This window comes from Helianthus annuus, chromosome 1 (assembly GCF_002127325.2).
Source record: "Helianthus annuus cultivar XRQ/B chromosome 1, HanXRQr2.0-SUNRISE, whole genome shotgun sequence".
In the NCBI taxonomy this organism is placed as follows: Eukaryota; Viridiplantae; Streptophyta; class Magnoliopsida; order Asterales; family Asteraceae; genus Helianthus; species Helianthus annuus.
Genome location: NC_035433.2, coordinates 49,862,722 through 49,934,810, shown reverse-complemented (window position 1 = coordinate 49,934,810; position 72,089 = coordinate 49,862,722). Strand labels below are relative to the sequence as shown.

Below are 72,089 nucleotides of genomic sequence, written 5' to 3'. Positions count from 1 at the left end.
CCTCCACACCCTTTAAAAAAACTAAAACGATGGCAAGACTGTAATTTTTAACGGGGGGAAAATTGTAATTTTGGGCTAGGGTAAAATTGTAATTTGTCAAAAGCTAAAGCGATGACAATACTGTAATTATAACCAGGGGTAAAATCGTAACTTTAAACAAGGGGCAAATCCGTAATTTTAAGCTAGGTTGTCAAAAGCTAAAGCGATAACAATACTGTAATTTTAACCAGGGGTAAAATCGTAAATTTACACAGGGGGCAAATTCGTAATTTTAAGCTGGGGTAAAATCGTAATATGCACGGACCAATAGGGAGTGCTAGACAGCTGCCTGACACTAAAACAAATAGTAAAACTACAAATTTAAACGGGGCAAAATCGTAATTTTGTAAACGAAAAAAAAAAACAATTTGTGGGTGGCATTTGGCCGCCCAACTCAACCAATCCCATAGAAGTACTATTACCGGCCACGGTTTATGTTATTGTAGATAATTTGAACGTCGTGAAACTAAACGTACTGATGTAACGGGTTGGGCGTCATGTGTGTTATAACTCATTAAAAGTAGGGCTTGTCATTGTAACAGGTTAAATACACTGTTTTATATTAGTGTATCAAAACTTATTACAACACTGAACTAAAGCAGAAGAATTAGACGCAACACTATAATGGTTAAAAGCAACCCTATATACGATATATCAATGACGTAGATAAAAGTAAGCTCGTCGTAAGAGTATATTCGGAAACACGAAAAGTAAGTTAAAAACAATATGTAAATGGAAACGTAGACGTAATGTCAAAAATAACATTCGGGTTGCTATGGTTCTGCTCGTTACGACAATGATACGAAAAACAAAATGGAAACGTAGATGCAATGTTAAAATAACATTTCGGTCAGTATCGGTTTGGTTTGTTTACAGTACGGTACTGGCAGTTAGTGAAACTTTAAAAATTAAATGGGTTAAAGACTTATATTATTTAAAATATCTGCCATACCATTGGGTGAATTACCCGAAAAACAGGTGAAAGACATATATTATTTATATTATTTAAAGTATAAAGTAAGATTGAAACTTAAGAAAAAAAAATTCCATTCGGTGCCATACAACTTACCAAAAAATCCATTATCTGCCATACTGTGGGTGAATCACACGTGAAACAGGTTAAAGACGTATATTATTTAAAGATCGATATAACTTACGATACCAAAGAATACTTTATTTTGAATCTAACATTGTTTCTAACAAAATTTATACCAGAATGTCGTGAAAAGAAATTAAATACACCTCTGTATTTAGTTTTTTTGAATTAATGACCACAAATTATTAAAGAAAGATCAAATTAAATGAATATTAAATGAGTTAACGACGTATATTATTTAAAGTATAAAAATAAAATAAAATTTAGGAAAAAAGTTTTATTTTATAATAAACTTACCATTTATTTTCCATACAAATAATTAAAAAAATGTGAATATTTTTATCCCTGTAAACTAGAAATTATGTTTTTTTAACGGCTAGTGCATCTGGCTTCGAAGATACCCACTAACTCTCTTAGTGTGAGAACAAGTTCTTAAACCCTGATCCAAGTTCGAATCCTTCCCTCTTAAACCCTACCCATATTCGAATACTTCCCAGTGGTGCTTACTTCCAATACGTACAAACAGGGCAGACTCCGAGAATTCGTGTACCCTGTTCGAACTCGAAAAAGTATGCCCTTAGGCCTTAACGCAATTGGGTATTAGGCGATTTAAACCTAATGACAATGAACTAATAACTAATCTAAACCAGAAAAATAGTTTTGTAAGTGAGCCTAGTTGGTGTTTATATGGGTATACCCTATTAATTTACTTTTTTTTTACATATAAATATCAGATTTTTTTTTTAAATAACATGCCTTTCAAAATATCGGACCCTGACCGGTGGTCCTCTCCACCCACCCTCAGAGCCGTCCATACATATATTGTATTTAGTAGGGATCGAAGTTAACACCTACAAAGAAGAAAACTCTTACAGAAAAACCCCTAAACACCCCACCTAGAGATTAGTTGACAACCCATATAAAATATCGTTTCTCATCTTCCAATTTTTTACCTCTCCGTGCTAGCCCTTAAAATCAAGGGTACCTTATTTTTTTACCGTGCAATCATACAATAATAAAAAAACGATGATAAATACAATAATAAAAAAAAGATAATACCTAATGGATTTGCTCTCTTCGTTTTTTCATACCTTGAAATCGTTCCAGATGACAATAAAACTCACAAGAAAACCAGATGGGGTGAGGACAACGATGACAAATAAGCGGTGTGAGAACTGGCGCAGGGCTGCAGAATGCCGAAAAATCCGTCGTCGGCTGCAGCTTCTGTACCAGGATGTTGTGCGAAGTTTGGGTTTCAAGAATGTTGTGCGATGTTTGGGTTTCAGTCTCAGAAGTTCTAATTGCCGCCCATGATTCCATGCCCATAACCAATGGATAATTTTATTAATTAGGGCTTTATTATAATTTGGGCTTAATGATCATGAAACTTATTATTTGGGCTTAATTATTTAACAAGTTTTGGGCTTAATTATTTAACAAGTTTTGAGCTTAATGAATAATTTCAGGTTTCATATTTTTCTCTTAGGGGTATTCTCGTATATGTTTAGGGTATGCTAATGCATAAAACCAGAAAAAAATACACTGCGAATACGGGGTTGAGCCGTAGCCCGTGCTACGGCTCGTTCCTCATTAGTTCCGCCCCTGTCTCCATCGATGTGCTTTATTATTCAAGCTATCACGTATATTTATCTATTACGTATATATATCTTGATAAAGAAGTTAAATTTTCTTATAGTCATCATGGCATCAACGATAACAACTCATTTACACTTGACAACAATGATTTATGGTTTATTTCTGATTCTAGTTTTGTAATTTACATCGTTTCCGTGTTGTAAAAACTATATTTTTCGCATTCACACACACAAATGATTAGATATCATAAGTTTTATTCTTGTATACGCAAAGGTGTCAACCGTTCAGGCTGATGTGTTAACTGATTATGGGTATGTTTGGCAAAAGTAGCTGGTGGCTGAAAGCTGGAAGCTGGTAGCTGGTGGCTGGAAACTGGTAGCTGGTAGCTAGTAGCTGTAGCTTTTTAGATATATTTGGTGTTTGGTAGAGTTGCTGGAGCTTTTAATAAAATGTATAAAATGACCAAAATAGACATAACTAAAAATTTAGAAAGTTTGTGCATTAAAAAGTTCCTTATTTTTAGAGGTTAAATTAGTCAATTTTTCCCTAAAAGCTTGTAGCTTCTTCTAAACGCTACTACTAGTAGCTTTCAACCAAAAGCTTCAAGCTCCTAACCTAAAAGCTTAAAGCTACTTCAACCAAACAAGACTTTTTATTGAGTATGAGCTTTTCCTTAAAAGCTTAAAGCTTGAAGCTCCTAAGCTTCATGCCAAACATACCCTATGTGTTGGCAATATGAGGTGAGCTCAAAACATCGTCAATATATTAAAAAAAAAAAAAAAACTAAAGTACACTTTCCTTTTTTAATGAAAAAAAAAATTAACAATCGATTTTTTATGACATCGAGGGTTTTGAATTTTCATTACATAAGTTATACATAAAAATTATGGCATAAGTAATACATAAAAATTATGGATATCTGGTGACACACATTCCCACTTTTCTCGGTCCGTCTCGAGGAATCAAAACCTAAGTAATTTCATGTCAAATTAGAAAGTTTGATAACTAGACTCGGTATCATAACTAGACTCCCGGTGAAGTGATTGAACTCTCTGTGATGGGTGTGGTGATGTGTGTCACGCATGTGCTTGCCGTGTTGGCATTTGTGCTGGAAATTGTGCGTGCGCACACATCTGCGTGTACGCCATGTTCCGCACAGCTTGTGACTTAGCGTACCAGGAAGCCGATGTTTCTCCTTCTGGGAGGGAAGGGAAGACCGTGTTGATTGTACTTGTTGTTGGTGCACTAGGAGTCGTCTGTTGGTTTGCTCGGGTAGCACTACTAAAGACGTTAGTGACTCCTGCTTCGGTGAACTCTCCATCGACTTGCTCGTCCCTTTGGTGGCCTTAGACGTATGTGTTGTCCACCGCCGTGCCAAACGGAGAGTGTTTGCCGTCGATTTGAAAGGAAGAGTTTAGATCAACCATCGAAAAGTATTTTTTGAAAGAAAAGAGATGAAAATGGTTGTAAAAATGTGGTGGGCGCCAATGATGAAACACTAGGTAGCACTGACTACTTAGCTGGATCGTCTCGTACAGGAGAGTTCAACCTCTATTCTCCACTCGACGAATGATTGACTCTTCCAAGGTATCCCACAAAACGAACAACACCGGTGACTCGCTACATGGAGGAGAAGATGGGGGTTCTCCTTGTAACCACCCTCTGGCGTGAGAATAAGTAATCGCTTTGAGGATATGTGTGTGTATAGAGTAAGAGAGTAAGAAATCGGATCCTTAAACCTGGAGGTTGAGCCTTCTATTTATAGTCGGAGAATTGTGAAGGAAGGAGATTGCCAGCTAGCCGTTGTTTGCCAGCTGTCCGACCAGGAGGAATATCCATTATGTCCCCTCTGACATCGTCAGGCCTGGGGTGACGTGGTGCATGGTTATTCGCCCCAGCTCAGTGTCCTTTTGCACTAGCTGTCGGTCTGTCCCATAGAGATCTTGCGATTGGTGCTGGCAGCCTGCCATTGGCGCCACCTGTCGTCCTTTCTATCTGCTGAGAGCATCTTCCTGTTCGCCAGGTGTCGCTTTCCAGAACCTTCTAGAAACCTTTGTGTTGCTAAGCCGCCAGCTTGGAGTGATGTGTTTCTCTTGACACGTGTCCATTCATGATTTAGGACCATACCTCTTCATATAAGAAGAGTGTATTTAACTCCAGGGGTTGGTTCCAGTACAAACTATATTTATCCTACAAACCGTAAGAACAGATCCTAGCACTTAAAAAAAGTTAAATTAGCACATACCAAAACAATACATACATAAAAGTAGTACTTTTGAATTATATTAGCACATGAAAATTAATCAAGATAATTGATTTTAGCACATATTTGAATGATATTAGCATTTTTCTTAATCAGCACATTGAAAATAAAAGAAAGTTCCAAATAAAGAATTAATTGCTTGTTAGCATATTTATAGGGAATTCAATATAATTGATATTATTTAGAATATTATTTTATCATTTCTCTATAATTGGTTCGATGCCACGTAACACTTTTTAAATGGTTCTTACAGTGAGCATTATAGGTTCGTTTAACGGACTGATTTTACTTTGCATTAAAAGGAGTTACAATGAGCTCGTCATTTGGAATCCAACGACGAGGCGTTTTAAGATGATATCGGACGACTATTTTAGTCGTTATTTTGGTCGACACAACGATACGGGTGGAATGTACTTTGACGAGCACAACGATCTAAAAGTGCTTCATATTAATTGTTACTGGGACGTAGTTACTGCTCGTGTATATTCACGACATAATGACTCATGGATAAAATTGAATTTCTTGAACGGAACTCAGTTAGGTTCAAACTTTTATTCATGGTCTCCTGGAATTTATTCCGACAAAAAAATATATTTCATGGTTTCCAATTACTGGATTCCACCCGGTGAAAGGAACATAGTTGTTTTCGATGTTATATCTGAATCTTTTAGTATACTTCGTTTTCCGGAGCATATGGAAGTCAATCCTTGTCAAGGACATTTTCTAACAATTTCCAACAAGCTGCATGTGATTGTCGTTCAATATGCTGGTGAACTAATTGCAGATTTGGTCAAATATGAACATGATGAGTGGATCAAGGTATTTTCTTTCAATAGGGCTCGCATAGTTCATCATATGGAGACGCAGGAAAAGACAAATATAATTCAAAACAACAAGTGGTTGATAACAAGTATTTGGGGAGATACTGTTGAAGTTGTGCTTTGCAATGATTCTTTTAACTACATCCAACATGTTGACAACTACAACGGACCGAAAGGTGCATTATTTTTGGAGACAATCGTTTCGCCTTTCGATTAGAAAATATGATTTAATTAGATACTATTAACTATTTCATCTTTTTATGTTTTGTTTTGTTTTTCGAACTATCTATTTTCTTTCAAGTATCTCAAATTATATCCTTTCATTACTATAATAATACTAGGATTTTGTATTTTGTTTCATCTTTTGTTATGGCCAACAAATATATTGGTTCATAATTGCGGCCCAATTAAAATCAGGGATTGTGATTAGTTGTTTTGGACGGCCCAATGATAGTTTACAAATTAAATTTGTCGGCCAGTATTTGTTGGTATATGTGATTTTGGATTATTTTTTATAAAGCGGCCCAATCATTGTTTGACAGACCCATTAAATCAAACGGCCCAATTCGTCATTAGTATAATTAGTGATGTCAGACATTTTGTCTAATTTGTGATGTAAATGTGAGTTTAAATTTCACGTCTTTAAACAATATAGTAAAGGTAAATTGGTTTTAAATTAACCTGGTATAATTACATTTTCTATTACTATAATACCATATGTCATTAAAAAATATATTATTCAAATTTAATTATATACGTTTACACAACTTTCCTATTTAATTTAATATTTGTATTAGTAATTTCAAAGATTTTATACACAATTTATAACTGTGTATCCAAAAATACCCCAATCTTTTCAAAATGCCAGTCAAAGCTTTAAACATATTTCAATTTAATATTTATTTTTCTTTTTTCTGTTTTCATTTAATTAATAAGGTTTAAAAAAATACTATCATACTAAATGAGTTTGACTATATCTATGTACATTTTACAAAAGTTAACGGGGTTTATGTAAATATGTTTTTTATCCTTTGCTATCTGGACCGAATATCCAAGCTATTATAGAGCATTATTAAACATCAACAACTATCACTTCTCAAAACTTCACACAATCATCACATAGAAATATCTTCACCATCTCCAAACATTATTATAATTATATTTCAGTCTTAACCTAAAAGTTAATAATTCCACATGAAACCTTTAAACACTCATGGAGGCCAAATTGGGATATTATTAAAACCGAATAAAAGATTTTGTTAGGAAGGGAAAAAACACACTAATTAGTTTATTAATTATATCTATGTATTTGTTTTTCAAATATAATTTTTCCTATCCCGGGATGTTCCCGGGTGATAGCCTAGTTTGAATGATATTAGCATTTTTTTTAATCAGCACATTGAAAATAAAAGAAAGTTCCAAATAAAGAATTAATTGCTTGTTAGCATATTTATAGGGAATTCAATATAATTGATATTATTTAGAATATTATTTTATCATTTCTCTATAATTGGTTCGATGCCACGTAACACTTTTTAAATGGTTCTTACAGTTTGTATGCGAAATGTGGTTTGTATTTGATCCTACTCCTTTGACTCCAACATCCACCTAGTACATCATGTGTTTAATCCATACAATTGTGTGTCGTCATGTATTTGCCATTTGTCCTCTAGTATATGTGTTGTATTTTGGTAACTCATCCATTTTAGTTTTTTAATCTTTTAGTGTGAATGTTCAGGGTACGGTTCCGGTTCTCACGATACTTCTTGGCCGAACCGGTTACTATAGTTTTGGATATGCGTAACACAAACCAGCAACGGTCTAGCGGTTAAATTGGTTTGGTTTTGGCTGTCTAATGGGTTGGCCATTTTTTTAGTTTCCAATTTTTAAAACTAGTTACAGTTTTCTTCAAGTAGTAAGTAAAATTGTGCAAAACTCAAAAGCAAACTGTTGAAACAAACTAATAGTGTGGTAATGATTTGTTTGAACATATCCATTTTTTTTAAACAGTACCTTGTGATTTTAAATTTCATCAAATTGTTCTCAGCAGCATCATCTTCTAAATCAGTAGTTGCACCATTTGATGCTTCCTTTATATAAATAATAAAAAAAACTTAAACTGTTAGGAAAATTGAACTAATATTACTAGTTTACTACAGAGTCAAAAACAATGCATGCAAGTAAAATATGAAGTGTCAAATGTATAGTCAATAGTGCAAGTTAAAAACCAAACCAACGAAACCAAAATCTCAAACAATTACATTTCACACTTTTTGGCTAGGTTTAGGCGGTTCAGACAGTTTCAATGGTTTTTAAACATCTCTCACATATTAATATCCGATCGATTCGCTGTACACGGCGTACTCAAAACCAAAACTCGTGGTCTTATTTCAATCTGTAAACTGAATCGTATTCCTCTTGAACCAACCAATTTATCTAGGTTTGAGCGGTTTAGTCGTTTTCAACGGTTTTTTAACATCCCTGCTTTTTAGTAAAACCATGTGCGCGTGTGTAAAAGAAAATCGAATATGTGGTGAATAAAATAGGTTGCACCGATTTTATAGAAAAATGAAACATATAAAAATGGCAATATCATATATTATCTTACTCACAATATGGTACCCTTTTTAAATTTTATATTTATTGGAAAAAAAAGAAGCATTATTATGGGCGGTCAGATAAAAATAAATTGAAAAAAACATATGGATTTGGAGGTTTGTGACTGCTATGATGAAAAGTGAATTGAAAGTGAAATCTATGAAGTGATTCCCCTTTTCACACCCTGCCTTGCGTACACCTGCCTCTTATTCCATCCACTTGAATCGAAACTGTTCATCCCCCCATTGCAACCACAATATCTATCTTCATTTTCATCAACAAACACTACAGGAATCAGTCAAATCACCACCCAATTTAGCATAATTACTACTTGGGTTTTGTTTTTTTCGATTAAATCGTAGAGATATCACGTCAAGCACAAATCTTGTAACCGTTTCTTTCGTTCTTTACCTCAATTATCCCAAATTTGTTGTGAATTTGTGGGTTTAGGTTTATGGGTATGATCAAGATCGGTTAAAGTTCCAATTTTGATATCTGGGTTCAATCCAGAATTTGAAATCTTGGTGGTTTTTGTTATCGGGTTTTGTTAATATGGCGGGTTTGAAATCTGGTGTACGGATGGATTACTGGAGGGAGTATTTTCGGAGTGCAAATGCGGATATTTTCGAAATAATTGAAGGGGCGATTATGTTAGCTGCTTCTGATTGCCCTAAAGAGTTTAAAGTTAGGAGGGATCATATTGCTCAGATTTTGTTTTCTTGTAGAGTGATCAAGTGTTCTGGTTGTGAAAAAGAGGAATTAGTTTTGCCTGTAGATGATGATGATGATCATCATCATCATCATGATGGTGATGATGATGAGGATGAGATAGTTAAAGATAGCAGCAAAGTGATTAGTTGTTCTAGAAATAATGATGTTGATGATGAAGTGGATTATGATGATCATCATGATGTAGAGGTTAATGAAACTAGCCCTCAAGTTGGGAATTATAGTTATGATGCCGCAGAAGCTCTGACCGATGAAATCGAACAAGAATCCCAAACTTTTGGTGAGGTTATGAGGATTAAAGAGATTGTTGACAACAGCCCTGATGAGGTTTTTTTCTATTACTTTGACTATATTCGTCATATCGTTCGGTTTTCGATTCCAAAGTTATATGAATTAGTCCATGATTAACTGTTGATTCTTGTTTTGAACAATGTTTAATCATATTTCTTGTTCATGCTAGTCTGCATCAGTTTTATGCAATTCATTAAGGAAGCTTCAGTTGATGTCAATATCAGTAGAAACACTCAAGGTTTGTATTTAATTTTAACCATCTCAATCACAATTTGAGGCTTGTTAAAACTATAGTTATCTTAAAGTTTATTCAATTATATTTCAGGCAACCGAAATTGGAAAATCTGTTATTGTTCTTCGAAAACATGCATCAAAGGACGTTCGTCAGATCGCAAGATCACTAATCGAGTATGACTTTCTTTTCTTGTTGTTATTAGCTTGATATGCGTTTAACCGTTGTTAATCTGTTGTAACTTTTAATCACCCAAAATGTTATTTTTCTTCGGTACGTTTGTGATGTAGAGTGTGGAAGGATATGGTAGATGAGTGGGTGAATGCTACTTCAAAGATAACCGGTAATTAAATGAAAATATTTTGGTAATATTTTTTTCGGTTTGTATAATGTTATGATTGTTGAAGAAATTTTGATGATTATCGCAGTTTCTGAAAATACCCCCGAGTCGATGAATCCATCTGTTGTTGATGAAGAAGAAGGTTTACCTTCACCTCCTTTAGACGATTTAGCGTTTTTGAACCCTCATTCAATGTCATTGGAATTATCCGAGGTACGCAAAACTGGCGGGTTTTTTTTTTTTCAAACATAATTCTGTTTTATAGTTTTTAGCATTTGTTGACGGGTGTTTTTCATTTTTTATGTCTATCGTGGTTATCAGAAGTTCTTCGATGGCATGGATGATTACGGAAGTGAGTTGAATTAACATATTTAAATAACTTGATATTTTATCCTACGTTCGCCTTTCAGTTTTTAATTGAATTCCTGTTTCGGATGTTGCTTTTTAGATACTCAAAAGAATGAGAACCGTAATAACAGAAAGCCACCAGTTGAGAAGCAAAACGTAACCAAGTGGAAACCACACAAACCGTTAAACAGGGAAACCATGGTTCCGAAACCAACCGTGGTTAAACCAAGTAAACAACCAGTTGTTGACTCAATACTGGGGAGACGAATGAAACCGAATATGGACCAGAAGCTGCAAAATCTGGAACACACGATTCTTTCTAAGAGGCCCGTGACCCCTCAACAACGTGTAAGTTACCATATTGTGGTAAATGGTTCACATAATTGTTTGATTAGTGTTCTTAATGGAAAACTTGCATAACTTAAACAAACTGTTTTTCGAATAATATTTTTGCTAACTATTTTTTTTTTCTTTTTGGTAACTGTAAACAGAAACTAATGTCCTCCGGTGGAGAAACCGATCAAGACAAGCTTGAAGCCACAAAGAGGAAGCTTCAAGAAAGTTATCAGCAGGCGGAAAAAGGTTCTTCTTATGATCTTTTATGCTACATTTTTGTTCAATAATTAATATATCGTGTTTGTAACAGCGAAGAGACAACGAACGATACAAGTTATGGAGTTGCATGATATCCCGAAGCAAGACGTTGCTCAAAAACACCAATACACGAGACCCGGAAACAACCATCATAGACACCGGGCCAACGGGCGGTTTAGCGATCGTATTCGTTAAAATTCAATGGCTTAAATGAGACTGAAAGGCCAAATTTGGGGGATTTTACAACTAAGATTTGGGGTTGTTTATTAGTTTAGTTCAATTGGGAGGTGCGAAAGTTGACTTTGGTGTATAAAAATACCCTATACAACCACCCCTTTATTGACTTCTAAATTGGAAGATTGGAGCAACCCCACTCTACCCTATCCTATCCCCAACACACATAACAGGCATTCTTGAAAGCACACAATAAGTGCGTTTTAGTAGTCAGTACAACATGTTTTTAATACAAGTTTATATACTAGACTAGTATCGTTTCACATGATCCTTTGGGTCGTGTTTAAACATTGTTTGATATTTTGTAAGAGCTGGTTCTTAACGGCTAACGCAGAGCGAAAGCAAATAAATAAAGAGAATATTTTTCAACAGAATTTGCAATAGATGTAGGGAGTGTTTTTAATTTGACGGGCTTGCTAAGTTTTGAAATTACAAATAAACTAGCAGTTATTGAAATTAAGACCTTAAATAAAGGTGTAAATTATGTTAATAAAAGATCTCTACGTTTTAAGTTAGAGTTAATTGCCCAGATGGTCCCTGTGGTTTCACGTTTTTTCACGTTTAGTCCCCACCTTTTGAAAATAGTACACAATTTTTTTTTAACAATTTTTAATAAAAAAATCGCTAGTTTTTATGCCTAGAAAAAAATTAAAAAAAAAAAAGAATTTTGTTGTACTGCACATGTGCAATATATGTGATTATATGTGTACTACACATGTACTACACATGTGCACTATATCCGTAATAGTGCACATGTGCAATATAACCAAAAACTTTTTTTTTAATTTTTATTTTGAAAATTTTTTTTCATGCATAAAAAGCTGCGATTTTTTTATAAAAATTAAAGAAAAAAATTGGCATGTTTTTTTTTGGCTTTTTTAGTTAGTTTTTTGATTTTCTTATTTAAACTCGTTTTCTCATGTTTCATTCCCTATATATATATATATATATATATATATATATATATATATATATATATATATATATATATATATATATATATATATATATATATATATATATATATATATATATATATAGGGGATCGCTAAAATGAAAACCACCTCTACTTGTAAAAACCATGAGAACCACTTTATGGCCCTTAGATCAACTAGATGTATGGATGTGATTAAAAGTAGTTAATATTAATATTAAAAGTTTTTTGTCTTATTATGTCTTTAATATTATAATACAAAAGGGTATTTAAGTAAAATAACTCTATTTTGTCTTTTTATATATATTAATTTTAAATTACCTTTTTTGTCTTATTCATTAATTACTTTTATTACTTTTATTTTTTAAACATAATTTCTTTATTAAAAACATTTTTAAATTCAGATTTTTTTAAAGATTTTTATACTTTTTACAATTTAAGTTTTACGTTAAACTTTTTACGTTTTTTTGACGCGCCGTTTTTAACGCCGTTTTGTAACGCGCCGTTTTTTTTTACGCGCCGTTTTTCAAGCATGTTTATCGCCGTTTTTTAACGCGCCGTTTTTAACGCCGTTTTTTACGCGCCGTTTTTTTTAAGGCGTCGTTTGTCTCAATCGGCGTTTTTTTAACACGCCGTTTCTAACGCGCCGTTTTTAACGCGCCGTTTTTTAACGCTGTTTTTTAACGCGCCGTTCTCAATCGGCATTTTTAACGCGCCGTTTTTTTAACGCGCCGTTTTTTAACGCGCCGTTTTTTAACGCCGTTTTTTACGCGCCGTTTTTCACGCGCCGTTTTTCACGCGCCGTTTTTTTACGTTAATTTTTTTACGTTTTAACGCGCCGTTTTTTTACGTTAATTTTTTTACGTTTTAACGCAACAGAAAATCGCCGTTTTTTTACGTTAATTTTTTTACGTTTTAACGCACCGTTTTTAGGCGCCGTTTTTTTACGTTACTTTTTTTACGTTTTAACGCAACAGAAAATCGCCGTTTTTTTACATTAATTTTTTTACGTTTTAACGCGCCGTTTTTTTACGTTTTACGTTAAAATTTTTATGTTTTAACGCGCCGTTTTTTTACGTCTTACGTCAAAAAGTTTACGTTTTACGATAAAAAATTTACGTTTTAACGCGCCGGTTTTGTTACGTTTCACGCGCCGGTTTTTTACGTTAACGTTTTTTTACGATTTACGTGCCGGTTTTTTACCTCAACATTTTTAACGTTTTTACGTTTACGCGCCGGTTTTTTATGTTTTATTGTTTACGTTTTACGTAAAATTTTTACGTTTTATGTTTTACTTTTTACGTTTTACGTTTTACGTAACACTTTTTACGTTTTTACGTTTTACGTAACACTTTTTACGTTTTACGTTTTACGATTTACGTAAAAAATTTTACGTAAAACTTTTTTCTGTTGCGTAAACCTTTTAACGTTTTACGTAAAACTTTTTACATTTTACGTTTAACGTTTTTACGTTAAAAAGTTTACATTTTACGTTAAAAAGTTTACGGTATAACTTTTTTTTTTTACGTAAAATCAGTTTTTTTTACGCTCCATTTTTTCACGCCGTTTTACGACCCATCTTACGCCTGAGTTTTTCAAGCGACGTTTTTTTAACACGCCGTTTTTTTAACGCGCCGTTTTTTACGCGCCTATTTTTTAACGCCGCTTTTTACGCGTCGTTTTTTAGCGCCATTTTTTTACGTTTTACGCGCCGGTTTTTTACGTTAACATTTTTACGTTTACATTTTACCTAAAACTTTTTACGTTTTTACGAAAAACCTTTTTACATTTTACGTAAAACCCTTTACGTTTTACGCGCCGGTTTTTTACGTTAACGTTTTTTACGTTTTACGCACCGGGTTTTTACGTTAATGATAATTTTTACGTTTTACGCACCGGGTTTTTACGCGCCGGTTTTTAATGATAATTTTTTTTAATGATTAAAAAACAGATTTTATATTACGTTTTTTACGCCCCGTTTTTTTACGAGCGTTTTTTTACGAAACGTTTTACGCCCCGTTTTTTACGAGCGTTTTTTTACGGAACGTAAAAAGTTTTTACGTTAACGTTTTTACGTTTTACGCGCTGGTTTTTTACGTTTCAAGCGCCGGTTTTTTAAACGCGCCGATTTTTACGCCGGGCTTTTTCAAGAATCGTTTTTTTTACGCGCCGTTTTTTTATGTTAAATTTTTACGTTTTAACGCGCCGTTTTTTTAAGTTTTACGTTAAAATTTTTACGCTTTAACGCACCTTTTTTTACGTTTTACGTTAAAAGTTTACGTTTTACGATAAAAAAGTTTACGTTTTACGTAAAACTTTTTACGTTTTACGTTTCACGTAAAACTTTTTACGTTTCACGTCAAGCTTTTTACGTCTTACGTTTTTACGTTTTTTTACGTTTTACGTTTTTACGTTTTACGTTAAAAAGTTTACGGTTTAACTTTTTTTTTTACAAAACCGTTTTTACGCAAAAACCAACGCACCTAGAAAATCGCATACTCGGGAGGTGTCTCAGATAGTTTGCTATCATCATCGACGCCTCAAAAAAACCCAACAAACAAAAAACAAAGGAACGAGTGGATTCTTGAAAAAAACGAAGTTTCGGCTCAGATTTTCCGACAATCAGAGGCTGCAAGGTGGGGTTGCAGGTTCAAAAACCTACCCTCCACCATCCTTGCCGCGCCATCGTCAATTTTTTTTCATCATCACCGCCGATTCAATAAGGCAACGGATTCAACTGATTTAAACATTCAAAAGGAAACAAGAACATCATTCAAACAGATTCAAACCTGTATCAAAACCAACAGATTCAAAAGAACACAAACTTCATTTAAATTATAGATCAAGAAACAGGGGCATTTAGAACGATTGCCCTTTCAAACTTCAAATCCAAGTTCACTGTTTGCAAAAATCAAACCCACAAATAAAAAGATCTGAGATTGCAAAATCAAACCCACAAATTAAAGATCCAAATATCAACACCCACCTATCTTCTTGCAAATCTAAAAATAAAAACAAATCATACCAAGATCTAAGCAAAAACAGAGTCAAGATTGTTCAACATTCAAAAAACAAAAATCCAACCGCCACCCAATCACCGGCACAACCGACATCAAACGGCACGACCAGCACCACCGGGGACCAAACCATACCTGTCGTCGGAACCGGACAACTTTCAGACACCACACACCACCCCCCTGTGCGGCGGCGGCGTCCTAGGGTTTTATCTCCGTTAAACGGTGCTGAACGGCGGCGGAGGAGACAGTGACGGTGGCGGCGGCGTCCTAACTTTCAGACACCACGAGCCAATCTCTCTTTCTCCGGCACTCTCTTTCTCCCCTCCGATTCTCTCTCAAACTTGAGAGGAAGATAGATGTGTGTGGCCGGAATCGTCGCCGGAGAAGGATTACAAAGAGAGAGAGAGAGAGAGATGAGAGGGATGAGAGGTTCACCGGAGAGGGTTCACGGTGGCACCGCCGTCACCGTGCCACCGCCGCCGTGAAACAGATGCCCACCACCGCCTTCCGCCTCTGTTTGGGGGTGGCCGGCGATTAGTTTGGAATCAAGAAAGTGGGGGTGAAGAACATCATTCGGCCGGTGGGTTTTGTTAGAGAGAGAGAGAGAGATTTTGGGGGTGAAGGATAATTTAAGAGAGATGAGAGAGGTGAGATGGATGAAATGCTGACAGAGAGAGAAAGACAGAATTGACATATGGGTTAAATGACCAAATTACCCTTTTTGTTGGCTGAATATGATTGGTGGAGAATGGTTCTCACGGTTCTTACAACTGGGGGTGGTTCTTATTTTAGCGGCTCCCTATATATATATATATATATATATATATATATATATATATATATATATATATATATATAGGGGACCGCTAAAATGAGAACCACTTCCAGTTGTAAGAACCATAGGAACCACTTTATAGCCTTTAGATCAACTTGATGGATGGATGAGATTAAAAGTAACAAAAACTAATATTAAATGAAATTTGTCTTATTATGTCTTTTATATTTTAATCAAAAAGGGTAGATTGGTAAAATAACTCTTTTTTTGTCTTTTTCACTTTATTATTTTTTTAATTACTTTTTGTTTTATTATATTACTTTTTAGTTTTATTATATTACTTTTTATTTTTCTAAGATTTTTTTATTAAAAACAATTTTAAATACAGATTTTTTGACAAAAACAATTAATTTTGTGCGCCGGTTTTTTACACGTCGTTTTTTACGTCCGGCTTTTTTACGCGCCGTTTTTAACGCCGTTTTTTACCGGGCCGTTTTTTACGCGCCGTTTTTTTAATGCCGTTTTTTTTAACGCGCCGTTTTTTACGAGCGTTTTTTTACGAGCGTTTTTTACGAGCTTTTTTTTACGAAACGTAAAAAAGTTTTACGTTAACGTTTTTTACGTTTTACGCGCCGGTTTTTTACGTTTTACGCGCCGGTTTTTTTCATTTTACGCGCCGGTTTTTTACGTTTTACGCGCCGGTTTTTTTACGTTAACGTTTTTTTACCTTTTTTTTACGGAACGTAAAAAAGTTTTGCGTTAACGTTTTTACGTTTTACGCGCCGGTTTTTTACGTTTTACGCGCCGGTTTTTTACGTTAACGTTTTTTTACGTTTTACGCGCCGGTTTTTACGTTTTACGTAAAACTTTTTACGTTTTACTAAAAAAAATTACGTTTTACGTAAAGCTTTTTACACTTCACGTTTTTACGTTTTACGTTACAAAAGTTTACGGTTTGCGTTAAAAAGTTTACGGTTTAATTTTTTACGTTAACGTTTTTTTACGTTTTACGCGCCGGTTTTTTACGTTAACGTTTTTTTTCGTTTTACACGCCGGTTTTCTACGTTAAAAAATTTACGTTTTACGTAAAACTTTTTACGTTTTACGAAAAAAATTTACATGTTACGTAAAACTTTTACGTTTTACGTTTTATATAAAACTTACGAAAAAATTTACGTAACACTTTTTACGCTTCACGTTTTTACGTTTTACGATAAAAAGTTTACGGTTTACGTTAACAAGTTTACGGTTTAACTTTTTTTTTTTACAAAAACGTTTTTATGCAAAACCGAACACAACAGAAAATCGCACACTCGGGGGGTGTCTCAGATAGTTTGCTATCATCATCGACGCCTCGAAAAAAAATCCAACAAACAAAAATTAAAAGAATGAGTGGATTCTAGAAAAAAAAAACGAAGTTTTGGCTCAGATTTTCCGATAATCAGAGGCTGCAAAGTGGGGTTGCAGGTTCAAAAACCTACCCTCCACCGTTCTTGCCGCGCCATCGTCATCAAAATATGTGGGTTTTTTTTCATCATCATCGCCCCCATGTAAAAACGGATCACAACCTACGTAGTTCACTGTTCGAAAAAATACCAACAAAGCACCAGCAAACCCCAGCAACACCCACATATTCAAACATTCAAAAATCACCCAGCAAAAAACCCAGCAAAACATCATTGTACTTCATACATTCAAAAACATTCAAAAACACATAGATCAAAAAGACCAAACATACCAAATCAAAACAAAAATAAAAAACAACATACCAAATCATTCAAGTCTACCCAGAGCATCAACACGTCGGGAGGAGGCCAGGACCTCCGCCGCTCACGGCGGCGCTGCCGCTGACCTGCCTCCGTCCTTTTTCTCTGTCCGATGTTTTAACCCCAGATTCCACAGATTCAACAAAATCAAACCCACAAGATTCAAACCCACAAAGACAAACCCACATGATTCAAAACCCATATTCAAACCAAGATTCACCAAAATTAAAAACCCACCTTCACCCACCGCCGACCACCACCCACCGGTTCACTAGCATTCATCATTCGCCGACCAACCACCGCCGACCACCACCCAGCCGTCGAACGATCAAAAACCCACCACCGCCACCACCGTCTCCGGCAATCCTCCGTACCACCACCGTCGCTGTCCCCTTTCTCTCCACCACTGCCACAGTCGCCGTCGGAGTTGCAGGTGGGGTTTGAACCCCACCACCATCTTTTGACTGCCAAACACCACTCACACACACCACACACCCACCCTTCGTCGGTTATAGGAACGACCACCTCCATCCGGTGGTGGTGAGAGGCGGCCTGCAGCGACCAAACAGAGAGAAGGGACAGGGAGAGATAAACTCGATGAGAGAGAGAGAGGTGGCGGAGGAGTTGTGCGGCGGCAGCAGCGCCATGGGGGACGGCCGGCGATGGCGGCGGTAGTGGTGTTGAAAGAGAGAGAAACGGGGGTGGGTTTCAATCGTCGACATCGTCATCTTCGTTGAAACAGGGGGGGAAAGAAATAGATGAATGAGAGATGGGTGTGAGGGATGGATTTTTCAACAGAGAGAGAGAGAGAGCATATTATAAAAATGGAGGATCTGCAACTTTTATAAGTTGAAAAGAAAGAGAGAGGAGAGAGGAGAGAGGAGAGAGGAGAGAGGAGAGAGGAGATAGTTGGATATGACATTTGGGGTAAATGACTGTTATACCCTTATTGTTGGCAAGATCTCATTGGTGGAGACTGGTTCTCATGGTTCTTACAACTGGGAGTGGTTCTTATTTTAGCGGCTCCCTATATATATATATATATATATATATATATATATATATATATATATATATATATATATATATATATATATATATATATATATATATATATATATATATATATTCTAGTTCCATCTTGTAGAGATTAAAATATTCGGATAAGAGTGATAACAATATGGAGACAAGATATGAAAGGTGGATTATAACAAGATATAATGAGTGCTTTTATAATAATAACACATATAAACCTTTGTAGTTCCACTAATTGTTTTTAAATAGTTAAACCAATTTAATAACTAAAACTAATTATTAATTATTTCTTTATAACAACAAAAGTACGATGGTAAATATTTTGAGGTCTTGGTTTTGTTCTTTCTCGTTAGTGGTATTGGTATTTGTGGTAGGGTGGGTGGGAAAGAGAAAATTTTGTATGATTAGACACCATAGCCATAACATATAATTAATAACAAAAAATATCACAATCCAACTTTCCTATCCATAGGCGTAACATATAATTAATAAAAAAGAATATATCACAATCCAACCTTCCTATAATTTGTAGTGTAGGGGAATTATCCAAAATGATTCTATAACTTTAATTCTTTATTAATTGATATACACAAAGTTGGTTGTTTGCTTGTATAAAATAGTTATCTACATATCATTCTATTACGTTTATAATTTTGAATTAATTTGGGTTACCAATAAATGTTTTATGTTATAAGTTAGATTAAGAGGTTGTTTGTTTACCTCTTAATGAGGTTTTTAATGGTTCAGATCTCTTACTGGTTTAACACTTAATGGTTCATACTGTTTGTTTCACGAGCAAATGTCTGAATGGTTAAACATTATACAGAGTCTGAATGGTTAAGACCTCTAATCTTAATTGGTCAGACATTTGTCTCTGAATGGTTAAGTATTATACAGGCTCTTAATGGTTCAGACCTCTTACTGGTTCAACACTTAGGGGCTGTTTGGTAGCCTCTTAATGACCATTCAGATGCTACCTCTTAATGGTTTAAAACCTCTGAATGAATAAGAGGTAACCTCAAGTCTGAATGGTTAAGAGGTAACCTCTGAATGATAAATCATCACATGTCACATTCTTCTACCTTCTCATTGGTAAAATTCTTAATGGTTCCATTAAGAGATAGCCTTTTAATGACCATTCAGAGGCTACCAAACAGCCCCTTAATGGTTCAGACCTCTTACTGGTTCAGCACTTAACCATTCAGATGTTGCCAAACAGCGCTAACTTTGTTAAGTCAAAATTAACAAATGTTTATGTGAGTTGATATAGTTTTGATTATTAACTTTTACTATTGCCTTCAAGTTTATTAATCTAGCTAAAACGATTATTGTTGCTATTTAAAATATTTCAACAATCAAAAGTCAAAATGGACAAACTTAAACGGTGGATAAAAATAAATAATCAAAAGTCAAAATCTACAAACCGTGACCATCTAAAATAGAACGGATCAAAAAAGTTTGGATGACGGTGGATAATTTAAGATATCTCCCACTATGAATTTCGAAACATTTATCTTCGTTTTTTATAAGATCTTTGATAATCAAATACGTGTAATGTCCATTTTAATCTCTTTTTTTCTCATTGACCTAACTTTTGGTAGTTTAATTTATAACGTATAATCTTGTTTGGTAAATGATTTTAGGCAAACGACAACGTTTTGAGCTATGCGTGTTGATACAATGTTTGGTCAACTTGTGAAACACGCGGTTTTAAGGTCATACTATCAAAGTCAAAGATTATTTGATCGTCTTTATTGTTCTAACGTGGGAGAAGCTTCTAGTTCGATATAGTTGTATATCTTTAGCTTTTACAGTTATTCTTTATATATCTTTAGAGTTGAACAAATGTTATGATTAATTCCAACTGATTAAGGAGTTTTCAAAAGTTAGTAAGTTTAGGATTTGTGATTTCAATTTTGTAACATGTTTCAACTCTAAGACTAAACATAGAAGAGGCATTTTGGTTATTTTATATGATTCTAATATTCTGTTTAACAAATTTTAGTCTTAAACCCCAAACATGTTATAAAAATTAAACTCCAAAGATGTGACTTGGGCCAAAGCATATGAACCACATGCTGACATATTTGGGAATTCATTAGTTACCACTATATAAGTGTTAGACCGAATGGTGTGGGAGGCTGGGAAGTAGCATGGAGGCTTCAACCACACCGTATGACACAATGAAGATGGGTTTTCTATACATTGTGTTTAATTTTCCGTTCATTGTGTATTTCAACTTGGTTTTGATCATTACGTTTTTTTATTAGGGTTTCTACACATTGTGTTATTATCAAAACTTATAACACAATGTTATTTTTGGTTATGTCCATTGTGTATTTATTATCAGAACATATAACATAATGTATGTCATAATGAAGATAGTGTTATATTTGGATTTTCTATACATAATGTTCTTAGCTTTGATTATTGTGTTTTTCAACTAGATGAGTTTTCAATACATTGTGTTATAGGTTTTGATCATTGTTTTAGTCTCTTTGTCCATTGTGCTTTTTGTTCTGTCGTCCATTGTGTTTAATGTACTAACTATAATATTTTAGTCTGATATTCATTGTGTTTTTAGTCTATTGTCCATTATGTTTAAGTATATTGTCCATGGTGTTTTATCAGATGTGAGTTGTGTTTTTAGTCTACTTTCCATTGTGTTTTTAATTTAATACTTATTGTGTTTTGTGTTATGTCTATTGTGTTTTACGCAACTGGATTTTCAAATATTGTCCAAAAGTATAACAATAGGATACTCATATTACATATAAAAAGACGCACAATTTTATGATATAATTTGAAAAAAAAAAACAAATGACGCATAAAAAAGTTACGAGCGTTTTTGAAATAGGGGAGAAATAGCGTACGACTCACATGTGCATGTTTCTAGGCATGTGACTTACAAATGTATATTCATGAACACTCACCGAACGATATTTTTTGTTCGTGTTCGTTCATTAAGGAAATAACATGTTCACGAACACAAATGAACATACATAAAATTGGCAAAGGCGACAGGGCCTATAGGTGGGTGACTGGAGAGAGTGACGCTAGACCTTGTAGCCCTAATCATGGAATGGAGATAGATAGCATTTGCTTATGTGAATAAAGAGAAGGAAAAGAGAACAATGCATAAACACGGTAGGAATATGGTTTCCTATCTTATTTGTTAGGGTAATAAAACAAATAAGAATTAAAGAGTATACAAGGTTTAGATAAAATAAATGTACAAAAATCTTTAATGAACAATATAAACAAACAAACATTAACGAATGTTCACAAACACATTATCGAGCGTTCACGAACACAACTGAACGAACTAGACATATGTTCATGTTCGTTCATTTAACTAATCGAACGAAATTTTTTGTTCATGTTCATTCATATATTTAACGGACGAACGTAAACAAACTTCCTGCTAGACGGTTGTTGAATGTTCGATTCGTTTACAACCCTATCGGGTACTCATACCAACCAAACATCTTAAGTGTAATGGTTTTGCCAATTATACCCAACCCCCAACCTTTAATATATACCCTACTTAATTACAAAATATAGTTCGGTGGGTTAAATGCTTCCTTACCAGAAACTTGCTACATCAAACTTCTGTTGCCCGGCAGGTCTATCTTTTAGAAATGTTAATATTATAAAAAAATATATTTTTGTTTTAAAGAACATGCCACATGTTTCTTTGCACACCACCAAAGATCAAAATTTCAGGCGATGTATTTGGCCACATCATGTTTCTGTTTCGTTCCTGAAAGGGAAGTATGAATGAAATAAATGGCTATTTAATTATTAGATATTGACAAAACAAACAAAATTGCATGTGGATAAAAATAATATATCTAATAACTTCTTTTGATATGGATATAAATTCGTAATGAAATTATTTGATTTGTTTGTAGTCGAGTTTTAGTGTCATTTTTCTTCTTTAGTGAAGAATTTAAAATATTTATGAATTATCAAATTTATTTTTGTTTCAAGAATGCGATAGAAAGTTGAGCAAATTTGATGAAGTTGAACAGACATCACTAATATCGTGTACGTTTTGACTTGCATTCCATAACAAGAAAATAAACGTCTACAAAATCACGAGCGGGTGACAATTAGTAGCAGGTTTTCTTAGGCGGCATATCAAGTGTAATTTTTGTACATATTTTGTCAGCTTCCCCGTTTGTCATTTTTGTAGGAATCCGTTCGTGCAAAAATAAATAAAATCTTTATTAACTTGAATTACTGAAACAATTACAGAAAGAAAAAGAAAAATAAAAACAGTACTAATACAACTGAAAGATGAAAAATAAGAACAACAAACTCGAACAGAAAAACTGTTCTTGACTGAGGATCGTGTTAGACACGGGTCTCTTAAAACAAATTTCGTGTCTCCCAGGAGAACACTTTGTTTCCAGGATACAACAGCCGCAAGCAGTTGCACTGCCGGTCTTGACTCCAACCCGAAGGTGTACCTTGCTGCTTGAAAGATGAAGATAGCTGAAGAGAAAGATTGTAGAGATGTAAGTTTTTAGGTATGTCTGTTCTGCAATAGGATACTCCTATTTATAGTTGCAGGTCTTGAAGAAACTGAAAAATGAATTAAATGGGTGAATTAAACTGCATTAAACGTCTTTAATGCACTTTAATCCGTCACTTAATTCTCAGTCAAACGCATTAACTTCGTCAGTTTCAAATGTTGAATGTAACTGCACTGGCATTAACTGCAGCAGGAAGCTTCCGCGCGCGCAAGACACACTGGTGCGCGCGCAGGTCTGCACCCTCATGCGCGGTGCGTCCACTTCGCTCACTGCCATGCGCGCGTGCGCCATACTCACTCAAGTCCATGCGCGTGTGCGCCATGTCACCTGTGAGACTCTACGAGCACGCCACACAGTCGCGCCGTTTTGGCTCACTTGGTGCGTCGCGCACGTCACATCAGGCCCATGCACCATGCGCGCAACCGCACGCTCATGTGTACTCGCTCGCGCGCGTATGCGCATGACTGCCACGTCATGCGCCACATCACCTACCACTTGGTCCTTGCAACCCTTGTTGTAACGCCCATAAATTTTCTAAACAATCTTACTATGATTTGCGGAATGTAGGCCCATTTGTATTTAGCTTCAATTTCTAGAAACAATTATAGTGTCATGACTTTCATTTGATAGTTACCATCATTTAAAAACTTACATATTCCAATCCAATTTTTATAAAATTTCGACATGACCCGTTCGTATTACGGATAACCGTTACGGTAATAAAACCTGTTTACAATCCATTTTACAACTCTAAACTTGAACATAAACAAAACAAGACACTACGTCTGACTCATGAAGCTTACACGATTTAAAACTACCGAATTCCGTAAAAGGCAACTAAAACATGATGACCCGTCTAAGTCGGCGATATAACCTGATGGATGGATGAACTGACATTGCTTACCCGATCTCAGATTTGTCACCAAACCTTGTTCCATTCATCAGTCCGCGAACCTCTAGTTCCCATTATACCTGAAACCCAACATGCACGTTATGAGTTCTATATATAATATATATTAGATAACTCAAATAGGTGGATTCTGATCTATATTTTTCACAAACTTCCAACGAACTCGACTCCTTTAATTTCATAGTCCACTATCGCTTCCAACTTGTGAATCAACCTCCAATAGAATTCACAATCAAGCCACCTGTGATAAAAATCTCATTCAACTATTAGACCATTAATATTCATTTCTAGCAGATCCAAAGATTCCATTAATGCTTTACTTAGCCAGAATCCAAATCTTCTTCATTCATGTGGATCAAGTGACCCAAATCACTTGCTTACCCCAAGTTAAATAATTTGAGACAATAGTTTAACCAGTTACCACTGTAATCTAATCCACTTACTAAATAAACATCATGGTTATGATATTTGTACACAACTTGGAATCATGTGCATATGTACTTATTTAATTCAAAGCATCCCATCTATTAAGATTGTGGTTTGGAAGCCACGTACTAATTTGACTTTTAATAAGACAACAACCCTTTATTAGATTAACCGTTATCAACACATCTAAAATTCTACCCTTAGTTAAAAAAAACATAATAATCATTGGGCAAGTCATGTACCCATTACTTGAATTCATCTTACCAATTAAACAGTTTCAAATCTATAATATAGATACTTACCATACTCATGGGTTATGATTCCCTTGTCCATGGTATTCTCCTATGAATGCCTCCAATTTAACATTTCATACTTTAATATGATGTTCTACGTATACAAGTACAAGAACCTGCAAACAATAAATCTATATTCCTGCATACAACTATTAAGTGCCAGAAGCACTTACCTTGACCCGTAAGTAGTTGATACGTATTCCATATGTCCGTCCCGTTGCCTACCAAGTTCGCGCCCAAAATGGCATGTACCTGTCCTTTCATGTCCACGTTTACATGTCATTATTAGCAAACGTTATAACTCATATTATCAATTACATTATTCATACATTGAGAAATTCTACACATGGTTCTATATACCACATACATGTGTTATAGTACACATTCCACCATACATTAAATTAAATACATTCATACATGCATAATTACCAATGATTACATAAGAATACATACAATTTATAATTCATAATGCCATAGACCATTACTAGTAGGTTCAACTACCTTTACTTAGAACAATTTCGTCATTTCATTCTAGTTAAGTAATCATTCAAGTATCATCCGGAGATATCATACAACATCACATTTCATGTCTATTACCATAAGATAGCATACAATTTCATCTAGTAGGATAAAATTGGCTTTTCATTAACACTTAGTGTGCACAAAATCATTTAAACACAATGTACAAGTATTTTATACATAGTCTTCCTAGTTCTTGCATAAAATCATGTTTCATGCATTCCAAGATAATTCAAATAGCAAGAATACATATTCGTTATGCTCATGCAACATGCTAAACCAAGATTTGGACATGGGTTTTCACCCATGTCGCCATCTTCATCACCCTCTCTAAGGTTTTACCTCAATCCACCAAATAATGAGTTACCGAGAAATAGTTTAGAACTTCATCCCCGTTATTATTTGTACGTCTCATAACATTTAATATTACCGAGTCAACATTTGTACGGGGTCATACCTTTGCGGACATGCTGTCCTAAACCGGTTTGTAAGAAAATCATGTAACGAAATGCGACACAAACTTGTCGAGCCCATAACTTGGTCATCCGGACTCCGATCTGGGTAATTCAGGTGTCCATGGAACCCTATTTTCAAGATCTAAACATAACACTTGTTGTTTCAGCTGGAAACAATCGCTATTGTTGCTGGAAAGACCAAACAGCCGCCGGAAACCCTTCCAGCAAGCTGTTCTGTTCAGGGCAGTAAATATCCGACCTCCAAGCCTCTAAATGACGATCCCAACGGTCAAAATCTTCATATATATGTGTAGAAGACTCGATCCAAATTTGAGCTCGATCCAACGGTTAGATCTTCGGGAATCGTCTGATCTTTGCTGCTATAAACTTCAAAAACGGGATTTCTCCCTTCTCTCTCCTCCTTAGCTCCCAAAACCGAAAATTATCAATGTGAGGGAGATGGAGGCAGCCCTAACATGTTTTAGGGTATTAAAGTTTGCCACTTATCACCCTTGGTCCCTCTTAGTTCAATAGTTTGACATTTTTAACCCGAAACTTCTAGATTTGCATAAAACGAGCGTTTCTTGAGATGTTTTGTACGAGTCTCTTTAAATGTGCATTCACACTTTTGACAAACACTTCTCTAATAAATAAGTCATTTTATTTTTGTCATGATTTAATCCGAAACTTAATGCAGCACGTCAAGACTTAGAAATTGGGGTGTTGCATTTAATCTTTCCATTCATTACAATTTAAGCCCTCATGTTTGGATGTTTATATTATTATGGCCAAAATGCATTCTTTTAGGTTAAAATCCTATTTACCGCTTTAACAATGTTCATAATTCTACTTACCATTCTAACGACAATTACATTCATAATTACTTATTTCGTCATATTTTTATATACGACTTTTGGGGTGTTACAAGTCTACCCCCCTTAAAAGAGGTTTCGTCCCCGAAACCTTGCTCATTCCTACTTGGACAATTCTACCTTTAATCCATTCATCTCTTCATTCATTATGCTCTTTACATTCCAAAAACACTTGCGACTTATATAAGGGGTGGGTTTCATTTTCAACCATAAGTGGATATCTTGTTCTCGCTCTATGAGTCAGGCATTGAACTTTCATGCATCTACCATTTGTAGTGAGTCATACTATTTCAAACTCACTCATATAATAAAGAAAATATTACATTCTAACATTTTCCCTACCAATACTTATTGTGGTTTTGAACTCGGTGTTCTATCTTTATTAACCTTTCTAGGCACTTTCGTTAACATATAATAATTTGGACCATTTACTTACTCAATCTTTTTACCTGCATTCATTTTAAATTTAACGCTATCACTGGATACTTATTATTATTCCATTCCCGCTTATCTAGGGCAACCGCTACATTCCATTACTAACGTTGCTCCTAATTTCTTTCATATCTTCATAGGAGGTGAGCATATACTAATACACATTACTGTAGACATTTGGATATTAATACACTAACATAACTATCATTTTCATACTCCCTTACCCATACTCGTCACGTGGTTTAGACATTAATCTACATTTCTACCGTCACTTGAACTACTTACAACTTTATGTCTAACCTCAGATTTAATCATTCGCATTACTTTATTATACTAATCTGGTATGTCGTGCGAGGGCACCATACGAGCATTAACCAATTAGTCCAAATTTTCATTCAAGGCCTTTAGATCTTCCTCTTAATGACATAAGTACTTCCTTAGGCTGACCATTATAAGTCAATTATTTCATACCATACCATAATTAACCTACCATTTATTTCACTCACACGTACCAATAAATTTACAGATTCTTGCTTATCAATAAGGAATTAAACATTTTACTAACCTCGCCTCATTGCGTTGATCAGTGATCTGGGAACCGGATCGTTCCGCTTCTTTACAGGTACCTTCCGTACCAGAATTTGGTCTCATTCATTCGTGAAATATGCTCCCACTCGTGAGCATCCTTCCAACAGCTTTATTACTATCATTATACTAATAATTTCACCATTCGTATCTGTAAAAATTAACGGTTAGCACATAACTTTTCATATTTGCATTCCACATGGTGTTTGTTCGCCTATGACTATTTCACAATTTCTTACGTACATGTTTTAAACATATCGCATTCCATTTCTTGCATACAGTCTTTTCATTTTATTGGTTATTTCATCAACCTTTGCAGTTTGACTTTTCAAGGTCAAACTTGCACTTCTTACTTATCGCAGACGTATCGAAGTACACATTCATCCTTCTTTTCCATTCATGCATACTTGTAAAGACTGCATTACATTATTACAGTATCCTTGTCAAAACCTACCCTTCCCATCCACTCTTAAGTTATTGTCTAAGTCGTAACCCGTCATTCATTCTTACCCTCAAGAGTCGTTTCGTAATATGTCTAATACGTAACATGTTTCAAAGTTTCTTTCTTCCAACTAAATTTTGCTACAACAACCGTTTTCAACGGTTATACTCACTTATTTAGGGGAGGGGGGGCAAAAATTTTCTTTCTATTTTTCTATCACTTGCCTTCTTAATTTTTATTTCACTCTGTTTGACTTTTTGGAAGTTTAATTTGTAAAAACATCCTTACATATACGTATTAGTTATCTTATTCTGACACATTACTCTCTAGTCGAGCCAAAAGATCCTATTAAAAGCATAACCTTTATACATACCTGGCGCAAGTCAAATCCATTGACTCGTTATCCATGCCCTGCGTTGACTATTTCCTTCCAATTTGTGACATTACATAACCATACATTATGCTCACCTACAAATATATGACTTGACCATTTTAAACATTAAATACCGGGTACAAATGGCAAGCACCATTTGACCCGCATAACTCATTTGTCCCTCTTAACCATCTTGCACACAATGCATTTGCATAATTATATTTATATATAGTAAAAAGTTTTAAAACATAACTTGGTCAATATCTGCCTTAAAATAATTACCTCTTCGATCCACATTTACTTACGAATTCGGACTTTACATTCCACTTTCCATTCCTTTCTATGTTTTGAATCCGTCTCACGGATTCAAACATCTCATTCATATTCGTTACTCCTTCTATGTTTTGAATCCGTCTCGCGGATTCTAACATATCATTCATTCTTTCATTCTTTCATATTTCGAATCCGTCTCGCAGATTCTAACATATCATTCATGCTTTCATTCCTTCATTGTTTCGAATCCGTCTCGCGGATTCTAGCATATTATTCATACTTTCTCATTCCTTCTATGTTTCGAATCGGTCTCGTGGATTCTAACATATCATTCATACTTCTCTTTCGTGTTTGGTACTTTCAATTTCTTGAGAGTCTTACATTTCCTTTCACCCTCATGTCCACCTACTCCCTAATTCTAACGGACATACCTGTAACAATTACCAAGGTCTCACGAACATCATATGTTTCTTGTGTACTGGCCAGGTACACAATCCACATACTAGTTTCGTGTCTTCGTGTGATCGTCACCTTATGTCCGAAGAATTAGGTTTCGGCACGTGTGACATTTTGAAAACTTCATTACCATTCTATTATTATTTTTCATTTTAAATTTTCCTTAACTTGACATTACCAGTTCATGCGCCCACATGTTAAATTTACGTACCTGGGACCAATTTATCTTGTTACGTGCCTTGATGGCAGTCCTAGACCGCATTCACGGGTCATCCTCTCCAAGCAATTATGCTTACCTTACACATAACATACTGTTAGTTTCCTTCAAATACAAACTTAAGTACATACTTACCTTTGCCTCTACCCTTAGATCTTGATCGAGTCTCGGATTGTACGGGTTCCTTGTCATAAGAGCACACAAGTTTGAGTTCAAGTATTTACCTTCTCATACTTGATTCCCTCAAACCAGGGCTCTGATACCAACTTGTAACGCCCATAAATTTTCTAAACAATCTTACTATGATTTGCGGAATGTAGGCCCATTTGTATTTAGCTTCAATTTCTAGAAACAATTATAATGTCATGACTTTCATTTGATAGTTACCATCATTTAAAAACTTACATATTCCAATCCAATTTTTATAAAATTTCGGCATGACCCGTTCGTATTACGGATAACCGTTACGGTAACAAAACCTGTTTACAATCCATTTTACAACTCTAAACTTGAACATAAACAAAACAAGACACTACGTCTGACTCATGAAGCTTACACGATTTAAAACTACCGAATGCCGTAAAAGGCAACTAAAACATGATGACCCGTCTAAGCCGGCGACATAACCTGATGGATGGATGAACTGACATTGCTTACCCGATCTCAGATTTGTCACCAAACCTTGTTCCATTCATCAGTCCGCGAACCTCTAGTTCCCATTATACCTGAAACCCAACATGCACGTTATGAGTTCTATATATAATATATATTAGATAACTCAAATAGGTGGATTCTGATCTATATTTTTCACAAACTTCCAACGAACTCGACTCCTTTAATTTCATAGTCCACTATCGCTTCCAACTTGTGAATCAACCTCCAATAGAATTCACAATCAAGCCACCTGTGATAAAAATCTCATTCAACTATTAGACCATTAATATTCATTTCTAGCAGATCCAAAGATTCCATTAATGCTTTACTTAGCCAGAATCCAAATCTTCTTCATTCATGTGGATCAAGTGACCCAAATCACTTGCTTACCCCAAGTTAAATAATTTGAGACAATAGTTTAACCAGTTACCACTGTAATCTAATCCACTTACTAAATAAACATCATGGTTATGATATTTGTACACAACTTGGAATCATGTGCATATGTAGTTATTTAATTCAAAGCATCCCATCTATTAAGATTGTGGTTTGGAAGCCACGTACTAATTTGACTTTTAATAAGTCAACAACCCTTTATTAGATTAACCGTTATCAACACATCTAAAATTCTACCCTTAGTTAAAAAAAACATAATAATCACTGGGCAAGTCATGTACCCATGACTTGAATTCATCTTACCAATTAAACAGTTTCAAATCTATAATATAGATACTTACCATACTCATGGGTTATGATTCCCTTGTCCATGGTATTCTCCTATGAATGCCTCCAATTTAACATTTCATACTTTAATATTCTCATATAAGTTCTACATTAAACCACAAGATGTTCTACGTATACAAGTACAAGAACCTGCAAACAATAAATCTATATTCCTGCATACAACTATTAAGTGCCAGAAGCACTTACCTTGACCCGTAAGTAGTTGATACGTATTCCATATGTCCGTCCCGTTGCCTACCAAGTTCGCGCCCAAAATGGCATGTACCTGTCCTTTCATGTCCACGTTTACATGTCATTATTAGCAAACGTTATAACTCATATTATCAATTACATTATTCATACATTGAGAAATTCTACACATGGTTCTATATACCACATACATGTGTTATAGTACACATTCCACCATACATTAAATTAAATACATTCATACATGCATAATTACCAATGATTACATAAGAATACATACAATTTATAATTCATAATGCCATAGACCATTACTAGTAGGTTCAACTACCTTTACTTAGAACAATTTCGTCATTTCATTCTAGTTAAGTAATCATTCAAGTATCATCCGGAGATATCATACAACATCACATTTCATGTCTATTACCATAAGATAGCATACAATTTCATCTAGTAGGATAAAATTGGCTTTTCATTAACACTTAGTGTGCACAAAATCATTTAAACACAATGTACAAGTATTTTATACATAGTCTTCCTAGTTCTTGCATAAAATCATGTTTCATGCATTCCAAGATAATTCAAATAGCAAGAATACATATTCGTTATGCTCATGCAACATGCTAAACCAAGATTTGGACATGGGTTTTCACCCATGTCGCCATCTTCATCACCCTCTCTAAGGTTTTACCTCAATCCACCAAATAATGAGTTACCGAGAAATAGTTTAGAACTTCATCCCCGTTATTATTTGTACGTCTCATAACATTTAATATTACCGAGTCAACATTTGTACGGGGTCATACCTTTGCGGACATGCTGTCCTAAACCGGTTTGTAAGAAAATCATGTAACGAAATGCGACACAAACTTGTCGAGCCCATAACTTGGTCATCCGGACTCCGATCTGGGTAATTCAGGTGTCCATGGAACCCTATTTTCAAGATCTAAACATAACACTTGTTGTTTCAGCTGGAAACAATCGCTATTGTTGCTGGAAAGACCAAACAGCCGCCGGAAACCCTTCCAGCAAGCTGTTCTGTTCAGGGCAGTAAATATCCGACCTCCAAGCCTCTAAATGACGATCCCAACGGTCAAAATCTTCATATATATGTGTAGAAGACTCGATCCAAATTTGAGCTCGATCCAACGGTTAGATCTTCGGGAATCGTCTGATCTTTGCTGCTATAAACTTCAAAAACGGGATTTCTCCCTTCTCTCTCCTCCTTAGCTCCCAAAACCGAAAATTATCAATGTGAGGGAGATGGAGGCAGCCCTAACATGTTTTAGGGTATTAAAGTTTGCCACTTATCACCCTTGGTCCCTCTTAGTTCAATAGTTTGACATTTTTAACCCGAAACTTCTAGATTTGCATAAAACGAGCGTTTCTTGAGATGTTTTGTACGAGTCTCTTTAAATGTGCATTCACACTTTTGACAAACACTTCTCTAATAAATAAGTCATTTTATTTTTGTCATGATTTAATCCGAAACTTAATGCAGCACGTCAAGACTTAGAAATTGGGGTGTTGCATTTAATCTTTCCATTCATTACAATTTAAGCCCTCATGTTTGGATGTTTATATTATTATGGCCAAAATGCATTCTTTTAGGTTAAAATCCTATTTACCGCTTTAACAATGTTCATAATTCTACTTACCATTCTAACGACAATTACATTCATAATTACTTATTTCGTCATATTTTTATATACGACTTTTGGGGTGTTACAAGTCTACCCCCCTTAAAAGAGGTTTCGTCCCCGAAACCTTGCTCATTCCTACTTGGACAATTCTACCTTTAATCCATTCATCTCTTCATTCATTATGCTCTTTACATTCCAAAAACACTTGCGACTTATATAAGGGGTGGGTTTCATTTTCAACCATAAGTGGATATCTTGTTCTCGCTCTATGAGTCAGGCATTGAACTTTCATGCATCTACCATTTGTAGTGAGTCATACTATTTCAAACTCACTCATATAATAAAGAAAATATTACATTCTAACATTTTCCCTACCAATACTTATTGTGGTTTTGAACTCGGTGTTCTATCTTTATTAACCTTTCTAGGCACTTTCGTTAACATATAATAATTTGGACCATTTACTTACTCAATCTTTTTACCTGCATTCATTTTAAATTTAACGCTATCACTGGATACTTATTATTATTCCATTCCCGCTTATCTAGGGCAACCGCTACATTCCATTACTAACGTTGCTCCTAATTTCTTTCATATCTTCATAGGAGGTGAGCATATACTAATACACATTACTGTAGACATTTGGATATTAATACACTAACATAACTATCATTTTCATACTCCCTTACCCATACTCGTCACGTGGTTTAGACATTAATCTACATTTCTACCGTCACTTGAACTACTTACAACTTTATGTCTAACCTCAGATTTAATCATTCGCATTACTTTATTATACTAATCTGGTATGTCGTGCGAGGGCACCATACGAGCATTAACCAATTAGTCCAAATTTTCATTCAAGGCCTTTAGATCTTCCTCTTAATGACATAAGTACTTCCTTAGGCTGACCATTATAAGTCAATTATTTCATACCATACCATAATTAACCTACCATTTATTTCACTCACACGTACCAATAAATTTACAGATTCTTGCTTATCAATAAGGAATTAAACATTTTACTAACCTCGCCTCATTGCGTTGATCAGTGATCTGGGAACCGGATCGTTCCGCTTCTTTACAGGTACCTTCCGTACCAGAATTTGGTCTCATTCATTCGTGAAATATGCTCCCACTCGTGAGCATCCTTCCAACAGCTTTATTACTATCATTATACTAATAATTTCACCATTCGTATCTGTAAAAATTAACGGTTAGCACATAACTTTTCATATTTGCATTCCACATGGTGTTTGTTCGCCTATGACTATTTCACAATTTCTTACGTACATGTTTTAAACATATCGCATTCCATTTCTTGCATACAGTCTTTTCATTTTATTGGTTATTTCATCAACCTTTGCAGTTTGACTTTTCAAGGTCAAACTTGCACTTCTTACTTATCGCAGACGTATCGAAGTACACATTCATCCTTCTTTTCCATTCATGCATACTTGTAAAGACTGCATTACATTATTACAGTATCCTTGTCAAAACCTACCCTTCCCATCCACTCTTAAGTTATTGTCTAAGTCGTAACCCGTCATTCATTCTTACCCTCAAGAGTCGTTTCGTAATATGTCTAATACGTAACATGTTTCAAAGTTTCTTTCTTCCAACTAAATTTTGCTACAACAACCGTTTTCAACGGTTATACTCACTTATTTAGGGGAGGGGGGGCAAAAATTTTCTTTCTATTTTTCTATCACTTGCCTTCTTAATTTTTATTTCACTCTGTTTGACTTTTTGGAAGTTTAATTTGTAAAAACATCCTTACATATACGTATTAGTTATCTTATTCTGACACATTACTCTCTAGTCGAGCCAAAAGATCCTATTAAAAGCATAACCTTTATACATACCTGGCGCAAGTCAAATCCATTGACTCGTTATCCATGCCCTGCGTTGACTATTTCCTTCCAATTTGTGACATTACATAACCATACATTATGCTCACCTACAAATATATGACTTGACCATTTTAAACATTAAATACCGGGTACAAATGGCAAGCACCATTTGACCCGCATAACTCATTTGTCCCTCTTAACCATCTTGCACACAATGCATTTGCATAATTATATTTATATATAGTAAAAAGTTTTAAAACATAACTTGGTCAATATCTGCCTTAAAATAATTACCTCTTCGATCCACATTTACTTACGAATTCGGACTTTACATTCCACTTTCCATTCCTTTCTATGTTTTGAATCCGTCTCACGGATTCAAACATCTCATTCATATTCGTCACTCCTTCTATGTTTTGAATCCGTCTCGCGGATTCTAACATATCATTCATTCTTTCATTCTTTCATATTTCGAATCCGTCTCGCAGATTCTAACATATCATTCATGCTTTCATTCCTTCATTGTTTCGAATCCGTCTCGCGGATTCTAGCATATTATTCATACTTTCTCATTCCTTCTATGTTTCGAATCGGTCTCGTGGATTCTAACATATCATTCATACTTCTCTTTCGTGTTTGGTACTTTCAATTTCTTGAGAGTCTTACATTTCCTTTCACCCTCATGTCCACCTACTCCCTAATTCTAACGGACATACCTGTAACAATTACCAAGGTCTCACGAACATCATATGTTTCTTGTGTACTGGCCAGGTACACAATCCACATACTAGTTTCGTGTCTTCGTGTGATCGTCACCTTATGTCCGAAGAATTAGGTTTCGGCACGTGTGACATTTTGAAAACTTCATTACCATTCTATTATTATTTTTCATTTTAAATTTTCCTTAACTTGACATTACCAGTTCATGCGCCCACATGTTAAATTTACGTACCTGGGACCAATTTATCTTGTTACGTGCCTTGATGGCAGTCCTAGACCGCATTCACGGGTCATCCTCTCCAAGCAATTATGCTTACCTTACACATAACATACTGTTAGTTTCCTTCAAATACAAACTTAAGTACATACTTACCTTTGCCTCTACCCTTAGATCTTGATCGAGTCTCGGATTGTACGGGTTCCTTGTCATAAGAGCACACAAGTTTGAGTTCAAGTATTTACCTTCTCATACTTGATTCCCTCAAACCAGGGCTCTGATACCAACTTGTAACGCCCATAAATTTTCTAAACAATCTTACTATGATTTGCGGAATGTAGGCCCATTTGTATTTAGCTTCAATTTCTAGAAACAATTATAATGTCATGACTTTCATTTGATAGTTACCATCATTTAAAAACTTACATATTCCAATCCAATTTTTATAAAATTTCGGCATGACCCGTTCGTATTACGGATAACCGTTACGGTAACAAAACCTGTTTACAATCCATTTTACAACTCTAAACTTGAACATAAACAAAACAAGACACTACGTCTGACTCATGAAGCTTACACGATTTAAAACTACCGAATGCCGTAAAAGGCAACTAAAACATGATGACCCGTCTAAGCCGGCGACATAACCTGATGGATGGATGAACTGACATTGCTTACCCGATCTCAGATTTGTCACCAAACCTTGTTCCATTCATCAGTCCGCGAACCTCTAGTTCCCATTATACCTGAAACCCAACATGCACGTTATGAGTTCTATATATAATATATATTAGATAACTCAAATAGGTGGATTCTGATCTATATTTTTCACAAACTTCCAACGAACTCGACTCCTTTAATTTCATAGTCCACTATCGCTTCCAACTTGTGAATCAACCTCCAATAGAATTCACAATCAAGCCACCTGTGATAAAAATCTCATTCAACTATTAGACCATTAATATTCATTTCTAGCAGATCCAAAGATTCCATTAATGCTTTACTTAGCCAGAATCCAAATCTTCTTCATTCATGTGGATCAAGTGACCCAAATCACTTGCTTACCCCAAGTTAAATAATTTGAGACAATAGTTTAACCAGTTACCACTGTAATCTAATCCACTTACTAAATAAACATCATGGTTATGATATTTGTACACAACTTGGAATCATGTGCATATGTAGTTATTTAATTCAAAGCATCCCATCTATTAAGATTGTGGTTTGGAAGCCACGTACTAATTTGACTTTTAATAAGTCAACAACCCTTTATTAGATTAACCGTTATCAACACATCTAAAATTCTACCCTTAGTTAAAAAAAACATAATAATCACTGGGCAAGTCATGTACCCATGACTTGAATTCATCTTACCAATTAAACAGTTTCAAATCTATAATATAGATACTTACCATACTCATGGGTTATGATTCCCTTGTCCATGGTATTCTCCTATGAATGCCTCCAATTTAACATTTCATACTTTAATATTCTCATATAAGTTCTACATTAAACCACAAGATGTTCTACGTATACAAGTACAAGAACCTGCAAACAATAAATCTATATTCCTGCATACAACTATTAAGTGCCAGAAGCACTTACCTTGACCCGTAAGTAGTTGATACGTATTCCATATGTCCGTCCCGTTGCCTACCAAGTTCGCGCCCAAAATGGCATGTACCTGTCCTTTCATGTCCACGTTTACATGTCATTATTAGCAAACGTTATAACTCATATTATCAATTACATTATTCATACATTGAGAAATTCTACACATGGTTCTATATACCACATACATGTGTTATAGTACACATTCCACCATACATTAAATTAAATACATTCATACATGCATAATTACCAATGATTACATAAGAATACATACAATTTATAATTCATAATGCCATAGACCATTACTAGTAGGTTCAACTACCTTTACTTAGAACAATTTCGTCATTTCATTCTAGTTAAGTAATCATTCAAGTATCATCCGGAGATATCATACAACATCACATTTCATGTCTATTACCATAAGATAGCATACAATTTCATCTAGTAGGATAAAATTGGCTTTTCATTAACACTTAGTGTGCACAAAATCATTTAAACACAATGTACAAGTATTTTATACATAGTCTTCCTAGTTCTTGCATAAAATCATGTTTCATGCATTCCAAGATAATTCAAATAGCAAGAATACATATTCGTTATGCTCATGCAACATGCTAAACCAAGATTTGGACATGGGTTTTCACCCATGTCGCCATCTTCATCACCCTCTCTAAGGTTTTACCTCAATCCACCAAATAATGAGTTACCGAGAAATAGTTTAGAACTTCATCCCCGTTATTATTTGTACGTCTCATAACATTTAATATTACCGAGTCAACATTTGTACGGGGTCATACCTTTGCGGACATGCTGTCCTAAACCGGTTTGTAAGAAAATCATGTAACGAAATGCGACACAAACTTGTCGAGCCCATAACTTGGTCATCCGGACTCCGATCTGGGTAATTCAGGTGTCCATGGAACCCTATTTTCAAGATCTAAACATAACACTTGTTGTTTCAGCTGGAAACAATCGCTATTGTTGCTGGAAAGACCAAACAGCCGCCGGAAACCCTTCCAGCAAGCTGTTCTGTTCAGGGCAGTAAATATCCGACCTCCAAGCCTCTAAATGACGATCCCAACGGTCAAAATCTTCATATATATGTGTAGAAGACTCGATCCAAATTTGAGCTCGATCCAACGGTTAGATCTTCGGGAATCGTCTGATCTTTGCTGCTATAAACTTCAAAAACGGGATTTCTCCCTTCTCTCTCCTCCTTAGCTCCCAAAACCGAAAATTATCAATGTGAGGGAGATGGAGGCAGCCCTAACATGTTTTAGGGTATTAAAGTTTGCCACTTATCACCCTTGGTCCCTCTTAGTTCAATAGTTTGACATTTTTAACCCGAAACTTCTAGATTTGCATAAAACGAGCGTTTCTTGAGATGTTTTGTACGAGTCTCTTTAAATGTGCATTCACACTTTTGACAAACACTTCTCTAATAAATAAGTCATTTTATTTTTGTCATGATTTAATCCGAAACTTAATGCAGCACGTCAAGACTTAGAAATTGGGGTGTTGCATTTAATCTTTCCATTCATTACAATTTAAGCCCTCATGTTTGGATGTTTATATTATTATGGCCAAAATGCATTCTTTTAGGTTAAAATCCTATTTACCGCTTTAACAATGTTCATAATTCTACTTACCATTCTAACGACAATTACATTCATAATTACTTATTTCGTCATATTTTTATATACGACTTTTGGGGTGTTACAAGTCTACCCCCCTTAAAAGAGGTTTCGTCCCCGAAACCTTGCTCATTCCTACTTGGACAATTCTACCTTTAATCCATTCATCTCTTCATTCATTATGCTCTTTACATTCCAAAAACACTTGCGACTTATATAAGGGGTGGGTTTCATTTTCAACCATAAGTGGATATCTTGTTCTCGCTCTATGAGTCAGGCATTGAACTTTCATGCATCTACCATTTGTAGTGAGTCATACTATTTCAAACTCACTCATATAATAAAGAAAATATTACATTCTAACATTTTCCCTACCAATACTTATTGTGGTTTTGAACTCGGTGTTCTATCTTTATTAACCTTTCTAGGCACTTTCGTTAACATATAATAATTTGGACCATTTACTTACTCAATCTTTTTACCTGCATTCATTTTAAATTTAACGCTATCACTGGATACTTATTATTATTCCATTCCCGCTTATCTAGGGCAACCGCTACATTCCATTACTAACGTTGCTCCTAATTTCTTTCATATCTTCATAGGAGGTGAGCATATACTAATACACATTACTGTAGACATTTGGATATTAATACACTAACATAACTATCATTTTCATACTCCCTTACCCATACTCGTCACGTGGTTTAGACATTAATCTACATTTCTACCGTCACTTGAACTACTTACAACTTTATGTCTAACCTCAGATTTAATCATTCGCATTACTTTATTATACTAATCTGGTATGTCGTGCGAGGGCACCATACGAGCATTAACCAATTAGTCCAAATTTTCATTCAAGGCCTTTAGATCTTCCTCTTAATGACATAAGTACTTCCTTAGGCTGACCATTATAAGTCAATTATTTCATACCATACCATAATTAACCTACCATTTATTTCACTCACACGTACCAATAAATTTACAGATTCTTGCTTATCAATAAGGAATTAAACATTTTACTAACCTCGCCTCATTGCGTTGATCAGTGATCTGGGAACCGGATCGTTCCGCTTCTTTACAGGTACCTTCCGTACCAGAATTTGGTCTCATTCATTCGTGAAATATGCTCCCACTCGTGAGCATCCTTCCAACAGCTTTATTACTATCATTATACTAATAATTTCACCATTCGTATCTGTAAAAATTAACGGTTAGCACATAACTTTTCATATTTGCATTCCACATGGTGTTTGTTCGCCTATGACTATTTCACAATTTCTTACGTACATGTTTTAAACATATCGCATTCCATTTCTTGCATACAGTCTTTTCATTTTATTGGTTATTTCATCAACCTTTGCAGTTTGACTTTTCAAGGTCAAACTTGCACTTCTTACTTATCGCAGACGTATCGAAGTACACATTCATCCTTCTTTTCCATTCATGCATACTTGTAAAGACTGCATTACATTATTACAGTATCCTTGTCAAAACCTACCCTTCCCATCCACTCTTAAGTTATTGTCTAAGTCGTAACCCGTCATTCATTCTTACCCTCAAGAGTCGTTTCGTAATATGTCTAATACGTAACATGTTTCAAAGTTTCTTTCTTCCAACTAAATTTTGCTACAACAACCGTTTTCAACGGTTATACTCACTTATTTAGGGGAGGGGGGGCAAAAATTTTCTTTCTATTTTTCTATCACTTGCCTTCTTAATTTTTATTTCACTCTGTTTGACTTTTTGGAAGTTTAATTTGTAAAAACATCCTTACATATACGTATTAGTTATCTTATTCTGACACATTACTCTCTAGTCGAGCCAAAAGATCCTATTAAAAGCATAACCTTTATACATACCTGGCGCAAGTCAAATCCATTGACTCGTTATCCATGCCCTGCGTTGACTATTTCCTTCCAATTTGTGACATTACATAACCATACATTATGCTCACCTACAAATATATGACTTGACCATTTTAAACATTAAATACCGGGTACAAATGGCAAGCACCATTTGACCCGCATAACTCATTTGTCCCTCTTAACCATCTTGCACACAATGCATTTGCATAATTATATTTATATATAGTAAAAAGTTTTAAAACATAACTTGGTCAATATCTGCCTTAAAATAATTACCTCTTCGATCCACATTTACTTACGAATTCGGACTTTACATTCCACTTTCCATTCCTTTCTATGTTTTGAATCCGTCTCACGGATTCAAACATCTCATTCATATTCGTCACTCCTTCTATGTTTTGAATCCGTCTCGCGGATTCTAACATATCATTCATTCTTTCATTCTTTCATATTTCGAATCCGTCTCGCAGATTCTAACATATCATTCATGCTTTCATTCCTTCATTGTTTCGAATCCGTCTCGCGGATTCTAGCATATTATTCATACTTTCTCATTCCTTCTATGTTTCGAATCGGTCTCGTGGATTCTAACATATCATTCATACTTCTCTTTCGTGTTTGGTACTTTCAATTTCTTGAGAGTCTTACATTTCCTTTCACCCTCATGTCCACCTACTCCCTAATTCTAACGGACATACCTGTAACAATTACCAAGGTCTCACGAACATCATATGTTTCTTGTGTACTGGCCAGGTACACAATCCACATACTAGTTTCGTGTCTTCGTGTGATCGTCACCTTATGTCCGAAGAATTAGGTTTCGGCACGTGTGACATTTTGAAAACTTCATTACCATTCTATTATTATTTTTCATTTTAAATTTTCCTTAACTTGACATTACCAGTTCATGCGCCCACATGTTAAATTTACGTACCTGGGACCAATTTATCTTGTTACGTGCCTTGATGGCAGTCCTAGACCGCATTCACGGGTCATCCTCTCCAAGCAATTATGCTTACCTTACACATAACATACTGTTAGTTTCCTTCAAATACAAACTTAAGTACATACTTACCTTTGCCTCTACCCTTAGATCTTGATCGAGTCTCGGATTGTACGGGTTCCTTGTCATAAGAGCACACAAGTTTGAGTTCAAGTATTTACCTTCTCATACTTGATTCCCTCAAACCAGGGCTCTGATACCAACTTGTAACGCCCATAAATTTTCTAAACAATCTTACTATGATTTGCGGAATGTAGGCCCATTTGTATTTAGCTTCAATTTCTAGAAACAATTATAATGTCATGACTTTCATTTGATAGTTACCATCATTTAAAAACTTACATATTCCAATCCAATTTTTATAAAATTTCGGCATGACCCGTTCGTATTACGGATAACCGTTACGGTAACAAAACCTGTTTACAATCCATTTTACAACTCTAAACTTGAACATAAACAAAACAAGACACTACGTCTGACTCATGAAGCTTACACGATTTAAAACTACCGAATGCCGTAAAAGGCAACTAAAACATGATGACCCGTCTAAGCCGGCGACATAACCTGATGGATGGATGAACTGACATTGCTTACCCGATCTCAGATTTGTCACCAAACCTTGTTCCATTCATCAGTCCGCGAACCTCTAGTTCCCATTATACCTGAAACCCAACATGCACGTTATGAGTTCTATATATAATATATATTAGATAACTCAAATAGGTGGATTCTGATCTATATTTTTCACAAACTTCCAACGAACTCGACTCCTTTAATTTCATAGTCCACTATCGCTTCCAACTTGTGAATCAACCTCCAATAGAATTCACAATCAAGCCACCTGTGATAAAAATCTCATTCAACTATTAGACCATTAATATTCATTTCTAGCAGATCCAAAGATTCCATTAATGCTTTACTTAGCCAGAATCCAAATCTTCTTCATTCATGTGGATCAAGTGACCCAAATCACTTGCTTACCCCAAGTTAAATAATTTGAGACAATAGTTTAACCAGTTACCACTGTAATCTAATCCACTTACTAAATAAACATCATGGTTATGATATTTGTACACAACTTGGAATCATGTGCATATGTAGTTATTTAATTCAAAGCATCCCATCTATTAAGATTGTGGTTTGGAAGCCACGTACTAATTTGACTTTTAATAAGTCAACAACCCTTTATTAGATTAACCGTTATCAACACATCTAAAATTCTACCCTTAGTTAAAAAAAACATAATAATCACTGGGCAAGTCATGTACCCATGACTTGAATTCATCTTACCAATTAAACAGTTTCAAATCTATAATATAGATACTTACCATACTCATGGGTTATGATTCCCTTGTCCATGGTATTCTCCTATGAATGCCTCCAATTTAACATTTCATACTTTAATATTCTCATATAAGTTCTACATTAAACCACAAGATGTTCTACGTATACAAGTACAAGAACCTGCAAACAATAAATCTATATTCCTGCATACAACTATTAAGTGCCAGAAGCACTTACCTTGACCCGTAAGTAGTTGATACGTATTCCATATGTCCGTCCCGTTGCCTACCAAGTTCGCGCCCAAAATGGCATGTACCTGTCCTTTCATGTCCACGTTTACATGTCATTATTAGCAAACGTTATAACTCATATTATCAATTACATTATTCATACATTGAGAAATTCTACACATGGTTCTATATACCACATACATGTGTTATAGTACACATTCCACCATACATTAAATTAAATACATTCATACATGCATAATTACCAATGATTACATAAGAATACATACAATTTATAATTCATAATGCCATAGACCATTACTAGTAGGTTCAACTACCTTTACTTAGAACAATTTCGTCATTTCATTCTAGTTAAGTAATCATTCAAGTATCATCCGGAGATATCATACAACATCACATTTCATGTCTATTACCATAAGATAGCATACAATTTCATCTAGTAGGATAAAATTGGCTTTTCATTAACACTTAGTGTGCACAAAATCATTTAAACACAATGTACAAGTATTTTATACATAGTCTTCCTAGTTCTTGCATAAAATCATGTTTCATGCATTCCAAGATAATTCAAATAGCAAGAATACATATTCGTTATGCTCATGCAACATGCTAAACCAAGATTTGGACATGGGTTTTCACCCATGTCGCCATCTTCATCACCCTCTCTAAGGTTTTACCTCAATCCACCAAATAATGAGTTACCGAGAAATAGTTTAGAACTTCATCCCCGTTATTATTTGTACGTCTCATAACATTTAATATTACCGAGTCAACATTTGTACGGGGTCATACCTTTGCGGACATGCTGTCCTAAACCGGTTTGTAAGAAAATCATGTAACGAAATGCGACACAAACTTGTCGAGCCCATAACTTGGTCATCCGGACTCCGATCTGGGTAATTCAGGTGTCCATGGAACCCTATTTTCAAGATCTAAACATAACACTTGTTGTTTCAGCTGGAAACAATCGCTATTGTTGCTGGAAAGACCAAACAGCCGCCGGAAACCCTTCCAGCAAGCTGTTCTGTTCAGGGCAGTAAATATCCGACCTCCAAGCCTCTAAATGACGATCCCAACGGTCAAAATCTTCATATATATGTGTAGAAGACTCGATCCAAATTTGAGCTCGATCCAACGGTTAGATCTTCGGGAATCGTCTGATCTTTGCTGCTATAAACTTCAAAAACGGGATTTCTCCCTTCTCTCTCCTCCTTAGCTCCCAAAACCGAAAATTATCAATGTGAGGGAGATGGAGGCAGCCCTAACATGTTTTAGGGTATTAAAGTTTGCCACTTATCACCCTTGGTCCCTCTTAGTTCAATAGTTTGACATTTTTAACCCGAAACTTCTAGATTTGCATAAAACGAGCGTTTCTTGAGATGTTTTGTACGAGTCTCTTTAAATGTGCATTCACACTTTTGACAAACACTTCTCTAATAAATAAGTCATTTTATTTTTGTCATGATTTAATCCGAAACTTAATGCAGCACGTCAAGACTTAGAAATTGGGGTGTTGCATTTAATCTTTCCATTCATTACAATTTAAGCCCTCATGTTTGGATGTTTATATTATTATGGCCAAAATGCATTCTTTTAGGTTAAAATCCTATTTACCGCTTTAACAATGTTCATAATTCTACTTACCATTCTAACGACAATTACATTCATAATTACTTATTTCGTCATATTTTTATATACGACTTTTGGGGTGTTACAAGTCTACCCCCCTTAAAAGAGGTTTCGTCCCCGAAACCTTGCTCATTCCTACTTGGACAATTCTACCTTTAATCCATTCATCTCTTCATTCATTATGCTCTTTACATTCCAAAAACACTTGCGACTTATATAAGGGGTGGGTTTCATTTTCAACCATAAGTGGATATCTTGTTCTCGCTCTATGAGTCAGGCATTGAACTTTCATGCATCTACCATTTGTAGTGAGTCATACTATTTCAAACTCACTCATATAATAAAGAAAATATTACATTCTAACATTTTCCCTACCAATACTTATTGTGGTTTTGAACTCGGTGTTCTATCTTTATTAACCTTTCTAGGCACTTTCGTTAACATATAATAATTTGGACCATTTACTTACTCAATCTTTTTACCTGCATTCATTTTAAATTTAACGCTATCACTGGATACTTATTATTATTCCATTCCCGCTTATCTAGGGCAACCGCTACATTCCATTACTAACGTTGCTCCTAATTTCTTTCATATCTTCATAGGAGGTGAGCATATACTAATACACATTACTGTAGACATTTGGATATTAATACACTAACATAACTATCATTTTCATACTCCCTTACCCATACTCGTCACGTGGTTTAGACATTAATCTACATTTCTACCGTCACTTGAACTACTTACAACTTTATGTCTAACCTCAGATTTAATCATTCGCATTACTTTATTATACTAATCTGGTATGTCGTGCGAGGGCACCATACGAGCATTAACCAATTAGTCCAAATTTTCATTCAAGGCCTTTAGATCTTCCTCTTAATGACATAAGTACTTCCTTAGGCTGACCATTATAAGTCAATTATTTCATACCATACCATAATTAACCTACCATTTATTTCACTCACACGTACCAATAAATTTACAGATTCTTGCTTATCAATAAGGAATTAAACATTTTACTAACCTCGCCTCATTGCGTTGATCAGTGATCTGGGAACCGGATCGTTCCGCTTCTTTACAGGTACCTTCCGTACCAGAATTTGGTCTCATTCATTCGTGAAATATGCTCCCACTCGTGAGCATCCTTCCAACAGCTTTATTACTATCATTATACTAATAATTTCACCATTCGTATCTGTAAAAATTAACGGTTAGCACATAACTTTTCATATTTGCATTCCACATGGTGTTTGTTCGCCTATGACTATTTCACAATTTCTTATGTACATGTTTTAAACATATCGCATTCCATTTCTTGCATACAGTCTTTTCATTTTATTGGTTATTTCATCAACCTTTGCAGTTTGACTTTTCAAGGTCAAACTTGCACTTCTTACTTATCGCAGACGTATCGAAGTACACATTCATCCTTCTTTTCCATTCATGCATACTTGTAAAGACTGCATTACATTATTACAGTATCCTTGTCAAAACCTACCCTTCCCATCCACTCTTAAGTTATTGTCTAAGTCGTAACCCGTCATTCATTCTTACCCTCAAGAGTCGTTTCGTAATATGTCTAATACGTAACATGTTTCAAAGTTTCTTTCTTCCAACTAAATTTTGCTACAACAACCGTTTTCAACGGTTATACTCACTTATTTAGGGGAGGGGGGGCAAAAATTTTCTTTCTATTTTTCTATCACTTGCCTTCTTAATTTTTATTTCACTCTGTTTGACTTTTTGGAAGTTTAATTTGTAAAAACATCCTTACATATACGTATTAGTTATCTTATTCTGACACATTACTCTCTAGTCGAGCCAAAAGATCCTATTAAAAGCATAACCTTTATACATACCTGGCGCAAGTCAAATCCATTGACTCGTTATCCATGCCCTGCGTTGACTATTTCCTTCCAATTTGTGACATTACATAACCATACATTATGCTCACCTACAAATATATGACTTGACCATTTTAAACATTAAATACCGGGTACAAATGGCAAGCACCATTTGACCCGCATAACTCATTTGTCCCTCTTAACCATCTTGCACACAATGCATTTGCATAATTATATTTATATATAGTAAAAAGTTTTAAAACATAACTTGGTCAATATCTGCCTTAAAATAATTACCTCTTCGATCCACATTTACTTACGAATTCGGACTTTACATTCCACTTTCCATTCCTTTCTATGTTTTGAATCCGTCTCACGGATTCAAACATCTCATTCATATTCGTCACTCCTTCTATGTTTTGAATCCGTCTCGCGGATTCTAACATATCATTCATTCTTTCATTCTTTCATATTTCGAATCCGTCTCGCAGATTCTAACATATCATTCATGCTTTCATTCCTTCATTGTTTCGAATCCGTCTCGCGGATTCTAGCATATTATTCATACTTTCTCATTCCTTCTATGTTTCGAATCGGTCTCGTGGATTCTAACATATCATTCATACTTCTCTTTCGTGTTTGGTACTTTCAATTTCTTGAGAGTCTTACATTTCCTTTCACCCTCATGTCCACCTACTCCCTAATTCTAACGGACATACCTGTAACAATTACCAAGGTCTCACGAACATCATATGTTTCTTGTGTACTGGCCAGGTACACAATCCACATACTAGTTTCGTGTCTTCGTGTGATCGTCACCTTATGTCCGAAGAATTAGGTTTCGGCACGTGTGACATTTTGAAAACTTCATTACCATTCTATTATTATTTTTCATTTTAAATTTTCCTTAACTTGACATTACCAGTTCATGCGCCCACATGTTAAATTTACGTACCTGGGACCAATTTATCTTGTTACGTGCCTTGATGGCAGTCCTAGACCGCATTCACGGGTCATCCTCTCCAAGCAATTATGCTTACCTTACACATAACATACTGTTAGTTTCCTTCAAATACAAACTTAAGTACATACTTACCTTTGCCTCTACCCTTAGATCTTGATCGAGTCTCGGATTGTACGGGTTCCTTGTCATAAGAGCACACAAGTTTGAGTTCAAGTATTTACCTTCTCATACTTGATTCCCTCAAACCAGGGCTCTGATACCAACTTGTAACGCCCATAAATTTTCTAAACAATCTTACTATGATTTGCGGAATGTAGGCCCATTTGTATTTAGCTTCAATTTCTAGAAACAATTATAATGTCATGACTTTCATTTGATAGTTACCATCATTTAAAAACTTACATATTCCAATCCAATTTTTATAAAATTTCGGCATGACCCGTTCGTATTACGGATAACCGTTACGGTAACAAAACCTGTTTACAATCCATTTTACAACTCTAAACTTGAACATAAACAAAACAAGACACTACGTCTGACTCATGAAGCTTACACGATTTAAAACTACCGAATGCCGTAAAAGGCAACTAAAACATGATGACCCGTCTAAGCCGGCGACATAACCTGATGGATGGATGAACTGACATTGCTTACCCGATCTCAGATTTGTCACCAAACCTTGTTCCATTCATCAGTCCGCGAACCTCTAGTTCCCATTATACCTGAAACCCAACATGCACGTTATGAGTTCTATATATAATATATATTAGATAACTCAAATAGGTGGATTCTGATCTATATTTTTCACAAACTTCCAACGAACTCGACTCCTTTAATTTCATAGTCCACTATCGCTTCCAACTTGTGAATCAACCTCCAATAGAATTCACAATCAAGCCACCTGTGATAAAAATCTCATTCAACTATTAGACCATTAATATTCATTTCTAGCAGATCCAAAGATTCCATTAATGCTTTACTTAGCCAGAATCCAAATCTTCTTCATTCATGTGGATCAAGTGACCCAAATCACTTGCTTACCCCAAGTTAAATAATTTGAGACAATAGTTTAACCAGTTACCACTGTAATCTAATCCACTTACTAAATAAACATCATGGTTATGATATTTGTACACAACTTGGAATCATGTGCATATGTAGTTATTTAATTCAAAGCATCCCATCTATTAAGATTGTGGTTTGGAAGCCACGTACTAATTTGACTTTTAATAAGTCAACAACCCTTTATTAGATTAACCGTTATCAACACATCTAAAATTCTACCCTTAGTTAAAAAAAACATAATAATCACTGGGCAAGTCATGTACCCATGACTTGAATTCATCTTACCAATTAAACAGTTTCAAATCTATAATATAGATACTTACCATACTCATGGGTTATGATTCCCTTGTCCATGGTATTCTCCTATGAATGCCTCCAATTTAACATTTCATACTTTAATATTCTCATATAAGTTCTACATTAAACCACAAGATGTTCTACGTATACAAGTACAAGAACCTGCAAACAATAAATCTATATTCCTGCATACAACTATTAAGTGCCAGAAGCACTTACCTTGACCCGTAAGTAGTTGATACGTATTCCATATGTCCGTCCCGTTGCCTACCAACAATCCCCTACATGAAAAATCGATCTATCAAGTTTCAACGATACACGTTCAACAGTTGAGCATTGCAAGATAGGTAGGTGTAACCTTTGAACCTTCTTTTGTGAAGCATACTTAGCCTCCTAGGGTCTTCTAGACGCGGTGTCCTTGAACAATCCCCCATTTATGTAGGCGACAATATACATTCACACAATACTCTCCCTAGTCGAGTTAAGACCTCATGGTTGTGTCCGTTCATGGTCATGGAACACATTCCTGGTTCTGCGAGAGCTCTAGGATTTGCGCCTCCCCACAAAGCCATTCGAAGCGACCCCACTTCTCTCTAACACAGGTGATTCCTCTGAATCTCTGAATCATTAAAAGCATCATGGTTAATTTGGATTTCCTCAAAATCCTTAACCTCAACATGCTTAACCTTTCCTTCATGTCACTGATTGGAATGGGCTAGGAAGTATACAACTCCCTTTATTGATTTTGGGGCACCCCCCACAGTGACTCCCTTTGGGTTTATGATTAAGTTGGCCTATTGAACCTAGATCTTGGGATCTCCAGTCAAGTAGGTTAGGTTTCCCTCATATTCCCTTCATCTATGGGCTTTAGTCCCATTCCTCTTGACAACCTATACACCTTATCTGTGCTTAAGCCTTTTGTTAACGGGTCCGCAATGTTCTCATTTGACCTCACATAGTCAACTGAGATAACACCCCTTGAGATAAGTTGTCGTACCGTGTTGTGTCTACGTCGAATATGCCTTGATCTGCCATTGTACATCATGCTTTGTGCTCTAGCAAGAGCAGACTGATTGTCACAATGTATGCAGATTGCCGTCAACGGCTTTGGCCATCTTGGAATATCTTCCAAAATTGACGTAGCCATTCAGCCTCTTCCCCGCTTTTATCTAAATCGACGAATTCGGATTCCATCGTAGATCTAGCTATAACCGTTTGCTTGGAAGACTTCCAAGCTATAGCTGCGCCAACAAGTGTAAACACATATCCACTTGTCGATCTATGATCTTTTATATCTGATATCCAGTTCGCGTCAGTGTATCCTTCGATCACTGCTGGATCACGGGTATAATGCAATCCATAGTCTCTCGTGTATCTTATGTATTTGAGCACCCTCGTGATAGCTTTCCAATGATCCTCGCTCGGATTACTGGTGTATCTACTTAGCCTGCTCACAGCATACGCTAAGTCGGGTCTAGTACATGTCATTAGATACATTAGACTACCAATGATCCTTGAGTACTCTAACTGAGAAACACTCTCGCCTCTATTCTTCCTTAGGCGTTGGGTATTATCAATTAGAGTTCGAGCTACACTCGTATCATCCGAATTGAATTTCCCAAGGATCTTGTCCACGTAGTGAGATTGACTCAACACAAGACCATTTTCGGTTCTTGTGATTTTAACTCCAAGAATCACATCCGCGAGACCTATGTCTTTCATGTCAAACCTCGCTTTCAACATGTCTTTCGTTGAGTTGATCATGTTATCATCACTCCCAATGATAAGCATATCATCTACATAAAGACATAAAATCACATAACCTCTTGGTGTGTCTTTAAAATAAACACACTTGTCGCACTCATTTATTTTGAAACCATTGCCAATCATGACATGATCAACTTTTGGTGCCATTGTTTTGGAGCTTGCTTCAAGCCATACAGAGACTTGACCAATTTACATACTTTGCCCTTGTTTCCAGGGGCGGAAAAACCCTCAGGTTGTTCCATGTAAATTTCTTCTTCTAAATCGCCATTTAGAAATGCGGTCTTTACATCCATTTGGTGACCTTCCAAATTTCTGAGAGCCGCAATTGCAAGAACCAATCGTATAGAGGTTATTTGCGTAACAGGCGAGTAAGTATCAAAGTAATCTAGACCCTCCTTTTGTCTAAATCCTTTGATCACTAACCTTGCCTTGTATTTATCAATACTTCCGTTGGCTTTCATCTTCCTTTTGAATATCCAACGATATCCAAGTGGTTTACAACCAGGTTGAAGATCTACTAACTCCCAAGTATGATTTTGCAATATAGAATCAATTTCATTCTTAATTGCTTCTTGCCATTGAGGTCCTTCTGCGAAGGTAACCACCTCGCGGTAGGTATTGGGCTCACCCTCAACCATGTAGCTCATGAAGTCTGGACCAAAAGATTTTTCAACCCTTTGTCGTTTACTTCGTCTAAGCTCACCCTCCTCGACCTCAGGTCGTTCATGAGTTTCATCTAACCTAGTAGATGAACTTGGTCCTGCTTCATCTAACCATGTAGACGAACTTGGACCGGCTTCATCAACCGCTCTTGATGAAGGCGCATGTGTTTGTCCTAACATAGGAAACACATTCTCAAAATATGAGACGATATTAGGATTTGCCTCCATGATAGTGTGTTTATGTACATCGGGATTCTTGGACTCATGTACAAGAAAACGATGCGCATTACTTTGATGTGCATATCCAATGAAAATGCAATCAACAGTTTTGGGTCCTATCCTAAGAGCCTTAGGAGGTGGTACAATCACCTTAGCTAGGCACCCCCACACTTTCAAGTATTTGTACGAAGGCTTCCTTTTTCTCCATAACTCATATGGAGTTTCGTCCCTATTTTTCAAAGGTATCTTGTTCAAAAGATAGTTGGCTGAGAGAATGGCGTCCCCCCACATTTCTCGGTTCACTCCCGTGCTTATCAACATGGCGTTCATCATTTCTTTCAATGTGCGGTTCTTTCGTTCCGTAACGCCATTTGATTGTGGAGAATTAGGAGGTGTACACTCATGTACAATGCCACTTTTTGCGCATAAATCCGCAAAAGGTGCAACATACTCACCTCCTCGATCGCTTCTCAAAGCTTTTATCTTCTTTTTAAGTTGATTCTCAACTTCATTTTTGTACAAGATAAACTTTTCTATTGCTTCGTCTTTACTCTTTAGTAAATACACGTAGCAATATTTAGTACAATCATCAATAAACATGATGAAGTACTTATTTCCTCCACGCGTGGGAACCGCTTTTAAATGACACACATCGGTATGAATTAGATCAAGGGGTTCGGTTATTCGTTCAACCGATTTAAACGATGATCTCGTAAGTTTGGATTCAACACATGTCTCGCATTTGTGATCGGACTCGATATGGAATGTTGGTATCAAGTTTAATTTAATTAAACGTCATAATGAATTAAAATTTACATGTCCTAGTCTACCATGCCAAACATTAGAAGACTCAATCATGTAAGTAGAAGAAGAACTTTTATTCATTTTCTTGTTTTGGTTCACAACCATTACATTCATTTTAAACATTCCATTAAGTGCATGGCCCTTTCCAACAAACATTCCACGTCTAGACAAGACAAAATGTCCGATTCAAACACTAGACGAAATCCAAACTTGTTAAGCATCCATCCCGACACGAGATTCTTCCTTATCTCTGGGACATAAAGCACGTTGGTCAAAGTAAGCTCCTTGCCAGACGTCATCTTCAGAATGATAGTGCCTTCCCCTTTGATGCTTGCGGTAGCTTTATTTCCCATATAAAGCTTTTCTTCACCCGACGCTTCCTTGAATGTAGAGAAAAGAGCCTTGTCTCCACAAACATGGCGGGTTGCACCCGTGTCAACGAACCATCCTTTTGGGTTTTCACCCATCGCGTTGACTTCTTCAATCAAAGCCGCTTCCTCGGTTATCATTGCAATCAGAGGCATACCATCCTCATCAACCATGTGCGCACGCTCACGCTTCGGTTTCTTGCATTGGTTAGCACGGTGCCCCGTCTCGTTACAGTTGTAACAAGTACCTTGGAAAGGCGCAGGCTTCTTTTTCACAGCCCCCTTTTTCGGTCCAAGGTTGTTAACCTTTGCTTTCCCTTTGTTGTTGTTTTTACCCTTGCCTTTCTTGCCCTTTGAGGACTCCCCAACTTCCACCATGTTTGTCTTAGCCGCAGCTTGCAAAATGGTGCCTTTTTGGGCCACCCTGTTGTCCTCTTCTATACGAAGACGGACGACAAGTTCCTCAATCTTCATTTCCTTCCGCTTGTGTTTAAGATAATTCTTAAAATCCAACCAAGCAGGAGGTAATTTCTCAATCATGGCTGCCACTTGAAACGTCTCGCTGAGTACCATACCCTCAACGTGGATGTCATGAAGTATAATCTGTAATTCTTGGACTTGGTTCATAACAGTCTTGTTATCAACCATCTTGAAGTCCAAGAAGCGGGCGACAACAAATTTCTTTGTTCCCGCATCCTCCGTTTTGTACTTTTTATCCAAGGACTCCCATAATTCTTTGGAAGTCTTGATATTATAGTACACATTATACAATGCATCCGAGAGACCGTTGAGAACATAGCCTCGACATATAAAGTCCGAGTGCTTCCACGCCTCTACCGCGCTCAGAGCCTGAGCATCGGTCTCCCTTTCCGCAGGTTGGGGAACGGTCTCCGTCAAGAACCTGGCAAGGTTCATGGTGGTCAAGTAGAAGAACATCTTCTGTTGCCACCTCTTGAAGTGGAGACCCGAGAACTTCTCGGGTCGTTCAGCATGATTTGCCACTGTGGACGCTCCCACAGTGTTGGCAGGGGTTCCAACGACAACATTAGTGTTGCTCGTGTTCACATTTTCAGTCGACATTCTGAAAAAGTTTCAAGAAAACAAGTTAAATTCTGTTTTAAAAATAATAAAGACGCTACTTTATTATTATTAGGTTCAAAAAATTCAGCCGTGTAGCTTCTAAGGTCAAGTTTGAAGACTACAACAGTAGGATTTTTAGAACTTCAGCGACAGAAAGGAGTAGAAGCAGATTCTGTTTTGACAAAGTCGCTGCTTTGAATCAAAACAGGAAGAAAATCTGTTTTTTAAAACACAACTGTATGAATTCAAAACTGGTTCGAATTCACAACAGAAAATGTTTGTGATTCTACACGAACGGTGTTTTAAAAATTTGTTTTAAGATTGTAGGAATCCGTTCGTGCAAAAATAAATAAAATCTTTATTAACTTGAATTACTGAAACAATTACAGAAAGAAAAATAAAAACAGTACTAATACAACAGAAAGATGAAAAATAAGAACAACAAACTCGAACAAAAAAATTGTTCTTGACTGAGGATCGTGTTAGACACGGGTCCCTTAAAACAAATTCCGTGTCTCCCAGGAGAACACGTTTGTTTCCAGGATACAACAGCCGCAAGCAGTTGCACTGCCGGTCTTGACTCCAACCCGAAGGTGTACCTTGCTGCTTGAAAGATGAAGATAGCTGAAGAGAAAGATTGTAGAGATGTAAGTTTTTCGGTATGTCTGTTCTGCAATAGGATACTCCTATTTATAGTTGCAGGTCTTGAATAAACTGAAAAATGAATTAAATGGGTGAATTAAACTGCATTAAACGTCTTTAATACACTTTAATCGGTCACTTAATTCTCAGTCAAACGCATTAACTTCGTCAGTTTCAAAATGAATTAAATGGGTGAATGTAACTGCACTGGCATTAACTGTAGCAGGAAGCTTCCGCGCGCGCGCAAGACACACTGGTGCGCGCGCAGGTCTGCACCCTCATGCGCGGTGCGTCCACTTGGCTCACTGCCATGCACGCGTGCGCCATACTCACTCAGGTCCATGCGCGCGTGCGCTACGTCACTTGTGAGCCTCTACGAGCACGCCACACAGTCGCGCCGTTTTGGCTCACTTGGTGCGCCGCACACGTCACATCAGGCCCATGCACCATGCGCGCAACCGCACGCTCATGTGTACTCGCTCGCGCGCATATGCGCATGACTGCCACGTCATGCGCCACATTACCTACCACTTGGTCCTTGCAACCCTTGTGCTCCACCACGCGCGCGCGGTCAAAAATACAAAGGCGGCTCGCGGCGATGCGAGCGTGCGAAGTGCAAAGTGCGCCATCAAAGCGCCACATTGCGCCTCATCGCCTACGCCACGCGCGCGCGCGCGTGTGCGAGTGCGAGTTAGGGTTAGGGTGCTCCGCACCCTTCGCGAGTACACTAGTGAGTGCTTCCATGAAACAATAAGGATGGAGAGTTCCCACTTAAATACCCCTTTAAGTTTCATCTCTCATCCGATGTGGGACAAGGTGCCACTTTCCCACTTATTTCAGCTTTTAAGTTTCAAACACCAAACTTTGAGCATCGATATCTCATTCATCTTAGCTCCGTTTTGGACGTGGTTTAGTTCGTTGCGAAGCTCTTCCAACATAGAACACAAACCCACAAATAAATACATAAAACCCGCTCATTTTATTATATTTATTTCTATTCCAAAATAGGAAAAAATCAATTTCCTATATTTGTGAAAAATGTTATTTTCACAAAATTTCCAACAATCCCCCACATGAAAAGAAATCGATCTATCAAGTTTCAACGATACACGTTCAACAGTTGAGCATTGCAAGATAGGTAGGTGTAACCTTTGAACCTTCTTTTGTGAAGCATACTTAGTGTCACACCCCAACCGATGGCGGAATCATCGGGGCGCGGCACTGAGCGAAACAGATTGTTTAGAAGTTTCCACAACAACTATCATACAATTCAGTTATATAACACGTCCCATACCGTGTCCCAAATAATAACAAGTTATCATAGAAATCAACTAAACAATATGGGAACTGTTCCGACAACTCAAATTCTTAGTTATTACAGACCGAATTAAATATTGTTTTAAGACTTCTAGACGGCTAACTGTAAATCTTACTGACTACAGGTGCCAGTACAAGATCTACAGATAATTATGGCCCTGGAGCAGTTACGTGGACACTGTCCTAAGGTCACTGGCTCCTAGAAGCTTATTATTGCCTCGCTTCCCTAGCACGCTAGTAGCTTAAACACCTGTCACATACGTTAAAATAAAAGTCAATACATATAATGTAAAGGTGAGTACACAAGTTTGATATAGCATATAAAGTTCGAAAGTTTACGCATAACCAAGCACGTACACAAGGGCAAACGATGCATGTAAATTATCAACATGGGACCATCGATACCAACGACTTCGAGTTGACTGTCCGAGACAGTTCGCAATACATGATTACCACTGTAATCCATGCAGGTAATTGTCCTTAGCAACCCCCGTGTGAACGGGTGCTGAGTCCAAACTATAGTACTACGTTGCTAAAGCAGGTAGATAGCACTCCACGTGTAAACATAATAAACAGCAATCATTTAGACAAGTAATACATGCAAGTAGGTTAGCGTTCAAATAGTTTGTGTTGTTTGTGAATTTGATAGATTACGTATGTAACACCCAAAAGTGCTGAAAGCAAAAAGGGATCGAGTATACTCACAGTGGTTGGTTGTGGATTGAAGGGAGCACTGAGAATAGGTTAGCCTGGATAGTTCGATAACACAACGATGAGTAACGCGGAAAAAGTAAACAGAGGAAACTGGATCGGATAGACCATTCGATCGGACAGCAGTTCGATCGAGTGGGCTGTTCGATTGGTTTGAAAGTCCGTTCGAACATCCATTCGATCGGCCGGCTGGCTCGATCGGCTGGTTCCTTCAAGTGGATTGTTTCTTCCTTTGATGTGAAGGATGTGTTTGTGCATGATGGTTTGTACTACCTTTCAAGTCGGCCGATCGAACAGCTGTTCGATCGGTTAGCCCAACCGATCGGTTAGCACTTCATTGTTTGCAAATATGTCACTCGATCGGTTGGCATACTCGATCGGATGACATTCCAATGTTTCGAAAAGTCTAAGTGTTTTGAAGTATAGTATCTCATGATTCGAGTAGTAATGATTACAATCGAGTGGCGTAGTCGATCGAACAGTACCTCGTCAATACTACACTTTGTGAGTTTGTGGGACTAAGTGCTGGTCGATCGGTTAGCCTAGCCGATCGGCTGGCGTAGTCGTTCGGCTGGGCTGTTCGATCGAACAGCCTAGCCGTTCGGCCAGCTTCTCGATTCGGTTAACCTTTCACTTAACACTTGGTTATTCCCGTTAATTGTTGATGTTTTAGAGATATTTTGACTACGAGTTGAACCACAAAACTGAAGTCCCCATTTAGCCTACTGACTCGAGCAGGAATCACCCAAACTCGGTCAGAGACGGTTTGGAACCCAAGTTTAACGTTTAACCCGAGATCGGTATATCTCTCGGTAGAACCCGAATCTTGAACCATGTGTTTGTTTAGATTGATTTGTAAATCGGTTCAAGTCTCATTTTCACCTTTTTGAGTGTAAAAGAGTTGAAAGATAGATGAAAACCCATCTTCCAATCCTTTTCCACCGTGAAATGTTAAGATCTTTGAAAGATTTTAGGTTATTTATGTGGAAATCGGTTAGATCTAAGCTATTCATGGTGGAATGATGTCAAAACTTAGTGTTCTTGAAGAACACTTGATGACATCACTCAAGAACACCTAGATCTTGGTGATTTCATGGATGAAATCCAAGTTTTGAAAGATAGAAAGATGGAGAATCGATTAATGAACAAAAACGTACAAGGATTAGAGCAAAATACTTACCGGTTTGAGAGAAATCTGAGATTTAGTGAGAATAAGAGGCTGGTCGGTCAGAGCTTTTCCAAAAGTGGAAAGTTTGACAAGGACAGCCCTATTTATAGGCTTCCAAAAGAGGAAAGGGTCAGCTGATCGAACAGCATCCCTGATCGAGCAGTTGTCCGATCGAACAGCCTGTTCGATCGGCTAGCCTGTTCGATCAGGTTGCCCTGTTCGATCGGCTTGTCTGGTTTGAGTGTTTCGCGACGATTTTTGATATTTCGAGTTCGATGAACGATGATTTGAGAATGATAGAATTCCTAATCAAATTACTTTTAGTCTCAACTACTATATCTAACATACAAGCATCCTTACAACCATTTCGGGTTCGATTTCCATTGAGTTTGATTCACCTTTGAGTCTTGATTGATTTGATTGATTCACCACACATTTTAACATAAAAGTAAACATGCACAAGTAACACATAAGGCACACACACACGTATAAAAAGTACTAAAATCCCCACACTTGAGTTTGATGATTGATTTGGTTAGCTTGATTATTGATTGGCTAGCTTTATTGCGTTGTTACTTCCTATCATTCACAGTCGGTCGTTGATTCACAGTTCGATTATCGGTCGATTAGTTTGATTATACAACACTTACTCCAAATAATATAAAAATCAAAATGAAACTAAAATGAAATAAATCTTTATTAATCTTTAATTCCAATAACAGTCAACTCTTGACTTTGACTTTGACTTTTGGAAAACACGGGGTGTTACAGTCTCCCCTCCTTTAGGGAATTTCGTCCCGAAATTAGGCTGAGAACCGTACATCGCCGTGTGATTTTACCAATTTGATGCTTCAGATCTATCTGAACAACTGCGGGTACTTGGCCTTCATGTCACTTTCGAGTTCCCAAGTGAACTCCGCGCCTCGTTTGCCTTCCCATCGTACTTTTACAATAGGAATGCGAGAGCGTCTGAGTTGCTTGGTCTGTCGGTCCATGATTTCGACAGGCTTTTCCACGAAGTGTAGCGTCTCGTTGACCTGAAGATCGTCGAGTGGTATTATTGCGTCGTGGTCGGCTACGCATTTTCGAAGGTTTGAAATATGGAAAGTCGGGTGGACATTGCTGAGTTCCTCCGGTAATTCGAGTTTGTAGGCAACTTTACCGATCCTTTCCAGAATCTTAAAAGGTCCAACAAATCGAGGCGCAAGTTTCCCTCTTTTGCCGAATCGGACTACTCCCTTCCAAGGTGATACCTTTAGGAGCACGTAGTCGCCAACTGCAAATTCGCGGGGCCTGCGTCGTTTATCGGCGTACATCTTTTGTCTGTCCCGGGCCTTCACCAAATTTTCCCTTATCTGGTGGATCTTGTCAGTCGTTTCTTGCAGGATCTCGGGCCCAGTCAATTGTGAATGACCGACCTCGTGCCATACAATAGGCGAGCGACATCTCCTACCATACAAGGCTTCGAAAGGTGCCATTTCGATGCTGGAGTGATAGCTATTATTGTACGAAAATTCGACCAACGGTAGGTGTTTGCTCCAACTACCACCAAAATCGATAACACACGCACGGAGCATGTCTTCAATAGTACGAATCGTTCTTTCCGTCTGCCCGTCGGTTTGCGGGTGGAATGCGGTACTCAAATTCAGCGTCGTACCAAGAGCTGCTTGAAAAGTTTCCCACAATCTCGATGTAAACCGAGCGTCGCGATCAGAAATGATGTCTCGAGGCGTACCATGATTCTTAATGATCTCGTCGGTGTAGATTTGGGCTAGCTTGGCCACCTTATAGTCTTCTCGTATTGGCAGAAAGTGGGCTGATTTGGTTAGACGGTCGACTATAACCCAAATACTGTCGTGACCTGATGGTGTGGTCGGAAGCTTAGTTATGAAATCCATAGCTATGCTTTCCCACTTCCATACGGGTATCGGCGGTTGTTCGAGTAAGCCTGAAGGTCTTTGGTGTTCAGCCTTGACTCTTGCACAAGTTAAACAGCTACCAACATATAGAGCAATATCCCTTTTCATCCCAGGCCACCAGTACTTGTAGCGGATGTCCTGGTACATTTTGTCCGCACCGGGATGAATGGAATATCGGGATTTGTGGGCTTCGTTCATGATGATCTTTCGCAAATCTGTCCTCCTCGGAACCCAGATTCGGTCCAGATAATAGAATATCCCGTTGGCTTTGCTCACGAGCTGAGTTCCATCGTGATAGATTCGTTCTTTCTTCAACGTACGCTCGTTAAAGCAAGCGTGTTGTGCTTCGCGGATGAGAGCTTCGAGGTTATACTGAGCCTGGATGTTTCGAACACCTATCACGTAATTCTTTCTGCTGAGGGCGTCTGCAACTACATTCGCCTTGCCTGGGTGATAACGGATTTCACAGTCGTAATCATTGAGAAGTTCTACCCATCGGCGTTGACGCATATTGAGTTCCCTCTGGTTAAAGATATGTTGTAGGCTCTTGTGATCGGTGAAGATCGTACACTTTGTACCATACAGGTAGTGTCGCCAAATCTTTAGGGCAAAGACAACTGCGCCTAGCTCGAGGTCATGGGTTGTATAGTTCTTCTCGTGGATTTTGAGCTGTCGAGATGCGTAAGCTATAACCTTGTCTCGTTGCATGAGAACACAGCCAAGTCCAAGGTTTGAAGCATCACAATAGACAACGAAGTCATCGCTTCCGTCCGGCAGTGTAAGAACTGGTGCATGGCACAGCATGTGTTTGAGGGTTTGGAAAGCAGTCTCCTGCGCGGTTCCCCACACAAAAGGCTTGTCTTTATGAGTAAGGGAGGTAAGTGGTACAGCAATCTTTGAGAATCCTTCGATGAATCGCCGGTAGTAACCAGCTAATCCGAGAAAAGAGCGAACTTCTGACGGATTCTTTGGCGTAACCCATCCCTTGACTGCCTCAATCTTTGCAGGATCAACGTGTATACCCCGACTATTCACAATGTGACCCAGAAATTGAACCTCCTCCAACCAGAATTCACACTTGGAGAATTTGGCGTAGAGTTGGTTTCCCTGAAGCAACTCGAGAACCAATCGCAAATGTTGCGCATGTTCGGCCCTCGATCTGGAATAAATCAGGACATCGTCGATAAATACAATGACGAAACGGTCTAAGAACGGTTTACACACGCGATTCATCAGATCCATGAAGACCGCGGGTGCGTTGGTCAAACCAAAAGGCATGACAACAAATTCGTAGTGGCCGTATCGGGTTCGAAAAGCGGTTTTGGGTATGTCTTCCTCTTGAATCCGCAACTGATGGTAGCCTGAACGTAGATCAATCTTGGAGAAACACTGAGCACCTTGTAGTTGGTCAAACAGATCATCAATTCTTGGTAAGGGGTATCGGTTCTTGATGGTCAGCTTGTTCAATTCCCGGTAATCGATGCACATCCGGAACGACCCGTCCTTCTTTTTGACGAAAAGGACTGGTGCGCCCCATGGAGAAGTGCTCGGGCGAATGAAGCCTTTTTCAAGTAACTCTTGGAGTTGGTTTGAGAGTTCTCGCATCTCAGATGGAGCGAGTCGATACGGAGCTTTGGCCACTGGGTTGGCTCCTGGAATAAGGTCGATTCGAAAGTCGATATCACGACTTGGAGGTAATCCAGGAAGATCATCAGGGAACACCTGAGGAAATTCTCGGACAACGGGGACATCCTTGACTTCAACTTTCCTTTTCTTGTCCGTCTCTGCTACAACAATGTTGGCCAAGAAGGCTCGATATTCCTTGCGGAGATATTTGCGAGCTTGAAGACAGGACATGAGCTTGAGATCTTTTGCAGTAGTTTCACCATAAACACATAGAATATCACCACTAGCTAGCACAAAACGAATCATCTTATCGGCACACACAACTTCAGCATGGTTTTCACGAAGAAAGTCCATGCCTACTATGACATCGAAACTTCCGAGTTGCATTGGAATGAGATTAATCGGGAATATATGATTGTTGAGCTCGAGAGTACAATCACGGAGCACAGAATTGACAGCAATGGTTCTTCCGGTAGCGACTTCTACTTCGAAGGGTGTCGAAAGATAAGAGCGCTTACGCCTAAGAAGCTTCTCAAATTCAAATGACACAAAGCAGTTATCGGCTCCAGTATCAAACAAACATGATGCATATATACCATTCACAAGGAACGTACCATTGACCACGTTGTTATCAGCTTGAGCCTGGCGTGCGTTGATGTTGAAAGTTCTGGCGTGAGCGGCTTGTTGTTGAGGCTGCTGTTGTTGTTGCTGGGGTTGTTGGGCTTCTTGTTTCACCACCCTGTTCGGGCACCGGTTTGCGAAGTGGTTAGGGTCACCACATGCAAAGCATGTCCGAACATTGTTTGCCGGGGCCTGTGCAGCTTGAGGAGCTTGAGGAGCAGGTAGCAGGGCTTGGTTAACAGCGGCTTGAGCTTGCGTTTGACGAGGACCATAGCGGCAACTCGCAGTGAAATGACCGTAAACATTGCAGTGGACACAGAAACGGCAGGCCACACCCACCGGGTGATGATAAGAACATGTAGCACAGAGTGGGTGGGGGCCGGTGTACGCACGCTTAGCCGGCGGCGCATTGATCACTGGCGCAGTGCGCTGTGGTTGTTGCTGTTGTGGTGGTACTGACTGAAGAGGAGCAGCATTGGTTGCGGCGGCGCAATTCTTGTTCTTCTTTCTTCTTCTCGAGGACTTGGAGGCTTGAGCAGTAGGGTTGTCGGTTGATGCGGTAGTAACTTGATGCAACGACTTGGATGGCTTATCCCAGACACCAGCCTTAACTCGCTTGTCATTAATCTCGGCAGCGAGTAGGTAGGTTTCCTCGATCGTTGCGGGTTTTGCGGCGTGAACAAAATCTGCGACACAATCCGGAAGAGCACGGATGTATTTCTTGATGGTCATGTCAGAAGTCTTGACCTGGTCGGGACATATGATACTCAATTGCTTGAAACGGGCGGTGAGACCCGCATTGTCTCCCTCCTTTTGCTTGATACTCCAGAACTCATCCTCCAACTTTTGGCGTTCGTGGGGAGGACAGAACTCGTCCATCATGATCGCTTTCAATTCTTTCCACGTCAGCTCGTATGCAGCGTCGTTCCCGCGCTTGTTCCTTTCTGCGGTCCACCAGTCCAAAGCTCGCGACTGGAAGACACCGGTAGCATTGAGAGTACGGAGGTGATCTGGGCATCCGCTTTGACGAAGGGTGACTTCTACCGAGTCAAACCAATGAAACAGAGCCGTAGGGCCATCTTCACCGGTAAACTCTTTTGGCCCACATGCCTTGAATTGTTTGAAGCTAAAAGTAGCTTTGTTGGAGTCTTTGGGCGTGAGGGTTCGGGATTCCTCAGATGACTTGCTTGCGTTCTCGAACACATCACTGACGGCTTTTGCCACAGATCTTGAGATGATCGCGGCGAGACGTCGATCTCTCTTTTCCTGACGGGTAAGAGGTTGGCGAGGCCTTGATGATGACGACATGGTCTGCAATAGACATCGCCATAGGGCTCAACACAACGAATTCGAATCTCGCACGTCTTAGTTTACTAAAGCTTAGAATCACGTCGCATCTCACGTCACGTAACACATATAAACACATAAGCACATAATCATAGAGGCACATAAGCACAGAAGCAATTAGAGCACATAAGCAATTAAGCAAATAGAGCACTTAATTTCCTAAACACGTACGCACTTTTATCACAGAGGCGGTCAGAAAACAGAAACCTACAGCCACAAGTCGAGTGTCGTTCGTTTGCATATCGGATAGCATCACATCGTATCGTCTAACTTAGTCGTATAGCGTAGCATAGCACACTGGTTTCGTTTAGATCACATCAACAAGGATTCGAATCGAGATAGGATAGCAACAAAGTCACGCGGATTGATAACAAATGGAGCAATCAACGAATCTTAAAACACGTAAACAGGTAAATCATATAAAATCAACAAAGCAACACTCAAAATCGGAAAATGGATTGTCTGCGGCTACTAGACTTTGACTAACCATGGCAATTTAACTATTCACAGTTGACTTGTCGTCACTTTCGGCTCTAGGGGACATGTTTCTGCCTCGATTCTTGGGCATTATGCATGCGCATTCTAGGCCATACTCGTGAGTTCAGGTCGTTGGAGTCCGTCAATTGCCTTGGCGAGATAAAATAAAGTCGGAATAACTGCCAAGGTTAGGGTTTCACCCCTAGCTTAGCAATTTCTTCCTTGTTTTAAGAAAAATTTAGAGGAAAGTTTTCATCAAATTACGGGTTTCAGCCCTAATTTGGTATAATTCTCCCCTGTTTGTTGATAGAAATTCACACAAAATAATTGGCAAAAATTTGTAATTTAGGCAGGAATTTGCGGGTTTCACTCCTAATCCCGTCCAAATTACAAAATTTGGCTCGGAGTTCGGATGTAATGATAGAATAGAAGGAAACAACATAAAATAAACACATAAACTTGGTCTCTTGGTTCCTAACTATAGTCTAGGTCTCTAAGACAGCGATCCGGACTAGATCGTGTCTAACCTAATTCCCTATAGTTATGGCTCTGATACCAATCTGTCACACCCCAACCGATGGCGGAATCATCGGGGCGCGGCACTGAGCGAAACAGATTGTTTAGAAGTTTCCACAACAACTATCATACAATTCAGTTATATAACACGTCCCATACCGTGTCCCAAATAATAACAAGTTATCATAGAAATCAACTAAACAATATGGGAACTGTTCCGACAACTCAAATTCTTAGTTATTACAGACCGAATTAAATATTGTTTTAAGACTTCTAGACGGCTAACTGTAAATCTTACTGACTACAGGTGCCAGTACAAGATCTACAGATAATTATGGCCCTGGAGCAGTTACGTGGACACTGTCCTAAGGTCACTGGCTCCTAGAAGCTTATTATTGCCTCGCTTCCCTAGCACGCTAGTAGCTTAAACACCTGTCACATACGTTAAAATAAAAGTCAATACATATAATGTAAAGGTGAGTACACAAGTTTGATATAGCATATAAAGTTCGAAAGTTTACGCATAACCAAGCACGTACACAAGGGCAAACGATGCATGTAAATTATCAACATGGGACCATCGATACCAACGACTTCGAGTTGACTGTCCGAGACAGTTCGCAATACATGATTACCACTGTAATCCATGCAGGTAATTGTCCTTAGCAACCCCCGTGTGAACGGGTGCTGAGTCCAAACTATAGTACTACGTTGCTAAAGCAGGTAGATAGCACTCCACGTGTAAACATAATAAACAGCAATCATTTAGACAAGTAATACATGCAAGTAGGTTAGCGTTCAAATAGTTTGTGTTGTTTGTGAATTTGATAGATTACGTATGTAACACCCAAAAGTGCTGAAAGCAAAAAGGGATCGAGTATACTCACAGTGGTTGGTTGTGGATTGAAGGGAGCACTGAGAATAGGTTAGCCTGGATAGTTCGATAACACAACGATGAGTAACGCGGAAAAAGTAAACAGAGGAAACTGGATCGGATAGACCATTCGATCGGACAGCAGTTCGATCGAGTGGGCTGTTCGATTGGTTTGAAAGTCCGTTCGAACATCCATTCGATCGGCCGGCTGGCTCGATCGGCTGGTTCCTTCAAGTGGATTGTTTCTTCCTTTGATGTGAAGGATGTGTTTGTGCATGATGGTTTGTACTACCTTTCAAGTCGGCCGATCGAACAGCTGTTCGATCGGTTAGCCCAACCGATCGGTTAGCACTTCATTGTTTGCAAATATGTCACTCGATCGGTTGGCATACTCGATCGGATGACATTCCAATGTTTCGAAAAGTCTAAGTGTTTTGAAGTATAGTATCTCATGATTCGAGTAGTAATGATTACAATCGAGTGGCGTAGTCGATCGAACAGTACCTCGTCAATACTACACTTTGTGAGTTTGTGGGACTAAGTGCTGGTCGATCGGTTAGCCTAGCCGATCGGCTGGCGTAGTCGTTCGGCTGGGCTGTTCGATCGAACAGCCTAGCCGTTCGGCCAGCTTCTCGATTCGGTTAACCTTTCACTTAACACTTGGTTATTCCCGTTAATTGTTGATGTTTTAGAGATATTTTGACTACGAGTTGAACCACAAAACTGAAGTCCCCATTTAGCCTACTGACTCGAGCAGGAATCACCCAAACTCGGTCAGAGACGGTTTGGAACCCAAGTTTAACGTTTAACCCGAGATCGGTATATCTCTCGGTAGAACCCGAATCTTGAACCATGTGTTTGTTTAGATTGATTTGTAAATCGGTTCAAGTCTCGTTTTCACCTTTTTGAGTGTAAAAGAGTTGAAAGATAGATGAAAACCCATCTTCCAATCCTTTTCCACCGTGAAATGTTAAGATCTTTGAAAGATTTTAGGTTATTTATGTGGAAATCGGTTAGATCTAAGCTATTCATGGTGGAATGATGTCAAAACTTAGTGTTCTTGAAGAACACTTGATGACATCACTCAAGAACACCTAGATCTTGGTGATTTCATGGATGAAATCCAAGTTTTGAAAGATAGAAAGATGGAGAATCGATTAATGAACAAAAACGTACAAGGATTAGAGCAAAATACTTACCGGTTTGAGAGAAATCTGAGATTTAGTGAGAATAAGAGGCTGGTCGGTCAGAGCTTTTCCAAAAGTGGAAAGTTTGACAAGGACAGCCCTATTTATAGGCTTCCAAAAGAGGAAAGGGTCAGCTGATCGAACAGCATCCCTGATCGAGCAGCTGTCCGATCGAACAGCCTGTTCGATCGGCTAGCCTGTTCGATCAGGTTGCCCTGTTCGATCGGCTTGTCTGGTTTGAGTGTTTCGCGACGATTTTTGATATTTCGAGTTCGATGAACGATGATTTGAGAATGATAGAATTCCTAATCAAATTACTTTTAGTCTCAACTACTATATCTAACATACAAGCATCCTTACAACCATTTCGGGTTCGATTTCCATTGAGTTTGATTCACCTTTGAGTCTTGATTGATTTGATTGATTCACCACACATTTTAACATAAAAGTAAACATGCACAAGTAACACATAAGGCACACACACACGTATAAAAAGTACTAAAATCCCCACACTTGAGTTTGATGATTGATTTGGTTAGCTTGATTATTGATTGGCTAGCTTTATTGCGTTGTTACTTCCTATCATTCACAGTCGGTCGTTGATTCACAGTTCGATTATCGGTCGATTAGTTTGATTATACAACACTTACTCCAAATAATATAAAAATCAAAATGAAACTAAAATGAAATAAATCTTTATTAATCTTTAATTCCAATAACAGTCAACTCTTGACTTTGACTTTGACTTTTGGAAAACACGGGGTGTTACACTTAGCCTCCTAGGGTCTTGCAGACGCGGTGTCCTTGAACAATCCCCCATTTATGTAGGCGACAATATACATTCACACAATACTCTCCCTAGTCGAGTTAAGACCTCATGGTTGTGTCCGTTCATGGTCATGGAACACGTTCCTGGTTCTGCGAGAGCTCTAGGATTTGCGCCTCCCCACAAATCCATTCGAAGCGACCCCACTTCTCTCTAACACAGGTGATTCCTCTGAATCATTAAAAGCATCATGGTTAATTTGGATTTCCTCAAAATCCTTAACCTCAACATGCTTAACCTTTCCTTCATGTCACTGATTGGAATGGACTAGGAAGTATACAACTCTCTTTATTGATTTTGGGGCACCCCCCACAGTGACTCCCTTTGGGTTTATGATTAAGTTGGCCTATTGAACCTAGATCTTGGGATCTCCAGTCAACTAGGTTAGGTTTCCCTCATATTCCCTTCATCTATGGGCTTTAGTCCCATTCCTCTTGACAACCTATACACCTTATCTGTGCTTAAGCCTTTTGTTAACGGGTCCGCAATGTTCTCATTTGACCTCACATATTCAACTGAGATAACACCCGTTGAGATACGTTGTCGTACCGTGTTATGTCTACGTCGAATATGCCTTGATCTGCCATTGTACATCATGCTTTGTGCTCTAGCAAGAGCAGACTGATTGTCACAATGTATGCAGATCGCCGTCAACGGCTTTGGCCATCTTGGAATATCTTCCACAAATTGACGTAGCCACTCCGCCTCTTCCCCGCTTTTATCTAAAGCGACGAATTCGGATTCCATCCTAGATCTAGCTATAACCGTTTGCTTCGAAGACTTCCAAGCTATAGCTGCGCTAGCAAGTGTAAACACATATCCACTTGTCGATTTATGATCTTTTATATCCGATATCCAGTTCACGTCAGTGTATCCTTCGATCACTGCTGGATCACGGGTATAATGCAATCCGTAGTCTCTCGTGTATCTTATGTATCTGAGCACCCTCGTGATAGCTTTCCAATGATCCTCGCTCGGATTACTAGTGTATCTACATAGCTTGCTCACAGCATACGCTAAGCCTGAATGTAACTACACTGGCATTAACTGCAGCAGGAAGCTTCCGCGCGCGCGCAAGACACACTGGTGCGCGCGCAGGTCTGCACCCTCATGCGCGGTGCGTCCACTTGGCTCACTGCCATGCGCGCGTGTGCCATACTCACTCAGGTCCATGCGCGCCTGCGCGCGTGCGCCACGTCACCTGTGAGCCTCTACGAGCACGCCACACAGTCGCGCCGTTTTGGCTCACTTGGTGCGCCGCGCACATCACATCAGGCCCATGCACCATGTGCGCAACCGCGCGCTCATGTGTACTCGCTCGCGCGCGTTTGCGCATGACTGCCATGTCATGCACCACATCACCTACCACTTGGTCCTTGCAACCCTTGTGCTCCACCACGCGTGCGCGGTCAAAAATATAAAGGCGGCTCGCGGCGATGCGAAGCGCAAAGTGCGCCATCAAAGCGCCACATTGCGCCTCATCGCCCACGCCACGCGCGCGCGCGCGTGTGCGTGTGCGAGTTAGGGTGCTACCCTTCGCGAGTACACTAGTGTGTGCTTCCATGAAACAATAAGGATGGAGAGTTCCCATTTAAATACCCCTTTAAGTTTCATCTCTGGTCCGATATGGGACAAGGTGTCACTTTCCCACTTATTTCAGCATTCAAGTTTCAAACACCAAACTTTGAGCATCGATATCTCATTCATCTTAGCTCCGTTTTGGACGTGGTTTAGTTTGTTGCGAAGCTCTTCCAACATAGAACACAAACCCACAAATAAATACATAAAACCCGCTTATTTTATTATATTTATTTCTAGTCCAAAATAGGAAAAAATCAATTTCCTATATTTGTGAAAAATGCTATTTTCACAAAATTTCCAACAACTTTTTGTTTGTTTATTTATATATATTGTCATTAAATAAAAAAAGAGTGTTGGCCCTGATTCACAAGGTGAAATGTCGTGATGGCTAATCCTCTCCCCAGCCCAGTTGGTCCCATGTGGTTGGGTTTGTGTCTTCCTTTGGGAGGTCACAGGTTCGAAACTCGGCTGTGGCATTTCGGGGGGAGGACGTCCTAATGATGGATCGTTCCTACCGAGGCATGGTGCGGTCCTGAGGGCAACCCGGTTTTACCCAGCTGTTACCCAGTGAGTCTCTCGTGTGGGGGCAGTATGGTTTCCGGGCGAAGGTTAGCTTGCGCAACGGCCGGGGCCCGATCGAACATCGCGTCTGGAAGAGCTGGGCTGACGGGGTAATGTCATCGACATGAATCCGGTGACCAATAGGTCCTGTACATAGAAAGTCACCCTTTAAAAAAAAATTGTCTTGATGGCTCTAGTGAAATTAGCTGTAAAAATATGATATAGTGATATGTCAAGATATTCAATCTTGTCTAATCATTCCTTTGACCAATTTAACAGCTTCCATTGACTATGAATGTATTTTTTATTTTATAAAAGAGTAAACTGCCATTTTGGTCCCTGTGGTTTGGGCACTTTTGTCATTTTAGTTCAAATCTCAAACTTTTTACATTTGGGTCCCTTTGGTTTGTATTTTGTTGCCATTTTAGTCCAAAACTCAAAATCTCTGAATTTTGACTGTTTTAATGACCCTTTCTTCAGGGGTAAAATGGTCATTTCCTTTTTATTTTATTAAAAGCTTTTATTAAACAATAATTTGTGGGTCCCACCACACCCCCACTACTTCTCCTACCTCTTCTTCTACCCCCACTCCTCGGATCTCTCCTGTAAACATCACAAACAAAACCCCAAACAGAAATTCAGTTACCAAAATCTACGTCATCGATCAACATCCTCCATCTCCGATCTCCAACATCAGCTGCGTCATTCGACCTTCACCATCACAGTTAACCTGCAACTGCCGAAATACTTATCCATGCCGAAATCCTTATCCATCTGAAATACCGGCATACACGGTACAACATCATCTCTAATCACCTTCTCCAACATCATCTCGGATCACTACCTCTGATAGCCATTACCGTCAGTACAACCTCCATCAACACACCTTCACCACAACCTTTATTATTCACCATCCATCACCGTAATTCCACCAAAGCAACCACATTCAACCACATCGTTCACCGCCATAATCGTACACCACCGTTATTCCGTCAACACAATCAACAACAAATTACAGATCCACAAACCCACAACAACAAAAAACCCTTAATTCCGGCGGTGGTGAGAAGGGGCGAGGAGGTGGCGGAATTAACAGATGTGATGATCATCGAGGTTGATTCTGGAACCCTAAATTGGATAAAAACTTAGGTTTATAAGATGAACTGGAAGCATATACAACTGAAATGCGTCGATCTGTTGTGAGATTGAGATGGATCTGTGAATGAAGAATTGAATGGGAAAGAAAATGTGTGATGAATTGTGATCGGAGTTTCAGATGGCAAAGGAATCGAAAAACCCTAGAACTTTAATTTGCAGCAATGACCGTGGACAGATTAAGTATGAGAGAGAACTGAGAGAGAGAGACAATAATCTGTATTTTAGTGAGAGAGAGAGGGGGGGTTATATATATATTATATAATATATAATTAATTTTGTTTTAATTTATTAGAAGAGTAAATCAAAAAAACAAAACAATCAGGTTTCAATAGTCAAAATAGGGGGTTTTTGGATTTTGGACTAAAATGGCAACAAAAGTGAAACCACATGGATCTAGATTTAAAAAGTTTGAGATTTGGACTAAAATGGCAAAAATACCCAAACCACAGGAACCAAAATCGCAATTTACTCCTTATAAAATTATACTCAAGGCCCAATTGATATTGATATATTAATATATAAATTCAGAAACACGACCTAATGGGATGAATCTCACATTAATTAAATATTTATTTAGACAGACTTTTATATATATTTAGACTTTCGTAGCATGTAATGTAAAGTATTAAAATCTTCATAGTCGAAAAAGCATTTGTTGATGGTTATGGGCCAGCCCATTATACAAAACTTGTTTTTCTTTTCCTGCTTTGATCGAGTTCAATGAGTATCAGAAACTAGACCTTTTTCGATAGAGTTAATTGTCATTTTTGTCCGGTTATATGTTCACTTTTGCTATTTTAGGTCAATTTAAAAAATACCATTTTTCTCCCTAACATACTGGAAACATGCCACTTCAGTCTAAAAATTAAAAACCAGTTAAGTTAGACAGGTTAAATGAAAGGTATTATTGTCAATTCATATATCTTTTATTTTCACCTTATTTTATGAATTGACAATAATACCCTTCATTTAACATGTCTGACTTAACTAGGTTTTAATTTTTGGACTGAAGTGGCACGTTTCCAGAAGGTTAGGAAGGAAACTTGTGTATTTTTGAAAATTGGCCTAAAATGACAAAAGTGAACAAACCACAGGAACGGAAATGACAGTTAACTCTTTTCGATATAACCAAACAATAGATTTAACAAGTAAAAACTCTTTGATTAAAACTGAAGTTAAACAAACTCTAAATGCACTTACAAACACGCCAGTCAGCTGACACATCAGATTTATACAATGTATCAAAATATTCATTTTCACTCCTATCCTAAAATCATTCTTACCAATACTTATATTTCCACATCATCATTATGTTTTACATTTTAATTTTAATGCCCAAATTCTTTATTATTAAAATATAGATAATAGAACGAAATTTAATTAAAAATTTTAAACAGAATTAGAATCAAAAAAATAAACATAAGTAATTAAAACTAGTAACAAAACATTGCAAACATGTGATTAAAACCAAAAATTAAACTTAAATACTTACTTCCTTTAAGGTTTAGAAGAAAAAAAAACAAGCTATTTCTTTCCATTTACTGTCAAGGATAAAAGAAAACATAAATTACACTTTTCGTCCTTTATATGTTTGTATTGGATTGCAATGGATAACATTTAACTTCAATAATTACAGTCGCAATCCTTTATTCAAAGAACTCATTACACGCTAGGTCTTTTTACACT

At 37.5% G+C, this 72,089-nt stretch overlaps 3 protein-coding genes across 14 annotated transcripts; 1 reads left to right on the top strand and 2 right to left on the bottom strand.

The window, feature by feature from the left end:
• Window positions 1-8,537: 8,537 nt before the first annotated feature.
• Window positions 8,538-11,550, top strand: LOC110865975 (probable mediator of RNA polymerase II transcription subunit 26b). The gene is made up of 9 exons (XM_022115320.2): window positions 8,538-9,469; window positions 9,603-9,671; window positions 9,759-9,841; window positions 9,956-10,008; window positions 10,094-10,218; window positions 10,327-10,357; window positions 10,454-10,701; window positions 10,845-10,935; window positions 11,000-11,550. Exons 1-9 carry the CDS (start codon window positions 8,966-8,968, stop codon window positions 11,140-11,142), a joined length of 1,347 nt encoding a protein of 448 aa, XP_021971012.1. The 5' UTR covers window positions 8,538-8,965; the 3' UTR covers window positions 11,143-11,550.
• Window positions 11,551-23,802: 12,252 nt separating this feature from the next.
• Window positions 23,803-39,765, bottom strand: LOC110907972. Of its 11 annotated transcripts, none has more exons than XR_004866775.1 (7): window positions 37,925-39,765; window positions 37,122-37,200; window positions 33,757-36,262; window positions 31,087-31,165; window positions 27,722-30,406; window positions 25,052-25,130; window positions 23,803-24,400 (listed from the first exon to the last, which is right to left on the bottom strand). XR_004866775.1 is itself a non-coding variant. In XM_022115295.2 (4 exons), the coding sequence occupies exons 1-4, from the start codon at window positions 25,940-25,942 to the stop codon at window positions 24,169-24,171; spliced, it is 309 nt and encodes a 102-aa protein (XP_021970987.1). In that variant the 5' UTR covers window positions 25,943-27,670; the 3' UTR covers window positions 23,803-24,168. The 11 variants fall into 11 exon arrangements, 2 of the variants coding, with proteins under 2 accessions (XP_021970987.1, XP_021970993.1); XR_004866728.1 differs by having other exon boundaries at window positions 33,757-36,441; window positions 37,925-39,764; XR_004866786.1 differs by lacking the exons at window positions 37,122-37,200; window positions 37,925-39,765 and adding an exon at window positions 36,349-36,922.
• Window positions 39,766-41,980: 2,215 nt separating this feature from the next.
• LOC110907974 lies at window positions 41,981-48,992 on the bottom strand. Of its 2 annotated transcripts, XM_022152888.2 has the most exons (4): window positions 43,960-45,774; window positions 43,157-43,235; window positions 42,388-42,476; window positions 41,981-42,297 (listed from the first exon to the last, which is right to left on the bottom strand). In XM_022152888.2, the coding sequence occupies exons 1-4, from the start codon at window positions 44,045-44,047 to the stop codon at window positions 42,245-42,247; spliced, it is 309 nt and encodes a 102-aa protein (XP_022008580.1). In that variant the 5' UTR covers window positions 44,048-45,774; the 3' UTR covers window positions 41,981-42,244. The 2 variants fall into 2 exon arrangements, 1 of the variants encoding a protein (XP_022008580.1); XR_004866615.1 differs by lacking the exons at window positions 41,981-42,297; window positions 42,388-42,476; window positions 43,960-45,774 and adding exons at window positions 45,827-45,997; window positions 46,090-48,992 and having other exon boundaries at window positions 43,010-43,235.
• Window positions 48,993-72,089: the final 23,097 nt, after the last annotated feature.

Bases quoted from the DNA above. Each gene is read 5' to 3' on its own strand.
- LOC110865975 (XM_022115320.2), top strand. From the start codon at position 8,966: ATGGCGGGTTTGAAATCTGGTGTACGGATGGATTACTGGAGGGAGTAT. The intron at 9,842-9,955 runs GTATGACTTTCT...TTTGTGATGTAG, and splicing joins ATCGCAAGATCACTAATCGA to AGTGTGGAAGGATATGGTAG. The intron at 10,219-10,326 runs GTACGCAAAACT...CGTGGTTATCAG, and splicing joins TGTCATTGGAATTATCCGAG to AAGTTCTTCGATGGCATGGA.
- LOC110907972 (XM_022115295.2), bottom strand. From the start codon at position 25,942: ATGACCAAGTTATGGGCTCGACAAGTTTGTGTCGCATTTCGTTACATG. The intron at 24,401-25,051 runs GTAAGTGCTTCT...TTTTTATCACAG, and splicing joins TCAACTACTTACGGGTCAAG to GTGGCTTGATTGTGAATTCT. The intron at 24,222-24,311 runs GTTTGTGAAAAA...GTTGGGTTTCAG, and splicing joins AGGAGTCGAGTTCGTTGGAA to GTATAATGGGAACTAGAGGT.
- LOC110907974 (XM_022152888.2), bottom strand. From the start codon at position 44,047: ATGACCAAGTTATGGGCTCGACAAGTTTGTGTCGCATTTCGTTACATG. The intron at 43,236-43,959 runs GTATGACCCCGT...ATGAAAGGACAG, and splicing joins AGGACAGCATGTCCGCAAAG to GTACATGCCATTTTGGGCGC. The intron at 42,298-42,387 runs GTTTGTGAAAAA...GTTGGGTTTCAG, and splicing joins AGGAGTCGAGTTCGTTGGAA to GTATAATGGGAACTAGAGGT.